Here is a 72,089-nt window from a genome sequence, read left to right on the forward strand (position 1 = left end):
GTACATTTATACAAAGGATATTTTCATTAAGCAAGGTACGGCCATACGGTACCAAGTTTTCATAACACGTAATTCCGTTAATGACTTTGTGAGACTTTTACTTCAAATTACCATTAAGTCCTGTATTGTAACCAGAGTCTCCTTGAGGGAGAGCGTGATACTTGTGTATAGATCTATATTGGGTTTGACAAACCCACACCTAAGCTGCATGCAACAGCTAGACCGGCAGGTCTGGGGTGACAAATGTCATAACATTTCCGACGCCTGAAGAACGTCGTTTCAGGCCAACTAGGTCATAGCATGGTTATAATAACTCACATAAAGTATTAATTAACGATGGAATTTACGGGAACTTCATTAAAATTTAATGAGTTTATGTCGATTTAAACTTGCATTGTTTTACTATAAATATGACAAATTACTTGTACATTTCGGTCTTTGGGTTTTAAGACTACATTTACACATTAAGGAAAATATTGGATTTTCTAACACAAATACTACTTTCACAAACGAAAGGCTTTTAATAATACCAAACAAAAGCTTATGAACTCACCAACCTTTGTGTTGACACTTTTTCAAACAACTTATATTCTCAGGAAATCATTAAACAGGTAATCAAGTGCTTTTGAGGATGGGACGCTAAGGCGTCTACTATTTCATATTCTGTCAACATATTGTAATTGATTCGTAAACATGTAATTCATACAATGATGTAACCTTTTCAATTATATATATGTTGGTTGTGTTTGCTTGAATTACTATTACAATTGTTGTTATGATACTATACATGAAGTCCTCCACCCCCGGACGTTTCCGCCATCCTTGGTTTGGGGGTGTGACAGATTGGTATCAGAGCACAGTTTATAGTGAATTAAGTATATCAAACCACATAAGATATACAAACTATAAACACAATTGGGACTAATAGTCTCTGATTTGTGCATTTTTCAAATAAATATACTTTTAGAAAATAAATGATTTTTTTAAAAAGTATAAATACATGCATACATGCTCATATAGTGTCATAACTAGAAGAACATAAAATAAAAGAAGAGGAGTTGTACATTATGGGTATGCCTTGGTATATGTAAATCAAGTCTGGGAAGGATATAGCCTGATCAACTATATTTGTCCGAGGAGTGACTTACATATACTAGGGGATATTCATAATGGGCAACAAATCTATCAACCTAACTACACCCTACAGAGAATATACTTTAAGAATCGAATCTAAACAGCTAAAAATACTATAGGAGTATTTGGTGATACTATAACCAACTTATGTGAAAACTAAAGACCTCTATTAGTAGGCCTATGATAACTGAGTGCATATGCCAAGGTTATACATAATTAAAGATATTATAGACTCAGAATCTATGACTATTGCTCTACTTCCTGTTCCTTGTTTGGTTGTGGACTTAGAGTAGAGTCATTTATTCGAAAGTCTATTCTATCTCAAATTATGTATAACTGATATGCACTACGTGATTATAGACGTAACTAATAAGGATCACCCCTATAAGTAATTATAGGATTAGGCGTCTATTAATTATCTCTTCTACCCCTATTCTCGCAGGAGCAACATGATGTGTAAATTTTAACGCCCGTACAAAACCTACTTCTACCCACTACCATAACTCCATCTCCAAGACGTTAACAGAAACACCAAGAATAGTTCACTAAAGTGCGAAAATATACATGTGTATATAAATGGTAAGGATATTTACTAAAAGGTTTATCAATGAAATAGGCATGCATTTTATTTCATTGAATCTCACTACTTGGTATTACAAACAATTTACAACTGGTAACTCTAAGATTCTTTAGGTGTACCTCGAAGTTATGTGTAATTAAGGAATGATTGACCTAGAAATGGTGAGTCCGCCTTAGGACCTGTTCCTTGTTTGGTTGTGGACTTAGGGTAGACTCATTAGGATCAACAGTCTAATAAAATTTTAATTACACATAACTGGGGGCATGTCAAGAGAATCTTAGGAGTGGATCAGACATGGAACAAATCACAAAGATTATAATCAAGTTATTCCTACTAAATTCATAACTCTATTTATATAGACCTCTGGTATAGAGTCGTCAGCGTAGTCGTGTCGGCAATCTAGAATATAGCTAAATACATAATACAAACTATAATACCCAAATTATACAAAATTTTCTACATAAAAAATCAATAGACAAACACAATGAAACTAAAAAGGGTATCAATCTATCAAGAGAAAAACACATACAATGTAGATTAAAATCCACTAATTATAACAAAATGGCTAAAAGAAAAGGTAAGGACTAAGGATTGTTAAGTCCTCTCTTCTTATAAATAGCTTTGAAGCAAGCTTGCCTAAGCTTCTTTGTTTGTTCTGTCAATTCCATACCTGGCAATTTCTCCATCATCTTCTTGTGCCCTGCTAACGTCTCTACCTCCTCCTTTAATCCCAACTCCTAGTTTTTTTTAGGTAGATGCAATATATTTTTCGTGTGAGTTCACAAAATTTACAATGAGTTAAGTTTATGTAAATATAAATCAGAAATCGTAGTAAAACAATTGATTCGATGTGGCATATGCCTAGGGCCTATGTTTATGTTATAAAGAAACTAATAATTAAAATTTTAGAAAATACCAAAACTACTTTGGTTACCAAGTGCATGCATACATGCATGAGTAATGTATAGAAGGTTATTATCGTAGTTTACCTTGGCATTTTGAATGAGGGATTGAAGGCTCTTCAGTTTTCTATGAGGCCATCTGTTTATGTTTAGCTCTCTGCATCTTTTCTTCAACAATGTTAACCCTATCCCTAGTTCCTTTGCTGCCATGATTATCGGCATCTCAAAGTACTTCGCTATCTCTTCAAACTCCAATGGTCTGAATCTATTTGCCACCTTCCGGCCACCGTGATCAGTGGTGGCAGCACTAGAACTACCTGTAGCCTCACCACCGGATTTACAGTCTTCACTGAAACTAACCAATGGTAAATTACCATCCTCCCAACAATCCCATAAGCTTATGTCTTCAAGGGGATCAAGATCATGAAACTCATTTCTAGAAATGATGTTTTGATCTTTGTTAAGTACTGTGGAAACATTCTGATCGAGCACTTCATGCGATTTTTCCGACAACTCGAAATCCTGATGGTTGAGCAGGTCACCACTGCAAAAATCAAACCATGTTTTGATCAATATAAACAAAATCACTTTTCTATGCGAAAGATGGTGTAATGAGTGACATTTATATATACCTGAACAGATACTGATGATCAAAGTACTGAAACCGATCGAGGTCATCTATGGGGTTTTGATGATCTGCAGGCGGATCCATTTGTGAGGGAGAAGTTAAAGAGTCGCGGTAAGAATGTGCTGATTTATATAAGGGAAGTGGGAAAAGTAACGAATAACAAATAAAGAGGAAATGAATGGTCTTTGAGTCGTAACCTTCTTCTGTGATGATTTATATAAGGTAAGTGGGAGGAGTAATAAATAAAAAATAAAGAGGAAATGAATGGTCTTTGAGCCGTAACCTTCTTCTTCAAGTCACACACATATACGTATATATTGCTGCAAATTAGGACTTTTGTGCCTCATGCATTTAATGCATCACATGCCTACTGCATATTCTTGACTTTGAAGCTACGTACCAGTTTCGAATTTCCCCAGTAGCACACTTTTCATTAGAAAGTACTCCAACTCTTCTTACATGCAAATTATGACTTGAGTGTCGCTATAGGTAACTAATAAAACTTTTTTTTTAACCCCTTAAATATCAGTACAAGCATCTAACATCGACATTTAAATTCTAAATTTCTTTTTATTACTAAAACTAGCATCTATTCAAGTCTATAAACCATGAATCTTGGGAACACGGCAAAACCCAAATAAGTCTTATCATCTATGTAAAAACTCAGGGTTTTTACCAGTGAATCTATCAGTAGCGGAGCTTGAACAATTAACTTGGGGGAGGGGGCCGAAAATATTATAAACTGAAATTAACAAAAAAAAAAAAATCAAAATCAAAATTTGAACAATAACCAATAACTCATTTAACAATAACCAAATCTATAAGTTCATAACTTGTAAATCAAATTGGAAAATCGCCAAATCACAAATGACAGCCAAATTAAAAAGAAACTCAGTAAGACAGTAGTAACGCATAAATAGGCAACGGATTGACTGAAAACAGCAGCAGCAGAGCAATACGCCAACACCAACAATCAACAATCTTACAATCAGAAAAGAAAGAACAGCTGAACAGGATATGGGTACGGGATTACAGACCTGATTTCTGTGAAGTGTGAATAGGGATTTGGGCATTAGGCGATGGCGATTGGCGAGAGTGAGACCAGGCGACTGACTTAGCGAGACAGCGAGAAACGAACAGCAGGCGAGATAGGCAGCGAATTGGGCAAATAGGGATGAATCGATCTTGATTTCTTGATATCGGGTTTGGTAACACTTGCCTATAACCCAAGTGGGGTAACAAAGTGGATGTTCATTTGAGTTGGCCCAGTAGGCAATGTGGGCCTGAAGAGCCGAGGCATGTTATCTATCCACTGTCGAGAGAGAAGAGTTTTTGCAGCTCTGTGAAGCCAGCCTGACGCATTGCCTCTTTCTCTAAGACCCAAGCCTAAGCTCAAGCCACATGAATCAACTCTCGACTTGGAGCGGGCAAGAGTATTGGACCATTCTGATTAGGAATCGGGAGGGGCCAAAGCCCAAGTTTGAAGATAGCAGGCTTATAACAATTTTATTTTGAACTACAATTCCTACTCCTGGCCCCAATAATACTACGCCCCTGGAATCTATGATGGCTAGTGTAAACGTTATGGTCATATATCATTAAGATTCTATGGACTTAGAATGTGTGATTCCGCCTCATTCCCTGTTCCTTGTTTGGTTGTGGGCTTAAGGCGGGGTCACCCATCCAAAATGCCCTTGCAATCTTAATGATATACGACTAGTTTACGCCAATCGACTATAAAAGAACTAGTAGGACTTATAATGCAAATTTCGTCAAAATTTGTTGAAACATTCGTAATGATGGAACTCGCTAACTATAAAATATTCATAGTGGTAATACCAAGGATAAAACAGGGAGTATAAAAGCACACATAGAATACTCTATCATCCTAAAACAATAAACTCCTTTTAAATTGACTCAGCTCAAGTTACAATAAGAAATTTCCAAGGTCGTCATGTGACATCAGGCAGGTTGTTCCTCGCCATAATCAATTTCTTGTACTTCGAGAAGTTTTCCACATCTTTTTCCAAACTCTTGAAGTCCCAGTCAAAATGCAAAATTCGGGACGAAATTCCCTCTAACGGGGGGATGATGTGACAACCGTCAAATTTCGCTCAAGTCAAAGTCAAACAAAGTCAACAAGTCAAACCGGTCAACTCCATTAACCCTTGTATGTTAGGGTTTACATTATACAATTCGCTATTTCAATGAGAAAACATCATTTGAAAAATTCATGTGTTTGATTTTCCTTAGCCTTAACCGTGCTAAACAACAAACCAAAGCGATAAAACACTATTGCACAATCATCGGGATTGTGTAAGACACTAAATCATGGCTTAACGGGGTTTATGGACCTTTCGTTGTGAAGTCGGACACTCAAAAAGATCACAAACGAAACCTCTCACAATCTCTTTCACTCAACCTCTCTCTATTAAAATCTCTCCCGAATCTCTCCCGAATCTCTCCCAAATCTCTCTCAAAAGTTCCTTTAATTTTTTTGTAATCATTCGGGCCATCCCGACCCTTAACTGGGTCAAAAACCACTTGAAACGGGGTAAAAACGGGTAAAATAGGCTTAAGGACCCAAAACTGAAGCTTCAGGACCGAAGTCCCTGTCATAAAGGAAGACGACACACATTTGTCTGTCGTAACCTTACGACTCGCGTGTTGATGACACGCAATGAGTATCAAGGAAGCCCCTGTCATAAAAGAAGACGACATGCATGTTTGCGTGTCATAATGTTTCCGGTTTTTCGACTACGACTTCGTTTTAACTCCGTTTTTCATTATTTTAACGTGGGATTTTCACCCAAAACTTTATTTTATAAACTAAGGCCCCAAAATATATAAATCTCCAGGGTTTTTATAAAAATGTATTAAAAGAATTGGTGGTTGGACTAATTATTGAGGGAATATTTGCTTTTCCTTATTTTATGACAAAAGCAAGCCACCACCACCTCACTCTATGATCATCCACTCTTTCCCACTACTCCTTGTCATCTTAGTGGACCTTTATACCCAATCTCCAGCGTTTCCCATGTTCTAAGAGCTGGAGGATTGATCCTCTATCCTCATTCTCCATAAAGTTCTTTCATTCTACACTTAGCAACCAAAGGACACTCTCCAAAATTCTCTCATCTTTTCTCTCAATTTCAAGAACTTCAAGGCTTTCTCCAGGGATTTCTTCCTTCAATTAGTAAGTATCTTCATCATTCACATAATTATTAAACTCCATTCTACTCAAATCATTGATATCTTACACAAATTCCATCTTATTCGGTGTTGGATTCTCGAATCATCAAGACATCTTCTTAGTGTTCTTGGGTTGAACACTTCCTCTATCTCACTTTCATCTACTGAAATCACATAAGGTGAGTTCATACCCCGACATTTACATGTTTTTCTTAAGTTTTAAGGGGGGAATACAAGTAAAATCATCAAGAACACAATTAAACTTTTTCTAACAGATTACATCATAAAAGATGGACGTTAATCATGGACTGTTTTGGTCAACTTAAATATTTTAGTTTTCAAAACTGTTCAAGGTGCAAGTAGCTCAAACTCTTAGATTTAAAATGGCTACTTGCACATCTCCATATGATTTTTCTACAATTTATGGTGATTTTTACAAAACTGCCTGTCATTTCAGAGGCAAACCCGGACCAGTCTGTGATTATGAACATTTTCACCTCTGTTAGAGATCACTAAAAATCATGGTAAAATTTACGAACAAACTAGACTCATATTCCAAACTCTCAAAATTTGCGGATTTGGATTTAGAGCTTTGATGATTTTTTTATAAATTTTCTAAGAACAGTAACAGAAACTGTTTTTCAACGAAAAGTTGCTGTTAATTTCATTTCACCTTGTAACATGTTGAGCAAGGTGTATATCTTTATGTGATTATATGTTATTGCAATATATGACATTTTATCTTAATATTTAGACACACATCAGTTTACAAATGGATTTGGTCATATAAAATATAAAGAATAACAAGTGATTATAATCAAAGTACAATCGATACATTCAAACATTTAATAAACTATTTTGAATATAGTTTGCATACATTACCACGTACTACCCTTGGTTGATAAACTATAATAGGTATAGTTTATGATACATTACATAACAAATGCATTTAAAAAGGGTACATTTATACAAAGGATATTTTCATTAAGCAAGGTACGGCCATACGGTACCAAGTTTTCATAACACGTAATTCCGTTAATGACTTTGTGAGACTTTTACTTCAAATTACCATTAAGTCATGTATTGTAACCAGAGTCTCCTTGAGGGAGAGCGTGATACTTGTGTATAGATCTATATTGGGTTTGACAAACCCACACCTAAGCTGCATGCAACAGCTAGACCGGCAGGTCTGGGGTGACAAATGTCATAACATTTCCGACGCCTGAAGAACGTTGTTTCAGGCCAACTAGGTCATAGCATGGTTATAATAACTCACATAAAGTATTAATAAACGTTGAAATTTACGGGAACTTCATTAAAATTTAACGAGTTTATGTCGATTTAAACTTGCATTGTTTTACTATAAATATGACAAATTACTTGTACATTTCGGTCTTTGGGTTTTAAGACTACATTTACACATTAAGGAAAATATTGGATTTTCTAACACAAATACTACTTTCACAAACGAAAGGCTTTTAATAATACCAAACAAAAGCTTATGAACTCACCAACCTTTGTGTTGACACTTTTTCAAACAACTTGTATTCTCAGGAAATCATTAAACAGGTAATCAAGTGCTTTTGAGGATGGGACGCTAAGGCGTCTACTATTTCATATTTTGTCAACATATTGTAATTGATTCGTAAACATGTAATTCATACAATGATGTAACCTTTGCAATTATATATATGTTGGTTGTGTTTGCTTGAATTACTATTACAATTGTTGTTATGATACTATACATGAAGTCCTCCACCCCCGGACGTTTCCGCCATCCTTGGTTTGGGGGTGTGACATATTTGTTATATATATTTTTCATATTTTAGCGAGTCAAATAAATTGTGAAATTTTAGAAAATTTCTCTTGCTTGGTTCTAAAAAATTGCTTTAATATATATATAAATTGAAAAAGAAGACAGCTACCCCTTTATTTGAATGTTCTCTTTTTGTTTGTGTAAGTATTTATAGTTTTATAAACTTAAGGTTAGATATCAAGAAATTAACGTTGTTCGAAACATTTTACACAAATTTTCGACATTTTTAGAAAATCTAAGCCTAAGTTTAAAGTTGTATGATGTGAGAATTTTTATGTGTTATTTGTTATTTTTAGAAAATCAAAGTTTAGAAACAAATCTAAAGTTTGAGCTTCCATATTTTGATATATATCTGTTGTGTTCAAAAAAAATGTTAAAAATAAAAGTATAGCGTTAGTGAAGGTTAGTTAGAAATATTTTATATGTTTGTAAACGTTTGCAATTTTTGTTTCAAGTTGAGTCCATATATATATACACTTTGGGGTTTTGCTGTGCAAAAAAAAAAAAAAAAAAAAAAAAAAAAAGATTGAAAAAAAAAAGAAAGAAAGAAAAGAAAACCAGAACCAAGCATTTTAGTTTGAATAACTTTAGTGGAAATAAGGTTTATTTTTGACGCGACAACGACCGCTCGTCAATCATGCTTACTTGGAAAAATGACAAAGTCACCCTTCACAGGTTCTTGTGCTAGGGGTGAAGGTTTGTTGGATCTGGTACACACAGATGTGTGTGGACCCTTCAAAACTGCCACAAGGGATGCTAATCGTTATTATGTGACTTTTACAGATGATTATAGTAGATATGGATATGTCTACTTAATCAAGCATAAGTCAGAGACTTTCGATAGGTTTAAAGATTTTAAACAGGAAGTAGAGAATCAATTGGTCAGGAACATTAAGATGCTTCGATCCGATCGTGGTGGTGAGTATCTTAGTACAGAGTTCCTCGACTATCTTAGGGAATGTGGGGTTGTCTCACAATTGACACCTCCCAGGACACCACAGTTGAATGGTGTAGCTGAGAGGCGTAATCGAACCTTGTTGGACATGGTTCATTCCATGATGAGTCGAGCTTCGCTACCAATATCATTCTGGGGGTATGCCTTAGAGACTGCCGCCCATATCCTTAATCTGGTCCCTACAAAGAAGGTTGCCAAAACACCTCACGAGATGTGGACTGGAAAAGTTCCTAGTCTAGCCCACATCAAGATTTGGGGTTGCGAAGCTTTCGTGAGACGCGAGACTCACGATAAGCTCGAACCTCGAAGCGAGAGGTGTATTTTCATCGGCTACCCACAGAAATTCTTTGGTTACCTCTTCTACAGACCCAGTGAGAATGTGGTCTTTGTAGCAAGTAGGGGTGTCTTTCGAGAGAGAGAGAGAGTTCATAAGACACGGAAACAGTGGGAGGCAAATTGACCTTGAAGAAATTCAAGAGTCAAGTGGTGAAGGAACCTCAAACCCTAGCAGTCAACTTGAGGAGGAAACTCCTGTTGATCCAATTGACAAGTCTGTACCTCTGAGGCGTTCCATGAGAGTTAGGAATGCACCTGAGCACTACTATGGTTTACGTATTACTGCGGAAGGTAAGACACTTATCAGTAATGAGACACTGGTAAGTGTGGATGAACCTAACAGCTATGCGGAAGCCATGGCAGGCCCCGAGTCTGCTAAATGGAAAGAGGCAATGGACAGCGAGATACAGTCCATGTATGACAATCAAGTTTGGAACTTGGTTGACAATGTACCAGGTTGTAAGACAGTTGGGTGTAAATGGATCTTCAAGAAGAAGACCGACATGGATGGTAATGTACACACTTATAAGGCGCGACTGGTTGTAAAGGGCTTTTCTCAAACTCCAGGAGTTGATTATGATGAGACCTTTTCACCAGTAGCCAAGATTAAGTCTATTAGGGTATTGTTAGCCATTGCTGCATTTCATGATTATGAAATATGGCAATTGGATGTCAAAACCACTTTCCTCATTGGAAAGTTGGCTGAGGTTGTTTACATGAATCAGCCAGAGGGTATTGTCAGCACAGAGTACCCTAATAAAGTGTGTAAGCTTGAAAATTTCATCTATGGATTGAAACAAGCACCTCGCAGATGGAATCTTTGCTTCGATGAGAAAGTCAAAGAGTTTGGCTTTTCGAGGAGTGAAGATGAATCTTGTGTATATGTCAAGGCTAGTAGGAGTATAGTTAGCTTTTTGGTATTATATGTGGATGACATACTACTCATAGGAAATGACATCCCAAACTTGCAGGAAGTGAAGTCCTGGCTTGGGAAGTGTTTCGCTATGAAAGACCTAGGAGAAGCTGCCTATATTCTAGGGATAAGGATTCTGAGAGACCGGAGTAAAAAACTAATTGGACTTAGTCAGAGTACCTACTTGGATAAAGTGCTGAAAAGGTTCAGCATGCAAAATTCCAAGAAAGGAGAGTTACCTATCCAGAGTAACGCTAGATTGAGTAAGACTCAGAGCCCGAGTACCGAGGTTGATATAGTAGAAATGAGTCGAGTACCTTATGCTTCTGCAGTAGGCTCGATCATGTATGCTATAACCTGCACTCGTCCTGATGTAGCCTTTGCTTTGAGCATGGTTAGCAGGTATCAGGGGAACCCTGGTAAGGCTCACTGGACTGCGGTAAAGAACATTCTCAAGTACCCGCGGAGGACTAAGGACTGGGTCCTTACCCTTGGTGGGAGTGATGACTTAAGAGTTGTAAGGTATAGTGATGCTAGCTTCCAGACTGATAGGGATAATTTCCGCTCTTAGTCGGGCTGGGTCTTTACCTTAAACGGAGGAGTAATTTCTTGGAAAAGTTCCAAGCAGGAGACAATGGCTGATTCAACTTGCGAATCAGAGTACATACCGGCAAGCGAGGCAGCAAAGGAGGCGATATGGCTAAAAAACTTCATTGGAGACCTTGAACTTTAGAAGTTCACATTCCATTATTATATACGTAAGGATAATATGGTTAAAATTTTTAATTATTCTAATAATTCTAAGGTATAAAAAATGATTATAAAATATTAAATACAATATTAAAAAGGGTTTGGCAATATGATATTTGGAAGGTTTATGAAGGGTAAATATGATATTGAGAAATTAAACAGAACAAATATGATATTTTGATGTTTAAGAGGACATATATGAAATTCTCCCTTTTTTTAACATTTTTTTATTAGTTGATAACGTTTTTGGAAAGTTGTTTTAGCATCTACCTAAGCTACTCATATAACATGATCATTCTACGTTCATCTAGTTGGCCAAATGTTAAAAACTCATTTTGCCCTTAGTATCTTCCACTTTAATCCACATATTCTTGTATAAAAAAAAGATATATATTATGTATAAATATGGTATAATTCACTCAAAATAAGAATTAATATACTTTCTTTAATATGTGCCATTAATAAATATATAATAATTAAACGTATAAAGTTTTATAATATTATTATTAAATAATAATTATAAAGTCTAAACAAAAGTTCTATGTTATTAATTTAATAAATTTATAAAGTCTAAAAAAAATCTATAAAGTCTAAAAAAAATCGATAACTAAAATATACCACGGTTGAAAATTTAAATACCACGGTTGTAAAACTTTATATAAATTTATTAAATTAATAACATAGAAATTTATATAAATATTAGCCAAGTTGTTTGGTAGCCAATATATTTTAGTTATCGATTTTGTTTTTTCTTTTTAACCCGTGGTTTCCACGCGTTTTAAACTAGTTATAGAATAAAGAGAAATCAAATATACTTTTAACTTTTGTTTTTATCTATTTTTTTATTTATTAGATCAAGACAAATGTCAAAATGAAAAGAGATAATTAAAGAGATAATTACTAAATTCTAGGGGTGGAATTGGTACGGTACTAAGTTGTTTTTCTACAAACCGTGTACCGTACCAATTACAGTTGGTATAAGATTTTAACTATCAGTACCGTACCAAGTGTATTTGGTACCAAATAATTTGGCTACCAACAAATTTGGTTGGAAAATATTGGTATTTGGTATATACCAAAAATTTTAACTAATATGTACTATACATGAATATAAGTTGAATTTGTGGACATTTGGCCGTTGCTTCACTCGCTTGTGTTAATATTTTTTTTTTGGAAACCACTAAAATGATTAAAAGAGGTTTACCCCTAGCAAGATGCTAGAGGAATCAAATGGAAACGGTACAAGGAATGAGAAGTTAGTATTCCTTTTTAAGTTTTAGTGTCATGTGTTTTTGTATCACCGATATCGTGCACATCAAAAAATAAGTATCAAGAAATTTGTCGGTCAATGTGTTAGTTTAGTAATTCTAAGACTTGTTAGTTATTCAAATTAAAACATGAAGATATGAGAACTCATACTTCTTTGTGTGTGTGTCTATATATATATATATATATATATATATATATATATATATATATATATATATATATATATATATATATATATATATATATATATATATATATATATTGGTTGGTACGGTACAACCGTCATATTTAAATTTTCATACCGTTACCGTACCAAGACTTCTTAATTGGCATGGTATTACCAACCAAACATATTGGCTACCAAACAACTTGGCTACCGATTTTATTGGTTCGTTTGGTAACATGTTCGTTGGTTCTCCATGGTACATATTTGTCAGCCATACTAAATTCTATAGGTCATTATTTCATCATGAGTTGGAAGATGAGTAAAAACAAAATATGAAAATATTTAATTTATCTACAATAAATGTTATTCGAAAGATCATTACAAACAGTTGTTTTTTCCTTTGACCTTTTAATATTTTTTTTTCAAAATTTTCAAATTTAATCAGTACATTTAGTAGCATTTTATTTTATACCCTAATTATATTACATATAAGATTTCTTTTAGGTCTTATATATATAGTTAACTAATTGATTTAATAAACAAAACAAAAGTTAATATGTTTTTATGAAAAAGTTATATAACTTCAAAATAGTTGTTAAAACTTTCAAAATTAAAAAATATCAAAATATAAAATATTGTTGTTACATAATGTTTTATCATTTTTTTTAATTACATATGGGAACCCACATGAAGTGTTAGAAATAGGGGATGAATAGATTGTTTGGATTCTCTGAAAGTCGTGATTCACTATCAAATTGAAGTATTTCGATGGTACAGATCGAACACTCAATTGGATGAAATTCAGAGAACGAAAATAGAGAATGTATGTGAAAATGTTCTTTAAGAAGATGTACTAGAAAATGACCAAAAACAACTATATGATTCCTGTCTGAAAACTGTCACAAGACAGTTACAAACTGTCATCAAAACTACCAATATGTGTCATAAAACGAATCTCAGGGGAAAAAAGGGTATGCTCGACCACAGCCGACCACAGCAAGGGGCGAACCCCTTGGACCCCGCTCACAGGGGCGTTGCCCCCGGACCTCCGTTCGTTTAGGGGCTTCACCCCTAAATAACAGTGTACTTTGAATCTTGAAAAACTAGAACAAGTGTGCACTCCTACACCATCTTAACATGTTCAATATTGAACAAGATCACTTTTGGTAAACAAATTTAATCCTATTACACTTAAATAATATTGATGATATTAAATTACCAACATGAAGTTTCTCAAACAAAAGATTGTTTCACAAACATTCATCACGAGAAAAAAATTAGCAAAATCCTCGAAACAGATTAATAAATTAACACGCACCATTGTTGATCTGTGAATGAGAATGACACTACAAGAAAAAGACCATTTTACGCGTGCAAACCACGACACTCATTTATTTATGTTACGCAAAAGAGAGTGACATTAAAAAAGTGTCTATCTCTCCAAAAAATTTAAGGATTTAGGACACATTTTTTTGTGCCCTAAAATTAATGTCCAAAAAAAACACGGAGGGAACCTACAATAAAACGTGTGTCGTCTAAGGATGTCATTTTATAAATTTTTAGTGAAAGGTGCGTTTTCCATCCTTTAATAGCTAAGCGGGAAATAGAAACCCAAAAGTTAAAAATCCCGCTTGTTCTCATCTCCCTTGTTTCCACCGGTAAACCTAAAAATTAAACCCCCCCGATACGCATCCTCACCCTCTCCTCTAGATCTTCATTCTCTGTAAAAACCCTTCTACCATCGATGATCGAATTGCACTCCCAAAAATTACAGAATGAAATCCCAAAAAAATTACAAACAATCCGGCTATTAAGAAAAATCCCAAGCACCTGGTGGTATTTTCCCTAAAATTCAATGATTCTCTCATGCGATTTAAGAGATTTTCGTTTCCCCCTTATTTTTTCCTGTATCGATCACTTCTTAGGCGGTCTTTGGCTTTCATTTTTATTGTATCTGGCTTCCCTTGTTCTCCACTGCCCCTGTTTCCATCTTTCATCTTCAAGTTTTTCTTATCATTGATTCAGACGATTCATATGATTCCAGGTCAAGGAGGAGGAAGAAGAGCTATCGTCCAAGTTCTAGGAGTAGAAGCAGGAAATCAATATCAGTATGTGAGATCGAGTAAGATGAATATCAGTATGTGAGATCGAGTAAGATGAATCCAATGATAAAAAGAACACCCCACCAAAAAAAATCATAAACCCTCGTTATCAGCAACATAAGCCAGAAATCCCTCGTCTAGGGTTTTATTTATCAACACTCCCACCAAAGGTATTATTTATCAACATGTATACGTTTCTTGACAAATTTGTTGGATTTTCTACTTTGGTTAACCTAGAAATTGGCAATACTTCAAGAATTGTGGAGACATGGTTTCTACTGTCTGTTCCTGGACTTCAAGTTCTACAAAAATGACATATATTAGGTTGAAATTGCTTTCTCTAATTAGTATTTAGATCATACTTCCTTTGCTTTTTTGATGTGTTCTTGAATTAGGTTGAAGTGAAGAGGATAGTTCCAAGGGAGTATATGCCTTCAAATACAAAGGGATATAGATTGCATTGATTATTCTTTCAAGGGGTACATAACCCTACTACCAACATACTTTCATTCACTCATTTATTTCATCAGGGCCGACCCTAGGGGAGTACAAGGTGTGCAACCGCACAGGGCCGCGAAGAAAATAAGGCCCAAAATTTAGCCAAATTATTATTTAATGTTTGTATATATAATATTGCATTCATTTCTATTTAAGAATTTCATACAATTCATCCGGTAAGGCGCCTATCATTTTTCTCTTAGACATCACCACCCAGGTTCGAGTCCTCTGGTTGTCTTTTTTCGAAGGCATATATCTTTTTTATTATTTGGCTTAAGTACTGTCTCTGTGTGCTTCCATTAGATTTTATTTATCTTTTTTATTATTTGGCTTTAATTAATTTGTGTGTTTCCATTAGATGCTCGTTTTTTTTTTTTTGAAAAGTTCTTTGCATACGCTACAAAATAATATTGCAAGATTCACTCTCTCATTTATATATTACTTTATTAAATCATTAAAATAATTTCAAAAAAAAAACTATTTACTCATTTCCTTCTCTAATGAGTTTTAATTGAGTTTAAATTCACCATCCACAAATGTTTCATTAAATAATGGAGGTCCAATAGCTTTCTGGGAATTTTTATTACATGTTCCTTTAGTTCTTTTTTTTGGAAACGGAAAATATATTAAAAACACCTCACATCAAGACGATGCAAGGAGAAAAGTACAAAACATAAAGAAAAAGAAAAATCAAAACAAAGTAGAAAATTACAAACAAAGAAAAGGACCAAGATTCCAAACTCTCCAATCCATGTTTCGAAAGGAACCTCTATGCTTGCACCAAATGAAAGTTGTTGATTTTATCTTCTCCACTGTATTCGCCGGTATAAAGGGAATGTTTTTGAAAACCTTTTGATTTCTGTCCTGTCACACCCCAGAACCGGGACGGCGGAAACGTCCTGGGGTGGAGGACGTCATGTGTAGCATCACAACCAAGGAATAATAGCAATCATAGCAACACAACCATTACAGTGAATACATAAATGAAAATGTTTACATCAGTTTGCAACTTTGTCTAAAATTTGTTTGAATTACATCAAATAGTTTGTAAAGCATAAATCTCTTCTTGCTCCAGCTTCTCAAAAATCCAGCAAGTACCTGTCTATTGATTTCCTGAGAATACAAGCAGTTTTGAAAATATCAGCATAAAGCTGGTGAATTCATAAGCGGTATTTTGTAATGAAAACTTGATGAGCTCGTAAAGGTGTCCGTATAGTTTCAAGAAAATCCGATATTTTCTTTAGTGAAAATGTAGCGTTATCAATTATGTATAAAACCATGAATGTTCATTACTGAAAACTATAGTGGTATGCGAAAATAATACTTCATGTGACTAGCCAATGCTAATCACGATGTGTAATTATTTCGTACGTGAAACCATTGTATGACCGATTTCGTTAGAAACCCTGGAAATTCTCCAGTTATAGTGTGTGTTAGTTCTATTTGGAAAGTAAATTTGTGTGTGTTAGTTCTATTTAGCAAATTAAAACCTTTGAAGAATGATAGTTTGTAAACTAAGAGTGATTTATTCATATTGTGAGTCGTATAACCATACTTGATATGACTAGAGACCTTTCCAACGTTCTTCAGGCGTCGAGTTAAATGACATTTGTCACCCTAGGCATGCCTGCCTAACTGTAGCTAGCAGTACGGGTGTGGGATTGTCACTCCCAAATACATCTATTCACAAATCTCACGCTCTCCCTCCAGGAGACTCTGGTTATACTATGATAAGATTTCCCTGTACACCTAAGGGTACAGTACTGAAGTAGCGTCTCACAGTATCGTACAATCTAGTTTACACGTAGTGTTGTAGCGTTATTTCGTAGTGAAATCTGTATGTATACCATTTGTAGTGATAATTACAATTATGAATACCATGATAAAGTAGTGATGTAACCGTAAACTATTTTTGTCTTAGTACATATGTTTAGTAGTGAAAATTCATGTACTTGTTATGCTTAGAAAATCCCAAACTATATCGATTATAGTTTGTATGTATAACATAGTGAATAGCGTATCCGGAAAACTATGCAATTTTGGTGAAAACGTCCCTTATGCTCAACACAGTACATAAGGGTTAAAGTATGAGAATTGCATGAGTTTTGAAAGCATTTATGTTTAGCTTGTATCCCCCCCCCCTGAAAACATAAAAAAAACATGGGAAATCTAGGGGTATGAACTCACCTCGGGTAAGTGGTTTGATTGAAGGATTGATACAGAAAGTTGGGTGTTCAAGTGAAGCCTTGAACACGATTCGATCCTAATTAACACGCAATGACACATAAACGAGTCAAATGAAGGTATTTCACCACTATAAGTGATGGAAAACCACTCTAGAGACTTGGATCTACTTGCACTAAGTGTTAGGACCTTGTAGGGTTGCATGAGGGGAGTGTATGGCCACCTTAAGGGTGTGTACGGCCACGGGTGTGCGGCCCAATGGGTGTGCGGCCATACACTCTTGATGAGTGGTGTTCTTGTGGTGTTTTCAAGGCCTACACTTGCATCCATGAAGTGTTCTTGGTCCAAACTTAGTTGTAGTACAAGTTTAGGGTCTTAGAAGTGAGTTTATGGGCCTAGAATGAGTGTGTGGTCGCACACTTGGTTGTGTGGTCGAACACTTGAGTGTGTGCGGCCGTACACAGGTGTGTGCGGTCGTACACCCCACAAAATGATGCTCAAAAAGTCCATTCCAAGGTGCAACAAGGCTAGGGGCATGTCTATCTCAATTATGGAAAGTCAAACTCTCACTTTGGAGGGTGTTTTAAGGGTGTGCAGCAACCTTAAGTGGGTGTGCGGCCGCACTCACTTCCAACACGAATAACATGTCCATTTTTGCACATTTAAGGCTTAGATAGAGGGGTCTTTCATGGATTGTAAGCTAGAGGAAGAAGTACTCACGTTCTTGAAGCTTTGGAAGGTTCAAAGTTGGAGAAGCTTGAGAGAATAGAGTTGTGTGCTGCCAAGGAGTGAAAAGAATGAAGGGGAAAGGAGTCTACCCTTTATATAGGGGAGAGAGTGCTGCCTAAAAGTGAGTGTGCGGCCGCACACCCATGTGTACGGCCGTACACTCATCCAAGAGGGGTGTATGGCCCGGTTTTCTTACTATGGGACATGTTGACTCATTCCTAAACTCAACCTTGGTCAATTTCAAGCTTAGAACACTTAAATGAACCCTTAAATAGTACCAGAAATCAACAAAACAAGTTGAATGTTGATTGAATTAACTAAGAGTACAGGATTGAAGTTTCCAGGTTGTCACATGTCCTTCCATATACACCACAATCCTCCACATAAGATCGCATATAGCATACTTTTTTTCTTTTTGCACCACCGAGATATGAAAAGTAACATATCCTTCACCGATTTGAATCCATCGTATCAGATTTCACACCAAGATACAAATCGAATTCATAACTGCTTTTGCCACTGGGCATAATAGAAGGTTGTGATCACATGTCTCCTCGTCCGAGTTTCATGAAACACACATCGTCGATAGAACTGGGACACCCCTTGATTTTAACGCAACTGATGATGGGATTCTTTCGAACATCGCTCTCCAGATAAAACATAAAATCTTAGTTGGTATCACTTTACACCAATCGAACGGTCCATCACAGACAACATGACTTGCCCTTTCAATCCGTTCTCGTAACAATCTCATAGAGAACTGATTGTCGGTCACGAAGTCGGAGACCCAACAACTTTCCGTTTATTTCCAATGCACAATTCCATTAGGATCGATGTTAAGATTCTTTAACCAAGGCCTGATTTTGGTTATATTCTTCGAAACACACGTTCTAGATCTGTTGGCAAAAGTAGACAACTGTCTTTCATCCAATCCATGAATACATCTTATAACTTTCGCCCAAAGTGCAGAGTTTTCATTTTTCAATCACCACATCCACTTAGCTAATAGGTAAATGTTTAGACTATTTATAGATCCAAGCCCTGTGCCACCTACCTTTTTTGGGGCAATTAGTGTTTCCCAAGCAACCCAATTGATACTTTTCTTTTCCAATTTATTACACCATATAAATCTTCTTCTGATTTTCTCTAAGGTCTCGATGACACCGTATGGGACGGCAAAGATGGACATAAAGAAGGTAGGAATATTACTAAGTACCGCCTTTGCTAGGGTTCATCTACCTCCGAAGCTAAGTGTTTTCGCTTTCCACAATGAGAGTTTGGCATTAAACTTTTCAATAATCGACCGCCATGCGTTCTTCAAGTTCATGTTTTCACCCACAGGAATGCCCAGGTAAGTGAATGGGAGGGATGATGGTTCACAACCCAGAGGAGTAGCCTAGTTAGATACTTACTAGGAAATGCTCCAACACCAAATACTTTAGATTTACTAAAGTTAACTTTCAACCCGGACGCGGCATAAAAATATCTCAAAATCCTCGCTAAGTTAGCAATTTTATTTCGTCAAAAACTCCTTTTTCAACCGTTGTCTTCATCGACATATTCAACCCTTCCATCGCAATGATGAATATGAAGGGAGAGAGGGGGTCGCCTTGTCTCACTCCTTTCTCCATAGAGAATTCATTTGTTGGGCTTCCATTAATAATCACCGACACTCTACCCGATTCCAAACAATTACTAATCCAATATCTCCATTTATTTCCAAAGCCCATTTGCTCCATAATTGAGTATAATTGAGTCCAGATAAACCCAATTAACAAACCCAATTAACAGGTCAAAAGCTTTATTAAAGTCCGCTTTGAAAAGGAGCATCTTCCTTCCTTTTGTTTTTGCCCAAGAGCAAAGCTCATTAACCACCAAAGGGCCCTCAAGAATATTTCTTCCCACAACATACGTGGATTGAACCTCATCAATTACACTGCCAATGACCTTTTTTAATTGAAGTGCTAGCTGTTTTGCAATGATCTTGTAGGTAGACCCAATCAGGCTTATCGGTCTAAAATCCCCAAAGTGAATTGGATATTTAGTCTTTGCAGCTAGGGATATAAACGAAGAATTACAGCCTCTAGTGATTTTACCACTCATTTCAAAGTATTTAACCAACGCCGTTATATCTTCTTTGAGCAATTCCTAGTATTTTTTGAGAAACTTAAAAGTGAAACCGTTAGGCCCCAGAGACTTGTCACTGCCACACGACACCCTAAACCGTCAGGTCCTTTGATTCAACATCTAGATTGTTTACATTTCTCCAACCACCCATATGTATATGTGTGTGAACGCTTTCAGCGGGTTTGTTGGAAATTAATTATATTCTTTAATAGATTTTACTAAAAAATATCGTTTGATCTATTTGAGTGATTACCATATAATTTCTTAAACACAAACTGAGATTTGATTTAATATCATAAAATAAAGTGAAGAAACAAAAGAATTGGAACAAACAATTATAACATTCGCGAAATTTGATCAAACATCACATGAATATGATATATTTATTTCTTAAAAAAAAACGACGTCGCTTTATATTGTTATCTGTTTTTAATATGAAATTTAGGGGCCCATTTTGATTTTTTGCACAGGGCCTTCAAAATCAACGGACCGACCCTATATTTCATGCTACTTTCATTTTTTAATCTTTTATTATTTTAATAAGATGTTTCATAATAATTGACAGCCTTGTCTGGAAACTATGTAAATTTTGGGGTGTTTGAACTATATGGAGATAGAGCTCTTGCTGATGCACTTGATATTTCTCTAAAAATGACACTATCAGTTCCTTTGGCAGATATTTTGGCTTACAGGAAGGTATTTAAAATAATAATTTTAACTTATTATCTAATGTTGTTTTTGAGCTAATTCTTATTTTGTGTGTGTTTTGTAGCTTACAAAGGCATATTATGCATTTTTGGAGGTTCTATTCAGCAGTCATATTGTTCACATGTTGAACCTTGATACAAACACTTTCATGCATATAGTTGGCTCACTAGAATCCGGATTAAAAAGGCCTTGTTACTAGCATCTCCACTCAGGTATATTATATTTTCGACTTTTCTGTATTAATAATGTCTATAAATAATAAACAAATAAAATCTTACTTTTTGTTTTGTTAGGCTGCATCAGCAGTTGATAATTTGGCTGCTTACTATTTCAACAACATCACCATTACGGAGGCACCAACTTCACCTGCTGCAGTCAACCTCGCTCGCCATATGGCAGAGGGTCCCACATTGTTCCCAGAAGTAAAACTACTTTCTTTGAAAAATAACTAATATAAATGAAAAATGAAAGAAACTTATGTTGCTATTTTCTACATTCAATTAACCCTTCTTTAATCTCTTGGCAGATACTGAAGACGCTGTTTGAGATTGTTTTGTTTGAAGCCTATGGGAATCAGTGGAGCCATAGTAGACTAATGCTCAGTTTGATACTAATCAACGAACAAGTCATTAATTTATCACTTTATTCCTTCTACTTTTAACTTTTAATACATACATAAAAATTAAAAATCCCATGAATACATACACCATACGATGTTTTTCTGATTGTACTACTCCACCTAAAACGACGTAGTTTTGAATAAAAATAAAACTGACCCTCTTAATTCTAAAATTACCACATGAGGGTGATTTTTTTTACTCAAATCTACGTCGTTTTGAGTAGTGCTTGGGTACATGACATGTGTCTGTATTTGGGTGTAATTTGATCTTTGACTGAAGTAAGTCAACTAACCTCTAACCACCATTTAATTGCACATATATTTTCGGATCTGAAAGCTCATATTTTAGGCTCACAGGTTTCTACTTTTATTTTCTATACTTGTACTGAATTTTCTTAATATGTTGTTTGTGCAAAAAACGTAAATACCCTTCTTGTCCTCGTCATCAAAAATAGCCTTAGAAATCTTGTCCAGTCTCATCCGGTCTGGACGAGACTAAACAAGTTTCCTAGGGTTATTTTTTACAACGAGGAGGAGGGCATTTTCGTCTTTTGTAAGATCAAGATTTGATTTCTCAATGGAAAAAAAAATCTTTGTTGGTGGTATATCATTGCTTTAACAGAAGGTAATAATAACCAATGATTTGATTTCTCATTGGAAAAAAAATCAAATTATAGAGTCCTGAGATCTGATGATGTTGATATTGTGTTGTAACTTTGATTTGCAGATGAGATGAGGCTTTGGTTTTGTTACATTTAATAGTGAAGAGGTTTTGGTTTTGTTACATCTGATGAGCTAGGTTAATATTGTGTTGTAACTTTGATGCTAACTTTTACTTGGATTGTTATTGTATGAAATACATTTTTTTGTTATATCATGTATTTTATGTTGTGTTCTGAGATATTAATTGTCACTTAATTTGAAAATTAGTAAATCTATAAAAAAAAATATATATTTTTTAACAAAATATATTTTTTTAAAAATTTTAAAATTATGACACGCAATGTGTGTCGTAAATGCGCGTCATAAGGTTACGACACGCAAATGCGTGTCATCTTCCTTTATGACAGGGGCTATCTTGATACGCATTGCGTGTCATCTATGTGTGTCGTAAATGCGTTTCGTAAATAGATGACGCGCAAAAGCGTGTCGTCTTTCGTTATGACAGGGCCTTCCGTGACACACATTTGCGTGTCGTCTGAGCTTTTTACGACACGCATTGCGCGTCGTAAAAGGTTGTTTTTCTAGTAGTGTGATATTTTGTCTATATGAAATGAACTCATTCCATGTTGAGCTCGTATCACGCCATAAGCCCAATGTATAACTCACTCCCTAAAGTTTGATTATAGGAGAAGGGGACACTTAGACTTATAAGCCACCAAATTATTTTACTTTTGACCAATGTGGGATCGTAACACCATCGCAGAAAGCGGCTTTAGTCACAAATTTTGATGGGTTTTAAAGGGGGATCCACCATACGTGTTACTCCTAACATTCCATGAATCTTATGGGTCAAAAATGCCACATGCCTCGTTTTGTTATATAGTTGTAAAGCTAGGTATTGAACCATCAAAAATTTTCTATAGCTTTTGGTTTATATAGTTAATCAACAATTAGACAACTGACTTCAACATTAGTAGCAATACAAAATCATTAATCGATAACAATTACAAATACAAATGTTGTAAAAATCTCAACTAGGTCGATATTAATCCCAATGTGCTGCCCTGACCGACTAGTGATTAATCCATGCCAACAAAATGAGTAAAGAAGTAGAAAACGATAAATTTTTAACACTTTGAAGAAAGTTCTATCTCGGTATAAACTATTGAGGAATGATTAGTATGGTATTAATCATATTAACTTATTTTGTTATGATAGTAGTGGTATTTACGAACTTTGTTATGATATTAATTACCTATTTTTTTTTAAAAAGTTCAACGGATTTGCAATTTATGGTACCCGATTAATCTCCAGGTTAATCCATTAACCCCAGTCCACCGACTACCTACCGTCAAACGTTTTTTACAACCTTGAAAAATACACATTCATAAACACAATTGAAAGGTTTATCCAGTTAATCAACTATGTTATCTTGTAATTAGATGGATTGCCTGAAACATAATTCAAGAAATTAATTGAGAACAACCACTATCTTGTTGATTTTTGCGGATGACAAACCTAAGCATAACAACACACTTTGAATTGCTCCCATTTCTATTTTCATGTTCACTGGTGGGTATTGCTTCATCACAGTCGTTTCGTCAATCTCATCCACAGGTCGATTCGATTTCATCGGAGTCATAACTAAACTCTGAAACATCCATCGTAGTTGTTTCGTCAGGCTGGTGGGTTATATTTCATCGGAATCGAAATTAAACACCGGAGTATCCATGCACTACTAGAAACCTGACCTACAGCGACGAAATTTGCAACGGATTGTATCTGTAGCTAATCAGTGACAGTTTACTGAGGGATCAACGATGGAACCCACAAATATTTCGATCAAAATAATTATAGTATTTTAGGAAGGTATTACTAAGGGATTAACGATGGATTATCAAGATTTTATCGACAAAAAACTATCCCTCGCTAAAACCATCGGTAAGTAAAACCTCGTAGCGAGGGAACAACGACAGATTGCAAAAATTACAGGCTTTTTTTTCTTGACCCTCGCAGAAAATCTACGCCTCCTTTTTTCATTCTCCACTTTTCTTTCTTTTCTTGTTCCCTCGTTTTATTCTCATTCCCTCTAAATTCTTCACAAAGCAAACAATTTCTTCCCAAAGCGCTAAATGACCGTCAAGTCTCTCCTCTGCCCCGAAAATCGCCTCCACCATAGTCAACCTGCATCGCTCGTCTTTGAAGCCTCTGAAAGGAAAACCTAATCATAAATCACATCCTCGTTGGCTTTCCTCTCGATCCGTCTCCCTTCCATGTTGACTCGCCACTTAATTCCCAGCTAACGCCTTTCGATCTATTGGTCCATCATATATTGTTGATTTAGATCGTACAACTGCTCGGCAGCAACAGCGGCGTCGATCACCAGCGGTGTCGATCACCTAATAGCGTAGCGGCGGCGGTTCTGTTGGTGATCTAGAACACTTTGAAAACTTTTAGTAATTACAAAAATTACTAAAGAAAACGCACAACGAAAGCAAGAACGGTGGGTAGCAGCAAACAACTGAAATCGACAGCTCCAAAATGTTTGAAGGTTCCAAAAACGATACAAGCATCAATCCCCGATGTTGGGTTGCTATGAATTTCAAACAATCAATTCCATACGCACTTCTCCAGGTTTGTGTTTTCTCTATTACTAATCATAAATCAAACCTTGATCCTAATCCTAGCCAATTTCCCAAATCACCTGTAAGTTTTCGAAAAACTCAAGTTTTGAATTAAGTTTGGTTATTGTGTTGAGTTTAACTTTAGATTTATGGATTGTTGAACCCGGCATGGACTTCTGCAAATTTCCGTTGATTTACTCTGGTTCTTTGCATTAGATTGCAGGTAAGTCAACTTACTACAGACGAAGATTAAAACTACATCTTCAGAAAATTAGGGTACACAGGATGACAAATTGAAAATTATTACCAACCCTAAGCTTTTACAGGCTCCATTTTTCTTTATTTTCACACTTTCCTTCCTTGGTTTTGAGAAATTCAAGAGATTTTTTTTATTTGTATAAAAGAAACTTTAGATTGACTCATAACCAGCTACTCTACATTGAAATTTTCTGCTTCAATTATCATTTTTTGGTGGAATTTTTGTGGAATTTTTGTAATTACTAAAATACATTATTTTCAATCTCTGAGTAGGGTAAGAACAATGTATCTTGGCGCTTCTGTTGATGGCTATGGCTATCTTATGAAGGTACATATTCCTTTCTCTTAATGAAAGTAAACTTACTTTCTTTTAATCATGCATTGTAATTAATTGTTAGTAGCAAGAAATCCAAAAGATGCTACATGATGTATCAATTCTTTTTTTGGATTATCTCATGAAAAGGTACAAATTGCTTAGCGTTCAAAACACACAACCAACTTCTCATCTACTCTAATCAATGTAGGTGAACTAGAATCCAGGAAACTTTTTGGTTGTCATAGGTATGAACAACATTAGTATTCTAGGCGTGATGTGAAAGTTCTAGACTTTTTCCCTGGTGAGGTGTCAACTGATCCCATTACTGTTATAAATCACATTTTTTCATCAACATTTTAGATTTCATTGTAAATCTATAAAGATATGTTCAGGAGGCTTATCTGGATATGGCATCTGCGCTTTCCAAGGCTGATGGAATTGACTATACTGACCCTGAAGAGGTCAGCAGAAAAAAGAAAACCAAAATATAAATTTCTATTTTTTTTAAATGAAAGTAGGAGGCTAATTTAATCTTTTGCAGCTGGAGTTATTGGTTGCAACAATAATGGATCTTGATGCAATGGATGGTAAAGGGAGTGTGCCAATAGGCAGAGTGTTCAAGTTCTCCTGATGTCAATACAAGGTACATCTTTTCATACAAAAAGACTAAAACAGACTTCTTGAATGAGGAGGGTATTTAGGTCATTTGTACAATATATTGTGTCATGTCTTGACAAATTGGGACATTATTGGACCATCGATGTGATGGGAGCCTTATAGGTAACTGATTTTATTTTCATGAGGAAAGGGTATTTAGGACATTTAACTGATGGGGGTTAGAGAAGTGTCTGTTTATAAAGTATTATAGTTTAGGATAGTGATAGCTTTTAACTTGTAGTTTGACATCAGGTTAATGGCATGGCATTGGCACTTCCATTTTTTCATTCTATGGTCTGGGTTTAGGCTTTTGTAGAACACAATCAAATTCTTCTTTAATCCAAAGACTACTGCTAAGGTTCATGTAAGTTCTTTCCATTTTTTATAAAATAGAACATCAGTTTTATAAAAAATTAGAGTTGACTCGTCAATAACTTTATTTACATGTAGGTTTTGGGCAGCACATACCAAAACCAACTCCTCAAAATGATTGATGTCAGGTACGTTTTAAGTTCTTTAAAATAATATTTCATGATATAAACTTTAAATATTTCATGATTTAAATATAAAATCAAATATCTCTCTCGAATGGTATGAGAAGAAAGAACAAGCTGTTCCCAAAAAGGAGCTGATTGGTATAGCCCGAAGGGAGTTGACTCCATTTCTTGAACTTCTTACACATTCCCAAAATGCCCTTGGGAATGTATTTGTAGCCCCTTCTGAGTCATTCTAACTAATACTTTGCAAAAGACAATTATACCCTTGTTTATTCTTACATGACTAAATTCATGTTCAGGGGATCTTCGGTTTGTTCAGATGATTGTCATCCTGATGCCATTCTCTGTCACGAACAGTGCAACAAGGCTAACAAAATTGCATATTATTCTGATTTGCAAAATACAATTATGCCCTTCGGTCTGTTATGTCCATTATCTTTCAATATATATTTTATTTTTTTACCACTTTTATCTTGTTGATAATATTTTTTTGGGTAGAATGATAGGAAATATGCAACTATGGAAAGACAGATGGGTAGATTGTTCTTTTTACTACTTTTACTTTCATATTTGTCATCATTTGAATTCCAGAGTTCTTGGGTGGTACCTACAACTGTATTGATAAGGTTGGTTGCATGCGATCAAAAAAGGGTCAATGGCACCAGAGACCATGAAGGTTAGTTTTGTAATTTTATTCCTAATTAAAAAATTAGTTTTGGTGTGGTAGATGGCCCATTATGGTCAATAAAAATGTTCAAAGATCAAACCCCAAAAGTGAAATTTCTGAAGACCAATATGCAAACACGGTATTTTCTTTCACCAACATGTTTTTTCATATATTTTTTGGTCGGAATCGGAATTCAATTCCATTCTAGTCATGCATTTAGTTTAGTATCAAATGAGTTATGAGTAGACAATAATGTCCTTTATCAACAGAAAAGCATGCTTCCAACAAACACCATGTGTCCTTCCATTGCAGGAAAAAGTAAGTAGAACTCCCTGTAACTTAAGTTTTGTTTCTTCTTTTTGTTTTGTTGATTAAATTTCTAATTAGTTGTTTGTTTCAATCCAATCCTTTTTAACATATTTATGAAGAAATTTCTTTCTTGCAGGAAATACCACAACTCCCTGATCTCAATCTTAAACAAAAAGTAGAAGAATTCAGGAGTTTAGTATCATCAGCTGATAATTTAAAAAAGCTTTGGAATTCATCTCCTTATCATTTGGAGGATCCGAGTGAAGGTGGTAAAAGTAAGCATTCTATTTTTTTTAACTATTTTTTTTCCTAGAATAGACTTTCATTCTATCTGTTATGATTGCATATGTCCATTAAGTTTCAAAAGTTCTTCTGTTATCTTTTTTTTAAACTATTTTTGGTTGTAATTACATGGAAATTGTGGTGGCAGAGAATGGAAGTATTATTAGAAGGCCTCCACTTCCTGCAGAACTAGGTAAGTAAAACTATATGGTAGTGTTTTGTATAATGGAATCACGATAGGAATGGAATGGGTCATTCCATTCATGGAATGCATTCAACCATTCTTGAAGGAATGTGATTCCCTTCTTCCGTTATGTTAATCTTCATTCCTTACCCTGTGGGTGTTTTCTTTATTATCTATATAATTTTTCATGATATACATCTTCTTTAAGAAAAGACTATGAGTTTAATTAAATTACAATTTTATATTAGTAGAATTACTCGAAAATATATATTTTAATCTTATATGAGTTTTAATGAGCTTTGTATTATATTCAATTTTTCTTATTTTGTAAATAAATAATTCATTAATTAAATAATATATAGAGTAAGCATTTAATTTACATATATTATAAGACATTCATTCCATTTCAGCAAACAAACATGGGATCTGTAATTCGTTAAATATATAATTATTTAAGCATAAAAACATATTGTTTCACATTTTTCTCAAACAGTTGGAAAGAATGTGAGGCCTATGAAGAAGAAAAAGACCCAATGGGATCTACAGTCAGGTTTGTAATTTATTTCGATTTATTTTACTTCTTAAAATATCTTTTATTTGATAAATTTAATTCTATTAAAAAATGGTCCTAATACTTTCATTTAATTGTGCATTATAGCATCCTAGATTCTTTTATTCAATTTATTAATTATTACTTAACTGAGATTTAATTATAATATTGTTTTGGGCAGGCCTACAGAGATTGGATTTATTTGAAAATATGAAACGGAATTGAGATTCGATGTTTCATGATTTTGATGGTTTTGGTAAAACATTGATATTTGATGTTTTTGGATGTTTTGTTAAAATTTCATAGTTGATTATGGTATTTTAATATTAGTGTTTGGTTTTGGATTGTATAATTATTTGATATTTTATTATTGTTTAGTTTGGGATTGTATAATTATTTCATGTTTTTAGTATTTTTTTGTTTTAGATTTGTAATAAAAAAAAATTAATATTATATATTTGCGAGGGATCAGCGACGGAAACAACAAAAAAATCATATCTAAATTTTGCTAGGGATCAGCGACGGAATATAAAAAGACAGATATAGAGGTTTGCAACGGATAGGGATGAAATATTTATTTAGTTTTGTGGCTGATGTCCTAAAATGACGGTATTAAGGGAGCAATGTGCGATGGATATTCGGTTGCTAAAGTCGTCGCAAGGAAAATTAAGTCTGTCGCTAAATCTCTCGCTAAGTCATTAGCGACGTTTTATTTGGCTATGGAGTAAGTCTGTCACAGATCCGTCGCAAAACGACGGATTCATCCGTCGCTAAAACCCATATTTCTAGTAGTGATGGTAGTTGTTTTGTAAAGCTCATTCTCCTCCAATTTGGCATGGTGACGTGAGTTTCCAAACAAAATTCATCAAAATGGAAGTGTGATTAGGTAAGAACGTAAATTTGCATCCAAAATAAAACCAAAACAAGTTGTTGAATTTGGGGGAAGAGATCGTAAAGGATCAGCGGGTGAACGGTTGTGACAGGGTGTGACAATGTATGATGTCATTGGATATGTGTTAATTTTGGTAGGGGTGAGCGTTGTTAGGATCGAGACACTTAACACACGACTCTAAACACACACATAGCTCACGAAAAACAAGAACACAAGGATTTAAGGTGGTTCGGTCTATTTCTGACCTACGTCCACACGAGGGTAACTTGGAGTTTATATTTCTTGGTGCTAATCTGCACTCTTTCTTTGTTACACTAGATACAAGTTTTACAAATGAAAGGAAGAAGCCTATTTATAATATTTTGAGTCGTAAGCCTTTTCTTCCATTCACATACATGTGAAATTGGTAAGGCCACCATTGTTGAAATTCTGCAGCCGTAACAATTTTTCCATGTTCACATGAGAGTCCTTGTTTCCTGCCACTTCTTTTGACTAACCCAATGGCTTCACACTCAACAATCTCCCACTTGAAGCCACGAAACAATCTTCACCATTGCTTCAACTGTGTATCTGTATTTCTGTAAAAACTTTTGATCTTGACTCCTTTCTAGTTACCCGGCCTTCTCTTCAATTATCCTGAAGGCCAGTTGAAGCTATGCAAAGCTTCAACTTCTCTAAGGTGACAACCTTAGTCAACATATCACCTGAATTTTTAGTTCCTTTGATCTTATTCAACTTCAGAGTGCCATCATTAATTCTTTCTCTGATGAAGTGATATCTCAGCTGTATGTGCTTTGTCTTCAAATGGAAGACGGGATTCTTTGCAAGATGAATTGCACTTTGATTGTCACAAAATAATGCACAATCATCTTGTTCTTTGCCAAGTTCGTTGAGAAAATTCTTCAACCATATAAGCTCTTTGCTTGCTTCAGCAACTGCCATATACTCTGCTTCTGTGGTTGAAAGGGCAACACTTTTCTGTAGTTTGGACATCCAACTTACTGCAGTGCCGCCCACTGTAAAGACATACCCTGTGGTGCTTTTGTATGAATCTTTACAACCACCAAGATCTGCATCTGCATAACCATTCAGAACTACATCTTTTCCCTTAAAATTTAATGCCGTCTTTGAAGTCCCTTTCAAGTATCTCAACAACCATTTAACTGCTTCCCAATGTTCTCTTCCCGGATTGGACATGAATCTACTAACAACTCCCACTGCATGAGCTATATCTGGTCTCGTGCATACCATTGCATACATGAGGCTACCAACTGCGGATGCATAAGGAACTTTAGCCATTTCTTTCTTGTCTTCATCTGATATGGGTGACTGAGCTTTAGAAAGCTTAAAGTGACTTCCCAAAGGTGTAGTTCTGATCTTGGCATCTTTAAGGCTGAATTTCTCTAATACTTTCTCAAGGTACTTTTCTTGAGATAGTGTTAAAGAACCATCTTTGTTTCTGAATATACTCATCCCGAGTATTTGCTTTGCAGCTCCCAAGTCTTTCATTTCGAACTCTTCAGACATCTGTTTCTTCAACTTCTTGATCTCTGACATGTCTGAACCGGCAATCAACATATCATCTACATAGAGTAGTAGAATGATATAAGAACCCTTAAACTTCTTGATGTAACAACAATGATCATTGTCACATCTCTTGTAACCAAATTTTCTCATGAAGTTATCGAACTTCAAATACCATTGTCTGGGTGCTTGTTTCAGACCATACGAACTCTTCTTCAATTTACACACCAAGTTTCCTTTGCCTTTATCCTAAAAACCCTCTGGTTGTGTCATGTAAATGTCTTCATCTAGGTCACCGTGTAGAAAAGCTGTCTTGACATCTAGTTGCTCTAGATGCAAACTTTCTGCTGCTACAATACTGAGAACAAGTCTGATAGTGGTCATCTTCACTACTGGAGAGAATATTTCATTGAAATCAATTCCTTCTTTCTGTTGAAAGCCCTTGACTACTAATCTTGCTTTGTACCGTTTGGTACCATCATGTTCATCCTTGACCCTGAAAACCCATTTATTCTGAAGAGCCTTCTTCCCAACTGGAAGCTTTGTTAAGTGCCATGTGTTGTTCTTCTCAAGCGACTTCATTTCATCTTTCATTGGTAGCTCCCACTGCAATGAATCCTTCAACCCTATAGCTTCAGAGTAACACTGGGGTTCACTGTTTTCTGTCAAAAGAATGTAGTTGACAGATGGTGAGTATTTGTTTGGTGGTCTTGTGACTCTGGAAGATCTTCTTAGTTGAACTTGAGGTGTGACTGGGGACTCTGGAGTTGGAGGACTGGTTTCTTCATCTTCAGAATCATTACTGGAATTATCCCCTGAGCTCCCACTGTCAGTTGAATCATCCCCAGATTCAGGGATTTCGACTGGAGCTTCTTTCTTCTTTTCAACACCTTCAAACTCAACATACTCCTTCTGATCTTCTGGACTTTTGTTGTTTCTGTCTTTGTATAACTCGGCTTCGTTAAAGGTGACATTCTTGCTTCGGATTATCTTTCTGCTCTCACTATCCCAAAGCCTGTAACCCATTTCATCCGACCCATAACCAATGAATGTACACTTCTTGGTCTTTGAATCAAGTTTATCCCTGTCACCATCTTTTAACAAACTGTAAGCAGTACAACCAAAGACTTTCAGGTGTTTGAGACTTACTTCCTTCCCTTGCCACATTTCTTCTGGTAATTTAAAATCCAAGGGAACACACGGTGAACGGTTGATCAAGTAGGCTGCAGTGTTAACTGCATCAGCCCAAAATGTCTTAGGTAAACCAGAATTCAACCTCATGCTTCTAGCCCTTTCATCCAGAGTTCTATTCATTCTTTCAGCTACACCATTCTGCTGAGGGGTTCCTGGGACCGTCTTGATCATCTTTATCCCTTGCTTGGCACAATAGTCAACAAACTCCTTGCTTATGTATTCACCACCATTATCCGACTTCAGGCATTTTACCTTCAAATCAGTTTCATTTTCAACAGCAGATTTCCATATCTTAAAAGTATCAAATACATCAGATTTATTTTTAAGAAAATAGACCCATACCTTGCGTGTTGAATCATCGATAAAGGTTACATAGTAGTTTTTGCCTCCTAGAGATGAAACTGGTGTTGGTCCAAATACATCCGAGTGAACAAGCTCCAACTTCTGAGCTTTCGGTGTCTTCCCCGTTTTTACAAAAGTAACCCGCTTTTGTTTCCCGAGAACACAAGATTCACAAAATTCAGTTTCGACTTTCTTCAAGTCTGGAAACTTTCCTTTCTGAGCCAACATCTTCAATCCCTTATCGCTCATGTGTCCGAGTCGTTGGTGCCATAAATTAGATGGACTCGGATTGGTGGTTAATGCATGAACACCATCACCAGGTATCTCTACCATGTATAGAGTGCCTTTCTTCTTTCCTTTGGCAATCACCAAGTTGCCTTTGATCACTTTCCATTGTCCACCCCCAAAGTGAACATTAAACCCTTCATCATCCAATTTTCCAACTGAAATCAACTTTCTCCTTAAGTTTGGGATAACCCTGACATCTTTCAATGTCCAGGTGGTTCCCATGGAGGTCTTCAAATCTACGTCTCCTATACCCGTAATATCAAGCACTTGATCATCGGCCAAACTAACTTTGCCAAAGTCACCTGTTTGTAGGTTCTTGACCATATCTGGGCATGAGACAACATGGAAAGAAGCACCCGAATCCATAATCCAGGATTCCATTGAGCTCTCAACACAACATATGAGAAAATCTCCCGATTCTTCAGAGGATACATTGTGTACTTCTTTCTTTTCAGCTTGTGGTTTTGTACATTGGTTTCTAAAGTGACCTTTTTCTTTGCAATTCCAACATTCAATATCTTTTCGGTTCTTGGACTGCCCCCTTTTTCTAGACTTTGATCTGCCTCGACTACGTCCTCTTTCGTTTCTTCTTCCTCTACTTTCTGTATGCAATAAAGAACTAGAACTAGAACTAGAAGTCTCACCATTGCTTCTCCATCTGATATCTTCATTTACAATCAAGTCACGAATACTCTCGAAAGTGAGTTTAATAGTGCCGGATGCACTACTAACAACTGTGACGGTGCCTGACCAACTATCGGGCAAAGATGATAAAAGGAGGAGCGCTTGTACTTCATCTTCAAACTTTATTGCAACTGAGGCTAAACGAGAGATAATCGAGTTAAACTCGTTTATGTGAGCGGTAACTGACACGCCTTCCTTCATTTTGGTGTTAACCAATTGTTTGATGAGGAACACTTTGTTGGAAGCGGACGGCTTCTCGTACATGTTGGACAAAGCCTTAAATACTCCATAAGTAGTTGTTTCATTAACAATGTTATACGCAACACTCTTTGCCAATGAAAGCCTAACTACACCCAAGGCTTGTCGATCCAACAACTTCCATTCTTCATCATACATGTCATCCGGTTGTTCGCCCAACATAGGCAAATGCAAACTTTTCTGATACAACATATCTTCAATTTGCATCTTCCAAAATCCATAATCGGTTCCATCAAACTTGTCAATTTTGATTTTACCATCTTCTGCCATTTTTGCAATTTTCTGAAAGAACAGGGACCTGTCTTGCAATTTTCTGAAACTTCAGGGACCAAATCTGAGTTTTTCAAATTCTGCTACAGTGACGCTACAGTGACGCTACAGCGTCGTCTTCTCCAGCAGGTCTCCGGCGTACAGTGTCGTCTTCTACGGCAAGGCTCCGGTGTACAGTGTCGTCTTCTCCGGCAAGGCTCCGGGGCTACAGTGTCGTCTTCTCCGGCGAACTGGTTTTCCCGGTCACTATTCCGGTGAACCTTTGACCGGCGATTTGGACGTCTTCCGGTGGTCGAAAAATTTAGAAAAAAATATTTTCGGAATCTTCGGAACGAGACCTTTCCAACGGTATACACGAAAATCGTTTTTGACGAAAACAAATTTCGACCAAAAAACTGAAAATCACATTCTGGAGCTAAACCAACGCTCTGATACCACTTGTTAGGATCGAGACACTTAACACACGACTCTAAACACACACACAGCTCACGAAAAACAAGAACACAAGGATTTAAGATGGTTCGGTCTATTTCTGACCTACGTCCACACGAGGGTAACTTGGAGTTTATATTTCTTGGTGCTAATCTGCACTCTTTCTTTGTTACACTAGATACAAGTTTTACAAATGAAAGGAAGAAGCCTATTTATAATATTTTGAGTCGTAAGCCTTTTCTTCCATTCACATACATGTGAAATTGGTAAGGCCACCATTGTTGAAATTCTGCAGCCGTAACAATTTTTCCATTTTCACATGAGAGTCCTTGTTTCCTGCCACTTCTTTTGACTAACCCAATGGCTTCACACTCAACAATCGTTGGAACTGGGTACCCGTTTTCGGAACAGAAACCGTCTCAAAACTGCCAGTTCTGAAACCGGAATCGCCTTAACCGGTTCGGTTCCGGTTCCTAAAGTTTCGGAACCGCATTAAGCGGTTTCAGTTTCGGTTCTTATTTTTTCGGAATCTTTACCTGCTGGGTACCGGTACCGGTTTGTATATGAACTAACTCATATAATCATGGATTTATGTTAAATAAAAAAATTTCAGTTTGTTATAAACAACGTCTAAATAATCAACCATAATGTATTCACGTATCAAAAATCCATAACATAGATATTTTGGTTCTTATGACTTTCCAATATATGCAAAGCAAATTGCAACTAAAAAATAGTTATGCTATTAGATATTGATCTCTATCATTTTCCCATCATCCTAATTTTATACGTACAGCAGCAATGGTTATAACAGGCTTTTAAAAAAATCTTTATCATGCAGTTTCAAATTCGAATTATCCATAGCTGCCGAAAAAGAAGTATTGGGAATACAAGAATAATACTAAACTCAAATTTCAATTTGTTATGCATATCGATTAATACTACATATTAATAAACACCCACAAATATTTTTTAATTGATATTCAATGCTTAGTATTTATGGTTTGTAATCATTGAATTTTATGAACTTAAATAGAAACCGGTACCCGGTACCAAAATCTAAGGAACCGGTATAAATAGTATTTATGGTATAAATAGTACCCGGTACCACAAATATTTTTTAAATAGTATTTATGGTTTGGAAACGGTACCGGAGCTGGTCCGGCGATTCCGGTTCCGGTTCCAAAATCTAAGGAACCGGTATAATCAGCTCCGGTTACGTTTCCAAAGTTTCAAGTACAGGCGGTTTCAGTTCCAAAAACTTAGAATGGTTACCCGCTTATACGAGAGAGAGAGAGAGAGAGAGAGAGAGAGAGAGAGAGAGAGAGAGAGAGAGAGAGAGAGAGAGAGAGAGAGAGAGAGAGAGAGAGCCATCATTTATTTTATACTCTTGAAAATTATAAATTGATAAAATAAAAAGGTATTCTTTCTTTTTAAATGGACCAACGGACCATCAGTATAATTTTCAAAAACCAAATTTTCAAAAATCATAGGGATTTACACTATCTTTTTTTACAAGTGAACAAAATATAAATTTGACCAAACTATAAGTACAATTTCTATAATTCACTCTTATCTATAGATAGCACAGATAGTTACAACTCAAACCATGAACAAATTTAGACAACTTCAGTCCTTCACGAACCTCTTGCTTCCTACCTTCAGCTTTCAACTACTCTACACACTATGCCTTGAATTACTTGTACATTAACTGCACTAAAACGAATCAAATTAATTTATAACAAGTGTTCCAAATATATTCATTGTTTCCAATATTAGTTTGATTTAGAATAAAATCCATAATTTCAACTTTCTCAACCATTATTCTCTAGCAAACGAGATCCAAGCTGACACAAATATGCCAATAGAGCTCTAGTGCAGAAAAAAAAAAAAAAGGAAGTTTGAACAGTTGTAGATAAGTAAACGACTAAACGCTAAGAAATCATCATTCCTGAAACATATTTCTCCAAAATACTTCATTTTTGTAGAGTATAGCATATTAAAAATATCAGTCATCCATTTGCAACAAAAAGTCAATGACTCATTTATTTTTATCACGACACAATATCTATTGTAAACATAACAGAGAATATAAAAAGAATCACGGTCAGAAAGACGAGCCCTTCGACTGGGAGTCCTCAACTGAAGAATTGCTCTGTAGTACTGAACACCTGTTTGAGGGTGAATCAGTGAAGAAAACAGGATCCTCCATATTCTCAACATATAAAGTGACAATTTGGGGGATCGGAGGCATGCTCACATCCGAAACCCCTTCAAGAATCCGTTCCACCAAACTCATAACAGGCCTACTGTCTTCCTCATCTTGGATAGACCAACATGCAACTTTGCAAATTTTCGAGACTTCTTCAACACTAGCTTCCCTATTTAATCTACTGTCTAGCAGGCTAAGGATATCACCTCCCTCCATAAGAACATTTGCAACCAAACCTGGGAAGAATGTACTCCTTGAATCTTCACAATGTACTACATTTCATTTTCCGTAGACCAATTCAAAAAGCATCATTCCATAGCTATAAACATCTGCATTGGCTGTGACAGCCACCCCCGATATCCATTCTGGTGCTAGATACCCAGGTGTCCCTCTTATAGTCGTCAAAACCCTACTAAAATATCGACCAACAAGTTTTGCCAGACCAAAATCTGCAATTTTTGGACTGAAATCTGCACCTAAGAGAATGTTTTCTGGCTTTATGTCACAGTGAATTATACAGTCTCTGCACTTCTCATGAAGATAGGCCAGCCCTTTTGCAGCTCCTAGTGCAATCTGATACCTTGTTTCCACGGAAAAGATGGGTGTCCAGAGAACCGTTTTCCATGTAATCATACACCAACAACTTATTCCTCCCTTCAGAACAGAACCCACGAAGGCGTACAAGATTAATGTGTTGGATGGATCCGATTGTGCTGACTTCGTTCCTGAACTGCTTCTCTCCTTGGCTAATGCTTTGAAGCTTTTTCACTGCTACAATAGACGAATCATGTAGTATCCCCTTAAAAACAGAGCCAAAACAACCTCCTCCTAATTTGTCGGAGAAATTTTTGGTGGCTGTTTTTAAATCTTTGTAGGTGAACGACACCAATGATCCCTCCATTTGTTGGGGTTGGAAAACTCTTCTATTAAACACGAAAATAGAATTACAATAGGAGGAGCAACTCTCACACTCAACTATTACAAAAAATCAACCCTCTCACTAACACTCTCACTCTAAGTGTTATACTATCTGTTTCTCTGTGTTTTTGGGATGCATACAACTGAAGAATGAAGTCTCTATTTATAGTCTTGGCAGCCACCATTGTAGTTGCGTCTATTAATTGTGTTCATCATAGGGTGGGAAGAAAAACTTGTCCCGTAGGTTTCATTTTGTCAACAATGATGGCTACTGTAGCTTTGGAGGCTTTGGAGGCTGGAACACAACAAATCTCCCCCTCCAGTCTCCGTCCAACAATCCTCATCCCAACTATGTCAGCACATAGTCTGTGTTTCTCTTGTGTCACCACCTTTGCCAACATGTCTGCAGGATTGTTATTGGTGTTGATCTTTAACAACTTCAATTCTCGTCCCTCAATTGCTTCTCTAAGCCAGTGATAACATATATCAATATGTTTTGTACGGGAATGGTACATCGAGTTCTTACTCAGGTCCATAGCACTCTGACTATCGCAATGAATGATGTACTCTTCTTGTGGAAAGCCTAATTCTTGAAGAAACCGTTTCATCCATATAAGCTCCTTCCCAGCTTCAACGGCAGCAATATACTCGGCTTCTGTTGTTGACAGTGCGACACACTTCTGTAACTTGGATTGCCACGAGATAGCTCCCCCTGCCAAAGTAAAAATGTAACTTGATGTAGATTTCCTACTATCAAGATCTCCTACCATATCAGCATCTGTATAACCTTCCACGACTGGCTTTGCTCCCCCGTAGCATAAACATAGTTTCGAACTACCCTTCAGGTATCGAAGTATCCATTTGACTGCTTCCCAATGTTGTTTTCCCGGATTAGCTAGATATCTACTCACAACACCGACAGCATGAGCAATATCTGGTCTTGTACACACCATTGCATACATAAGACTTCCTACGGCTGAGGAATAGGGGACTGCCTTCATCTCTTCTTTTTCTTTCTCAGAAGATGGACAATTTTTCTTACTCAACTTGAAGTGGTTAGCCAAGGGCGTACCAACGGGCTTGGCATTTTCCATGTTGAACCTTTTGATCACACGTTCAACATACTCTTCCTGTGATAAGAACAATTTTCTTGATTTTCTATCATGGATAATTTTCATGCCCAATATCTGTTGTGCTTGGCCTAAGTCTTTCATATCAAAGAACTTAGACAAATCTTTCTTCAAGTTATTGATCATCATTGCATCTTGGCCCACTATCAACATATCATCCACGTAGAGCAAAAGGATGACAAATTTCCCATCTGGAAACTTCTTCAGATAGACACAATGGTCTGCAACAGTTCTCTTGTACTCATGATTCATCATAAATGAATCAAACTTCTTGTACCACTGCCTTGGGGCTTGCTTAAGACCATAAAGGCTCTTCTTTAATTTACAGACGAAATGCTCTTTCTTTGGGACTTTAAAGCCATCAGGTTGCTCCATGTATATTTCTTCATCCAAATCACCATGGAGAAAGGCTGTTTTCACATCCATCTGCTCAAGTTCAAGATCTAGACTGGCAACTAATCCGAGTACAACTCGGATAGACATCATCTTCACAACTGGCGAAAAAATTTCATCAAAGTCGATTCCTTCTTTTTGTTGGAAACCTTTGAAAACGAGTCTCGCCTTATACTTCATAGTATTTCCCTTGCCGTCTTTCTTCAACTTGAAAACCCACTTGTTTTTCAAGGCTTTCTTTCCTTTGGGGAGGTTTACCAACTCATATGTTTGATTCTTCTGCAAAGAATTCATTTCTTCTTCCATGGCCTTCTGCCAATTTGCTTTGTCAATATGAGATTGAGCTTCTTGAAAACTCTCTGGCTCCCCCTCACTAGTAAGAAGGATGTAGTTTGAAGTCGGATATCTTGTTGATGGAGCACGTACTCGTTCGGATCGTCTAACTTGAGTTCCTTCGTTTGCAACTTCTGGCAGTGGATCTGAATTATCCAGGGGTGGAAGCTCCCCCTGCTCAACACCTTCTTGATGTACATCATCGACTTCTTCATCCACTTCTTCAGCGGAAACATCTTCTTTATTTTCAGATATTATATCAGAAACTTTGGAGCTTTGTTGCTTGTTAACCGGTGCCTTGAAATCATAATACTGGTTTTCATAAAAAACCACATCTCTACTTCGAATAACCTTCTTTTGTTCTGGGTCCCATAGCCTGTACCCGAACTCTTCATCTCCATATCCAATAAAGATGCATGGAGTGGATTTGAGGTCCAACTTCTTCCGCATTTCACTTGATACATGTGCAAACGCCTTGCACCCAAATACTCTCAAGTGAGAATATGATATGTCTTTACCCGTCCATATCTTCTCCGGAACTTCAAAATTCAATGGAGCGGAAGGTGACCTATTTATTAGATAGCAAGATGTCAATACAGCTTCACCCCAGAATGGCTTTGGGAGTTTAGTCATGCTGAGCATGCATCGAACTTTCTCAACAATGGTGCGATTCATCCGTTCTGCTACACCATTGTGTTGTGGGGTTCGTGGGACAGTCTTTTCATGTCTGATACCATGTTCCGTGCAGTATTTAGAGAACTCACGGGAATAGTATTCTCCTCCATTATCTGATCGGAGACATTTTAGCTTCTTGCCTGTTTGTCTTTCCACCATTGCATGAAAAGCTTTGAAGCGGTCCAATACTTGGTCCTTCGTTCTCAAACAGTATGCCCATACCTTTCGTGACGCATCGTCAATGAATGTCACAAAATATCGGCTTCCACCAAGAGATTCTACTTCAATGGGTCCACATACGTCGGAGTGGACAAGGCTCAGCAACTCATAGCGGTTCTTTCTTGTGGAGCTAAAGGAAACTCTGTGTTGTTTCCCGAATAGGCAGTATTTACAAGGATCCAAGGCAACATCTTTTGCCATTGAAATGGACTCCTTCTTTGCAAGAGTCGTCAATCCCTTCTCGCTCATGTGGCCTAGTCTTCTATGCCACAAGTTTGGTGATGTCTCTTCTTTAACAACATTGAGACTTGGTTGAAGCAACTTTGCATGACTTTTATAAAGAGTACCATCAAGTTTTCCCCTTGCAACAACCATAACACCTTTCAACAACTTACAGGTGCCATTTTTTAATTGATTATCATATCCTTGGACATTAAGAGCTCCAACTGAGATAAGATTCATTCTCAGCTCTGGGACATGCCGAACATCTTTCAACACCAATGTACATCCAACATTGGTCTTTAAATGCACATCACCAATACCAGCAATGCTTGAGAAACTGGTGTTTCCCATCTTCACGGTACCATGGTTTCCGGGTTTATAAGTACTGAATAAATCCCGGTTTGGAGTCGAATGATATGATGCAGCGCTATCAATCACCCACTCATCATCATGAGTTTCAACATGTAGGCATGCTTCCTCCTCGTATGTAACAAGGGCAACGTCTTGTGTTATCGTGACCATGGTTTCACCATTCTCCCTGCTTGGATTCTGGCTTGTCTCGGGCTGCTCTCGTAAGAACCTTCGGCAATCACTCCTTTTGTGGCCATAATAATTACAATGATTGCAATAGCCTTCGAACCATGTATTTGAAGATTTACCTCGCTCTCGCGATTTCCCTCGATCTCGTGATTTCCCATGATCTTGGGATCTTCCTCTACTTTGACCATGTCTACCTCTGCCTCTACCTCGACCTCGGCCTCCAGTTCTACCTCCGCCTCTTTCTTTGTTTTCTGACACGAGGGCAAAAGACTGGTCTGTACCAGCTTCTTTCCTTCTGGCTTCCTCGTTCATTAGGGCATCTGTGACCATCTCCATTGTCACTTTACCACCGGGGGCAGAATTGCTGAGAGTCACAACAAGCGTCTCCTAATTATCTGGTATAGAACTCAAGAGCAATATGGCTTGTTCCTCGTCTTTGAGAACCCAATCAGCAGCACCGAGCTGGTTTACGAGATCCTGGAACTGACTCGTATGCTCGGTTATGGACGTACCACTTCGTAACTTGTGGTTTACAAGGCGCCTCATCAGCAAGGTCTTGTTGCGTGCCGTCTTTGCCTGATACATATTCTCGAGCTTCTCCCAAAGTTTGTACGCGTCTGTCTCTTGAGAGACATGATGAAAAACACTGTGGTCGATCCACTGTCGAATTTGTGCCACCGTTTTCCTGTTTATTCTCGTCCAAACTTTGTCTGTCTTCGTGTTGGGTTTGACGCCTTGCTTTTCTATAGGCTCTGCTAAATCTTTCAGATTAAGCAAATCTTCCATCCTTGGCTTCCACATGTTGTAATTTGTGGGCGTAAGTCGAACCATCGTAATCGTACTTGTAGATTCCATCGAAAATAATTGCAAATTTATTTTACAAATATTTCGTTGAAAAATTAGATAAAACCGAGCTCTCGGTTGGATTCAGAAGCGTCAAAAATGGTGGGGTAGAATTTTTCGGGCTCAAAATATACTTTCTTGAAAAGTTATGGATTAGTTTGTAACTTTTCAGAATTATAGGGACTAAACTGTAATTTTCGCAGCTTACAGGGACTAATCTGAAACGTTTCTGCCAACCAGGGACCTTTCTGAAACTTTTCTGAAGTCTAGGGAGCAAACAGGTTACTTTCGGAACAAACAGGGACCGAACTGCAGTGTTTTAGAAACAGAGGGACCTGTTTGAAATTTTCGGAAACTTCAGGGGCTAAACTGAAAATATCTGAAACTCTGGTCAATGATGACGTCACTGTTGATGTCACTGATGACGTCACTCCTTCTTCTCCGGCGAGGCTTTCCCGCGACTGGATTTTCCGGCGATATTTTCCGGCGATTTTGACCAAACTTTGACCGACGTTTTGGAGGTCTTCCCGTGGTAAAAAATTTACGAAAAATATATTTTCGGAATCCTTGAAACAAGCCCTTTCCAACGGTGTACTCAAAAATGGATTTTGAGACAAAAAAAATTTGACGAAAAAACAGCGAAATTCGTAAAGAATTCCCTGGACACCAAACGGGGCTCTGATACCAGTTGTTGGGGTTGGAAAACTCTTCTATTAAACACGAAAATAGAATTACAATAGGTGGAGCAACTCTCACACTCAACTATTACAAAAAATCAACCCTCTCACTAACACTCTCACTCTAAGTGTTATACTATCTGTTTGTCTGTGTTTTTGGGATGCATACAACTGAAGAATGAAGTCTCTATTTATAGTCTTGGCAGCCACCATTGTAGTTGCGTCTATTAATTGTGTTCATCATAGGGTGGGAAGAAAAACTTGTCCCGTAGGTTTCATTTTGTCAACAATGATGGCTACTATAGCTTTGGAGGCTGGAACACAACACCATTGTCGTCTTTCCAACTGAGATTCTCTTTTTTCTATATATTAAAACCAAAATTAGACCCCAGAGAAAAGCCCCACCTACAACAGCAGCCACAATGACCCAATAACTCTTTGTATGATGTGGAAGATCTTTAGAAGCAACTTTGACATAGATTGTTTCTCCACTATCATTGTCTTCGGAGAGGTTCAAGATATCTCCATCCCAAACCAAACACTGATTATCGACAAAAGAGTAAGCATGACAGGAGCAATTGTTCAAACAGGTGGTACGACATTCTTCGGCACTCCCAACTTCCACAGTATTATTTGAAGTTGGGGTCCCGGCTTTAATCATGACAAAATCAGTAATTACTGTGTTCCCACCACACTGCAAATCAGTTTTTCTCACACACCCACCGGAGAAATCACTCTGATTCCAATCACTCTCTGATCTAGGTTTGAAGCCAATGAAGCAATTACAGAATTGTGATACAGTCTGCCTACAATGTTAGGATCGAGACACTTAACACACGACTCTAAACACACACACAGCTCACAAAAAACAAGAACACAAGGATAAACATGAGGGATTTAACGTGGTTCGGTCCTTCTCTGACCTACGTCCACCGGTAACTAGGAATTTACATTTCTTGGTGCTAATCTGCACTCTTTCTGTGTTACACTAGATACAGGTTTTACAAATACAGAATAATCTCTTATATAGAGATGGAAATCAGAAGTAGTCAAAAAACACAACTGGGTCTTCATTCAACAATTGTGGCTTCACAACTTCACATTGTTCCTGCCATTTTTGACAAGCTTTTCTGTGGATTCACACTCAACATTTCTGTGGATTCACACTCAACATTTCTGTGGATTCATACTCAACAATCTCCCACTTGAAGCCACGGAACAATCTTCACATGTGCTTCAACTGTGCATCTGTATTTGATCTTAACTCCTTCCTAGTTACCCTGGCCTTCTCTTCAATTAACCTGAAGGCCAGTTGAAGCTTTCGTTAGCTCCAACACATCAGTCATGGCTAAGTCTGCCACTGACCTGTTCTCTGTCTCCATCGGCTCCCACTGAAATGAACTGCCCGATCCTGGAACATCCTGAGAACAAACGACACTCTCCATATGAAGCAGATAATCTGGAGAGACTTTTACAGATGAAATACTGGTTCTCTTAACCCACAGTGTTCTAGGTATTCTAGCTGAAGCACAACCCTTGCTCCCACTGCTATGAATGCCCTTGACTGGTTTTTCTGAACCGTTCCAAACATGTTCAACCTGAATCTGACCTGTGACTCTGGGTTTGCCATCTGCAAAGCAAACCTTCTTCTGTCCACGAGACTCTATGAACCGGATTTTGTTTTTCTTCTGAACTGGGACGGTTACTCCCTCAGATGGTAATCTGACCATATATAATGAACCCCTCTTATGTCCACGAGCTATTACAAGATTTCCTTTGACAACCTTCCACTGCACATTCCTGAACTTAACCTCGTGTCCCTGTTCATCCAACTGCCCAACAGAAATCAATTGTTTCTTCAGACTTGGAATTACCCGGACATCCTTCAAAGTCCATGGACCAACTGGAGTTTTCAAAACTAAGTCACCTATGCTCGTCACATCAAGAACCTCATCGTTCGCCAGTCTTACCTTACCAAAATCCCCTTCTTTCAGATTCCGCAGTGCTTCACGGCTGTGGGTAGCGTGAAATGAAGCACCCGAATCCATAACCCAGGAATCCACATTGCTCTCCACACTACAGATCAAAACATCATCATCTGAATGGTCTACTGCAACGTTAACTTCTTTCTTGTCTTTTGGACATTGATTCCTGAAATGTCCAACCTCTTTACAGTTCCAACAAGTCACATCATTTCGAGTCCTCGACTGACTCCTTCTCCTGTTCCCACTCCCACTACCTCTGTTATTTCTTCTACCTCTGACCGCATTCAATTGTTCACTTGATGATTCCCCGGAATTTCTTCGTCTGACGTCTTCGCCTAGAATTAAATCCCGAATTCCCTCAAAAGTGAGCTCTTTCGATCCTGCGGAACTAGTAACGACTGTAACTGTTCCGGACCAACTGTCAGGTAATGATGATAATAGTAGTAAAGCTTGAACTTCATCCTCAAATTTTATTCCCACTGACCCAAGTCTGGATAAAATCGAGTTCAAATTGTTGATGTGTACTGTAACTGAACTTCCTTCCCTCATCCTTGTGTTGACTAGTTCCCAAATCAGGAAGACTTTATTTGCTGCCGACGGCTTCTCGTACATATTAGACAATGCCTCCATGATTCCCTTTGCCGAGGTCTCCTTCAAAATGTTGAAGGCAACATCCTTTGACAAAGTCAGTCTAATAAATGCCTTGGCCTTCTTATCCAAAATCTCCCAGTTTGCCTGTGTTATCGCCTCCGGTTTTTCACCTAAAACTGCGTCCAAGTCTTTCTGTACGAGCAAATCTTCAATTTGCATCTTCCACCAACCAAAATCTTTCCCATCAAACTTCTCAATCTGAAGCTTACTGCTTTCTGCCGTTTTCTGAAAGATTAGGGGCTAAACTGCTACAGTGTTGCTACAGTGTTGCTACAGTGTCGTCTTCTCCGGCGGAACTCCGGTCTACAGTGCCGTCTTCTCCGGCGGAACTCCGGTCTACAGTGTCGTCTTCTCCGGCGGAACTGGTTTTTCCGGTCACTATTCCGGCAAACCTTTGACCGGCGATTTGGATGTCTTCCGGTGGTCAAAAAATTCAGAAAAAAATATTTTCGGAATCTTCGGAACGAGACCTTTCCAACGGTATACACCAAAATCGTTTTTGACAAAAAAAAATTCGACCAAAAACATAAAATCACCTTCTGGAGCTAAAACCTTGCTCTGATACCACTTGTTAGGATCGAGACACTTAACACACGACTCTAAACACACACACAGCTCACGAAAAACAAGAACACAAGGATAAACATGAGGGATTTAACGTGGTTCGGTCCTTCTCTGACCTACGTCCACCGGTAACTAGGAATTTACATTTCTTGGTGCTAATCTGCACTCTTTCTGTGTTACACTAGATACAAGTTTTACAAATACAGAATAATCTCTTATATAGAGATGGAAATCAGAAGTAGTCAAAAAACACAACTGGGTCTTCATTCAACAATTGTGGCTTCACAACTTCACATTGTTCTTGCCATTTTTGACCAGCTTTTCTGTGGATTCACACTCAACATTTCTGTGGATTCACACTCAACATTTCTGTGGATTCATACTCAACATACAAATCCCAAAGGTCCCACACAGAGCATAGACATCACACCGTGTTTTAGGTTGAGACCAGAACAAATTCCAGTCATTGGCAGTCTCCACCCATGTTAGTTGCTGAACTTGACCAGAAACATCTATTACGAAGCTAGATGTAATGGAAGGATTATACACTGTGTAAGTAACATAACTCTCGTTCTCATTCTTATGGTAGCTGAAATTAAAAAGGGAATTCGATGTCATTTCAGGTACAAAGTCAAATGTTTTCCCATTCCAAGCACCACTTGTCCAATATTAATGGGAGCCATTCCACTGGATCACATACTCATTGCTAGACGGATGAAGCTCCAAAGAGAAGAGTCCAACAGCTGGATCTTCTTTGCTTCTCCATGATGTAAGAACCTGGTTCCTTTTTGTTCTATTATCATAACCAAATTTAGCACCAGGCAACCAAGTATCCGTTGGGTGATCAAAACTTTGCCAAATAGGTTCAACTGAATTTGAGCTGTCACTCAAAACCAAGTTACCATCATCACGAAGAACAGCTATTGCAGACTTCAAAGTGGTGGTGGGGGTGGTGATGTTTGTGGACCAAATCTGGAACTTGGACTCATTTAAGAGCACTAAATTACCATCAATGATTTTTAATTATGAATGGAATCTATCAGAGATGGGTGTTTCTCTGTTTGCCACCCAAACTATGATAGGAGGAGTTGAATAGAGTTTCTTATACCAGATGCCTATGTAATAGTTGGAAGAGTTACCTGCCTTGAAGAAACCCAAATCGAATTTTTCACCTTCGGATATGATTGTACGGTCTCCTGACAGAGACTGGTTTGTAGATAGAGTGTTGGTTCCATATGAGATAGTGATGGATAAAGTGAAAAACAGGAGGACCAAAAACCTTGATAAACTGCTACTTTCTGTGAAGCTCATGACTAATACCAAACTTGGACACGGAGATGGATAAAGAGAGAATGATAAATGGCAGATTTCAAATCATATGCAGAAATATATTTCAAGTTTGGAGTTTCACAAATGGATATACTTCTTCCAAGAGTTTAGTTATAAGTGTTTCATGAAATAGTTATGAAACTTTCAAATAAGTTGAACGAAATAGTACACAAAGTTGACAGTGGAATGGGTCAATGTGAGGAATTTTAAATTAATATATTCATCTTCATTGATTAGTATATATAATACACAGATATACATACAATAGCTAACTGGCCATAACAGGATTTAAAAAAATCAAATCATATCTCATCTCTAATAGTCATGAATCACCTATCTGTTTCGTAAGTTTGACAAGTGACTTCGAAAACAGATATAAATGCAAAATACAAGTTCTACAAGATAGGTCTTTAATTACATCGGTCTTTGATAACCTAGAAGGACACATAAAAACCATTCTTGCGTGATATGAGCCAAATTCTTCCACAAGGGAGTTATTCAGTTATTTTCATCCCAAGTTACTAGGCAAAGGCAATGTTTTTATATATTTGATTACTTGGATGTTTTAGCATCCTTTTATGATTCTTGTTAGAGACTTTTAAATATATTGTTCTATCATCTTAAAATATTTGTGTGTGTGAGTGTCTATATATATATATATATATATATACATATATATATATATATATATATCCTAGAATAATAATAAGTTTAATTAGGCTATTTTTTTTAGGTAAAGAACACGGATAAACGGAAACAGGTCAGAGAAATACGAGAAAAAAAAAACAAAAACGAAAATCAAAACACATGTATTTAAGTGGTTCACACTTTCTTACGATATGCTACATCCAGTGTCGAGAGAGAGAGAGAGAGAGAGAGAGAGAGAGAGAGAGAGAGAGAGAGATTTTCCACACATGCTTTTTGCTACAATATTACAGATACGTCCAATAATAAGTATATAAACTAGAAAATTTAACCTAAATATCTAAAAGGCCAAGTCCGTCAAAAAAATTGGTCGGACAGGTCGCGTCCGAGATCTTGTGGTCTGCACCCAAAAAACATCAGTCTTTAAATTTCAGTCATGATGATAAGTCTCCATATCTAAAAATCTCCCACTTGGAGACTTGATCATCATTGTGGTATGCACCCAAAAAATTTCAGTCTTTAAATTTCAGTCATGATGATAAGTCTCCATATCTAACAATCTCCCACTTGGAGACTTGATCATCATTCAGCAGCCATCCAAAAGTCCGCATCCTATGTAACACTCGTCTCTCTCTCTCTCTCTCTCTCTCTCTCTCTCTCTCTTTTTGCCTCCTCTTCAAATTTTTGGAAGCCTAGTTGAAGTCATGCACAACTTCAACTTATCAGCTGATACCACCTTAGTAAACATATCAATTGGAATCTTCATACCAAGGATTTTCCTCAGATTTAGTGTACCATCAGTTATCAAATGATATCACAACTCTATGTTTTTCGTTTGGCTGTGAAACACTGGATTCTTCACGACATGTACAACACTTTGATTGTCACAGTGGAGAACCCAAAGAGACAGGGGTCTGCGATTTATAATGTAAGAAGTTGTTCTCACTGAGTCTACCCATAACATTTTTGGAATCCTTTAATGTGACCTCATGCTCTTCGCTCTCTTGTTTAATTTTTTTTCATCCTCTCTGCAACACTGTTATTCCGAGGAGTTTCTGGCACAGTCTTTAGTATTCTGATCCCGTCTTCTGCACAATAATCAATAAACTCCTTGTTGATGTATTCACCTCTATTATCTGACTTCAAATATTTAATCTTCAGATTCGTCTCGTTCTCCACAACAGCTTTAAACCTTTTAAAAGTACAGAAAATGTCAGATTTATTTTTTGGAAAGTAAACCCATACCTTTCTTGTAGCATCATCTATAAAGGTAACATGATATCAGGAACCTCCTGTTGATGAAACTGATGTGGGATCGAAGACATCAGAATGTATGTAACATCACGTTATTTTCTACTTGTAAAAGTCAATTTGGTCAACTAAGGTCAACTTAAATCTTAATTTATCATAAATGGGTTAGATTAATGTTTTATAATTGTTTACACCTTGTATTCAAGGTGTTATATGTTCAAGAAGGGAATTAGTTAAAAATCGAGAAACCTCGCATCTTTTCTTCTTTCTTCCCTTCGAACCGCAAACATGGGCCGCAAACCCTCGGACAGTGAACAACTTCGCATAGCTATGAACCGTTTGCCGACTTCGGTCCGTGAACCATTTGCCAACTTCGGACCGTGAACCCCTCGGCAGTGAACCTTTAGCCTATATATATGTGAAACATTGATTTTCTCTCATTCTTCACACTTCGGCCGCAAACACACACTTCTCTTTCAAAGTTCATCAACCAAAAACTCAAGTTTGCTCTAATCTATCATCCAAAGATCCTCCTTTCACCTTTGGATCTTGCTTAACACACCATATGTTCTTCGATTCTTCAAGAAAACATCTCAAATCTTCATAAACTTGGGCCAAAAACACTTGAATCTTCAAGTGTTCTTCAAATTATCAAGAGCATCAATCGAGAACACAAGAACATCCTCACTATTGGGGCCGTGAACTCAAGAACACCAAGTGTTCTTGGGCCGTGAACCCCTCTTCTGGCCGTGAACAGCTTACAGCTTTCAAACTTTGTTTCTAACACTTCTATTTGTAAGTTATACTTACAAATTAGTCCAATTTCCAATCATTCCTATGATTATATTCACTAATTGGTTGCATATATACTACACAAATTGCTATATAAGACTTGTTTTACTACGGGATTTCACTCGTGGAAGTAACATCCTAAACCAAATCTTCAATCAAATCACTCACGAAAGGTAAGTTCATACCCCTACATTTTTATGATTTTTAACTGTTTTAAAGGGGGGGGGGGGGGGGGAATACAAGTGAAACACAATAGAATTGTGTTAATATCTTAAAAGTTTTCAAATGTTTTTAGTACTTTTAAATTGTTATAATTGTCAAAATTACATATTTATATTTGTGGTAATTATATAATTTGGATTCAGAAGATTTAGAATATGTAATTTGACCCCATTTCATGTTCCTTGTTTGGTTGTGGGCTTGGGGTAAAGTTATTTAATCGAAGATCTAATTAATCACAATTATACAAATATTACATTTATATAAATATAAAATGGTCTTCAAACTTTTTGATACTACATGGGTACAAACAGAGAATTTCATGGAATAACAATATTACAGATTCTAAAACAAACAACTAAACTATAATAGGTATAGTTTAGAGGACTCATTCATTGGTTTCAAGTTTCAAAGTACATAACAGGAAAACAAACATAGTACATAACAGAAAAAAACAGAGTACATGATGGAAAAAAAGTAGATAACATAATTATCAAAAAACAAACAGAATACTTTACTGAGAAACAAACATATAAAACTATATTTTATATAGTTTATGAAACTTACTTTCAGCGTAGTTATTACAAAGTAACTTTTCATTATTCTACATGTAATCATCAATATAGCAATTGTGAGACATGCTTCAAGTACTTATTTAAGTATAAAACAAAAGTCCTGAAAATTATAACCAGAGTCTCCTTGAGGGAGAGCATGACAATTGTGTATAGATCTATATGGGTCTGACAATCCCGCACCAGAGCTGCTTGCAATAGCTAGGTCGGCAGACCTGTGGTGACAACTATCGTACTATATTACAACGCCTGAAGAACGTTGTGTTCAGGCGATCCTAGGTCATCAAACATGGTTATGATAACTCACAATTTGGCATTGAACAAAATGATTATTGCATGAATAAGTAACACTTCACGTAGTTTTATTTAATTATAAAACTTATACATTATCTTACAAGTATAAACATGGAATACTATTTCAATTCAGGGAAAACACACTTTTCATGGTTTTATGAGATATTGTCTCACTTTCTAACTCTATCATACAAGAAAAACCCCATATAAAGTCACACATAAATATGTTAAATCGTAATGTGTTTAGCATGTGTAACATGTTAGTCGGAACAATACAAGTGGTTTTGGATGAGATTATAAGAACAACATGCTCGAAGCACCCCATCCTGTTTGTAAAATACATATTCTTTTAAATACATATTCAGGTAGGCATTTTCATTTAGTAGTCCATAATCATTTTTTAAGTTTTTTCCTTTTATTTGTATAACCACATTTTACAAGTTGTTGTTATAGAAATCATTATACATTTTGTTTACAGTATAACATAGTAGAAAATATAGGATTTTCTTGGAAAAACATATTCACATTATCAATACACAAGAAAAAAAAATTCAGTTGCAAACATACTTATGAACTCACCAACTTAACTGTTGACACTTTTTCAAAAACTACTTGTATTTTCAGGGAAACAGTCATACAGGTACAGCCACAGCTTTTGAGAAGACGGAGATCTATAAACTCATGTCTTTTAAAACTCGTACTTTTGGGTTCATATATATTATGTTTTGATCACAGTTGTAAGAATTATAACTTCGTAAATACAATGGTTGTTGTTGTACTTTGATTACTATTATGCATTGTTGTGAAACTATACATGAAGTCCTCCGCCCCCGAATGTTTCTGCCGTTCTGGTTTGGGGGTGTGACAATGTATCAGCTCAAGCTTCTCTGATTTTAGTAGATGGCACGTCTTCATGAAAGTAACTCTTTTCTGTTTACCAAATACGCATGGTTTATAGAAGTCGATTGTCATATTCTTCAGTTGTAGGATTTTACCTTTTGAAGCAAGCATCTTCATTCCTTTCTTACTCATATGGCCACGTATTTGGTGTCATAAAGTAAAGGACTCCTCATCTCAAATAGTTGTATTTGCTTCTCCTTAGGTCAACTCCATAATATATAGATTTCCCTTCTTCTTTCCTTGAGTAATTACCAAGTTCCCTTTAATAACCTTCCATTTACCTTTTCCAAAATTTACATCATGTCCCTCTTTATCTAGCTATCCTGCTAAGATTAACATTTTCTTGAGGTCAAGAATGTATTTCACATCCTTTAAAATCCAAGTAGTACCCATCGAAGATTTTAAAGCTACATCTCCAATACCAGTAAACTTTATAATTTTACCATCTACCAGACGAATAGTTCTGCTGTGAGGTCTAAAACTTCTCATGATTTCTTTGTTGTGGTAAGCGTCAAACGGTGCTCCTGAATCCATCACCGAAAACTCGACTGGATTCTCTACACAACAAATTAGTGAATCACGTACTCTTCAGCCACGTTCATCTCTTTCTTTCCATTATCTGCAGGAGGTTTATGACATTTATTTCTGAAATGTCATCTTTCATTACATTTCCAGTAGATGACTTCTTTTCTACTTCTTGAATATCATCTCTTCCTTGATTATGATCTTTTTTTCTTCCGTATCCAACTATATTTTGTCTCGTTCCCTTCTCTTCCATATTGAGTAAACTAGTCGAACCTTCTCCTTCATTCCTTCTCCGAACATCTTTAACAAGAATCTGATCTCTGATGCTTTCGAATGTGAGTTTCATAGTTCCTGAAGAACTACTAACTGTAGAAACTATTCCAATCCATCTTTCAGGCAACGAAGATAATAATAGTAAAGCTTGGACTTCGTCTTCGAATTTAATTTCAACATATCCTTACCTGTATATTATCGAGTTGAACTTATTGACGTGGTCTGTCACATACACTCCTTCCTTCATTTTCGTGTTTACCAACTTTATGATCAATTAAACCTTGTTTGATACAGATGGCTTTTCATACATGTTGGATAGCGCCTTTATCAATCCAAATGTGGTCTTCTCATTGACGATGTTGTATACGATATTCTTCACCAGTGACAATCTGACAACGCCAAGGGACTGTCGGTCCAGCAAGCTCCATCCTGTGAAATCTATCTTCTCACGTTTCTATTCAGATAATGGTAAATGTAATTTCATCTAATATAAGTAATCCTCAATACGTATCTTCCAGAATCCAAAATCATGGCCTTCAAATTTACTAATCATCACTTTCCCCTCTTCATCCATAGCACTGATACTAGTTGTTAGGTAAGGAACAACAATAAAGGGGAACAAATATGAGGAATACGAGAAAAAACATAAACGAAAATCAAAACACACAAAACATAGGGATTTTAGTGGTTCACACTATCTTATGATAGGCTACATCCAATGTCGAACTAGAGAGACAGAGACAGAGACAGAGACAGAGACAGAGACAGAGACAGAGACAGAGACAGAGACAGAGACAGTGTAACACCCAAAATTTTCAAATAATTTTTCTCATTTTAAAAACACACTTTCATTCATAAATATTATAAAAAATGTCATTATATCACATATCAATCCATAGAAACACAACCCAAGATCATAATATATAAAAACTCCTCATGTGTGTACTCATCATGCCGGCGCCTTACCGCGATCCTCACTGGTACCTGAAACATATAACACAACACCGTAAGCATAAATGCTTAGTGAGTTCCCCAAAATACCACATACAACACATATTAGCCACTCGAGGCTATAACTCTGTATGACCCTCTGGTCAATGTGTCTTAGTGGGACCCTCCAGTCCCATATCTCTGTGGACCCTCTGGTCCTAACTCGGTGGACCTTTCGGTCCTAACTCTCTAAACTCTGAATCATACATAGCACAAATCACATAGAAATCACATCATACAAAAGCATATAAGATACTCTGTCACATAACTCTAATTACCACTCTATGGTAAAATATAGTGAGAAGACTCACCTCGGGTAACTTGGTAATCTCGAACTCAGTAAAATCTGGTCTAGCCTCTGCCTAATCACATGGAATAAGCACTCTAATCAATACAACTCTCAAGGCTGGACTATTCCCTCTCTTAGCACTCTCCGAAGGGTAAAAGACCATTTTACCCCTCTCATGGCTCAAAGACCCTAAAGTTGACCAAACCCTAAAAGTCAACAAAAGTCAACTCTCCGGGTTACGCTGCGCATACCAAACCTGTACGTTGGGCGTACCCGGCGACCTCACAGAAACGGGGAATGCGACCCCTTACGCCGCGCGTACTGGGATTACGCCCCGTGTAACTCCAAGTTTTAGACTCCTTAGCTTTTGGGGTCTTAAACAGTTAAGACAAACGTCCAACTTCCAGATCTGGCCATCCCTAAGCCTCTTAATCCATAAAGTTGGTGACTTTAAGCCTTTGCATGGCTGTAGTAGTCACCAACACCCATAACATTCCACTTCCAACCCTAGAAAAGCTCATAACTCAAGCATGACCCCATAACAACGACCAAGTTGGGATTTTTATGGATCTATAACACATATATCACTGAAATGGGACAGATCTAGGTCCATAGAGTCCCTTATACTCATAAAGTCTCCACCTTTGGGACTTTTAACCCTAGAAATGGTCCATGTAACACCAAACCAAAATAAAGAGGAAAGTTTTGAGCTTTATACCTCTAGATGAAGCTCCTCCCTCTGAAGAACTCAGATCCAAACTTGGACTTCAAGCCCTAGCCTCCACAAGCTCCTCTCCTTCTTCTTCACTAACACACAAAGGCACTTTTAGCTCAAAACACTCACACACAAGCTTAAGGACGAATGAAATGCTCTCTTAGGGTTTCACTCTCTGATATGGTGGCTGAGGATAAAGCCTTAGCATTCCTTATATAGTGCACAAGCCAAATATTAGGGTTTGCATCTGGGCCCGCTACGCCCAGCGTAACCCTGGGTACGCCCAGCGTACCTAGGCGATTCCACATCCAATTTAAGCGCATGAGTACACGCAGCGTACTCTCCAGTACGCCCAACGTAGCCAGTTTCTATAATTTCCACTCAAGGGCTAATCTTGACAACTTGACAAAAGAGAAGGGTTAAATAGCTTTACCTGTATTTCGGGATGTTACAATTCTCCCCCACTAGAACCAGACTTCGCCCTCGAAGTCTCATGCCGAAAACAACTCTGGATGCTGCTCGCTCATGTATGACTCTGGCTCCCAAGTCAGCTCGGACCCCCTCCGATGTTGCCACTGGACCTGAACCAGAGGCACCTCCTTGTTTCTCATAACCTTGACCTTCCGGTCCAAGATCGCGTTCGGTCTCTCAACATAATTCAGACTCGCGTCCACCTGGATATCCACCAACGACACCATTTCCGACTCGTCGGCTATACACTTCCTCAGTTGAGACACGTGGAAGGTATCATGAATCTGGCTCAACTCCGCAGGTAGCTCCAAATGATATGCTACCCTGCCCACCCTCGCGATCACTCTAAACGTCCCAATATACCGGGATCCCAGCTTACCCCTTTTCTGAATCGAATCACTCCCTTCCAAGGAGACACTTTTAGGAGCACGAGGTCTCCCACCTGGAACTCAAGCTCGGATCGTCGCCTATCCGCATAACTCTTCTGGCGACTCTGAGTCGTCAATAACCTTTGTTTAACCTGCTGTATCTGCTCTGTCGTCTGAAGCACTATCTCAGTGCTGCCCATCACTCGCTGCCCTACCTCTCCCCAACAGATGGGAGTCCGACACCTCCTCCCATACAACAACTAGAAGGGAGGCATACCAATGCTCGAATGGTGACTGTTGTTATAGGAAAACTCAGCCAATGGCAAATATGTGTCCCAACTCCCTCCGAAGTCCAACAAACATGCCCGAAGCTTGTCCTCGAGCGTCTGAATCGTCCTCTCACTCTGTCCGTCCGTCTGTTGGTGGTAAACGGTACTGAAATGCAGCCTAGTACCCAAATCCTCATGGAACTTCTTCCTGAACCTGGAAGTGAAACGCACATCTCGATCTGACACAATCGAGATCGTTACACCATGCCGCGATACCACCTCCCTCACATACACCTCCGTCAGCCTCTCTGCGGAAGAGCTCTCACTAATAGCAAGAAAATGAGCGCTCTTTGTCAGCCGGTCGACGATCACCCAAATTGCATCGACACCTCTCGCAGTCCTCGCCAATTTGGTGATAAAATCCATGGAAATTTGTTCCCACTTCCACTGGGGAACCTCAAGTGGCTGCAACTTACCATGTGGACACTGGTGCTCGGCCTTAACCCTGCGACAGGTCAGGCACCTCTCTACAAACCATGCCACATCCCACTTCATACAGGGCCACCAATAGTCTCTTTTCAGGTCCAAATACATCTTAGTGGCCCCTGGATGGATCGAGAACCTCGACATATGCGCCTCCTCCATCAAAATGGTACGTGCCCCGCCCTCAAATGGCACCCAAATTCGGCCCTAGAAGGTCATAAGCCCTTGTCTATCGGCAATGAACTCAGATACTTGCCTGATCACCCGCTCTCTCTTGCGGTTCTCTGGTCTCATGGCCTCTACCTGGGCCTCCCGAATGGTGTCCAACACCGGAGTCATCACTGTGAACCTCATACAAACATCCCGTATCGGGGCACTCTCTGCCCTACGACTCAAGGCATCGGCTACCACGTTAGCCTTGCCCGGGTGGTACAGGATCTCACACTCATAATGCTTTACCACGTCCAACCATCTCCTCTGGCGCATGTTCAGGTTGGGCTGATCCATCAGATACTTCAAGCTCTTGTGGTCCGTGTATATGGTACACCGAACCCCACACAAATAGTGACGCCAGATCTTGAGGGCGAACACCACAGCCCCCAACTCCAGATCGTGAGTAGGATACCTTGTCTCATGAGGCTTCAGCTGCCTCGATGCGTATGCTATCACATGCCCTCTCTGCATCAGCACCGCACCCAGTCCCGATATCGACGCGTCATAATATACCACAAAATCCTCCATCCCCTCCGGAAGAGCTAACACTGGGGCTTTGCATAATCTCTAGCGAAGTGTCTCGAATGAGGCCTGCTGCTCCGGGCCCCAACTGAAAGCCACACCCTTCCGGGTCAGTCTGGTGAGAGGAACAACAATCCTGGAGAAATCCTTGATGAATCTCCGATAATAAACGGCCAACCCCAGAAAACTCCTGATCTCTGAAGGGGATCTCGGCACCTCCCAACTCATCACCACCTCAATCTTGGCCGGATCGACCAATATCCCATTTTGGTTGACGAGGTGTCCTAGGAACTGGACCTCTCGTAACCAGAATTCGCACTTGGAGAATTTGGCGTACAGCCTCTCCGATCTCAGAACTCCGAGGATCTCCCTCAAATGCTCCTCATGCTACTCTGTGGATCTCGAATACACCAATATATCATCAATGAACACGATCACCGAACGATCCAATATCGGCCTGCACACCCTATTCATGAGATCCATGAACGCCGTCGGTGCATTGGTGAGCCCGAAAGGCATCACCATGAACTCGTAATGCCCGTAACGAGTACTGAACGCTGTCTTCTAGATATCCTCATCACGCATCCTCATCTGATGATATCCAGACCTCAAATCAATCTTGGAGAACCAAGACGCTCCCTGCAACTGATCGAACAAATCGTCGATCCTCGGTAAGGGGTAACGGTTCTTGACCGTCAGCTTGTTCAACTCCCGGTAATCAATGCACATCCGATGTGAACCATCCTTCTTCTTGACAAAAAGGATCGGCGCTCCCCACGGCGAGCTACTCGGCCGTATAAACCCCTTTCCCAGCAGCTCCTGAAGCTGCAAGGATAACTCCTGCATCTCTGGAGGCGCAAGGCAATAAGGCGCCTTGGCGATAGGCGCTGCCCCCGGAACCAATTCGATACAGAACTCCACCTGCCTCTCGGGAGGCACGCACGGCAACTCCTCGGGGAAAACATCCGGGAACTCACGCACTATCAAGACCTCATCGACCGACCTCGGTCTCTCTACACCTACTCTCGTATCCACCACATAACCCACAAACCCGCTACAGCCCTGCTGTAGACTCTGCCTCGCTCTAGCAGCCGAACAAAATGCTGACCCAGAACGGGTACCCTCGCCATAAACCATAATAACTCCCCCACTAGGGTCTCGTATGGTCACCAGCTGTCGCTCGCAGTCGATAACCACTCCAAATCTGCTCAACCAGTCCATGCCCACGATGACACAGACATCTCCCATAGTAATCGGGACCAAATCAATCGGAAACTCAACGCCGAAGATCTCGAGTACACATCCTCGAATCACATCAGTGGCATACACCGCTCTCTCGTCAGCTATGGAAACTCGCAAAGGTCGACTCAACGCCTCTCGACAGATACTGATGTGCTGACTAAGGCCAACGACACAAAAGACCGACTCATACCCGAGTCAAATAACACCAAAGCAGGTACATAACTCATAAGAAATGTACCTACACATATCATAATATAAGCATAACACCACAAACTCAAAATAAATAGATGAAAGAATACATACCAGCCACAACATCGGGCGCTATGCAGACCTCCTCCGCTGTCAACTAGAAGGCTCTCCCTCGAGCCTTCGGCGCCTCGACCTTCACCGGTCGACTCTCCGTAGCTCGTACGGAAGCAGGGGCAGATCCCTGTGATGCTCCCTGAGCTGACCCCCGTAACTACGGACACTCGGCCTTCTGGTGTCTGGTCTGGTTGCAGTGAAAACAGACTGCAAACCCCTTGGGGCAATCCTTGGCCATGTGCCCCTCCTTGCCACACTTGTAGCAAGACCCTGCCCTACACACCCCCTCATGACTCTTACCGCACTTGCCACAAGTGCGGCCCTTCTGGTTCCCTGATCTCGAATCGGCGGGCTTAGCCCGCTTGGCAGCCGGCTGGGACTGTGTCGGTCGCCGATCCCTCCCCTGAGACTCTGCCTCCTCCCTGGCCTAAGTCTCGAGCTCAATCTCCCTCTTTCGGGCATTTGCCTGAAGCTCGGCAAATGTCTGGTACGTCGAGTTTGCCACGAACTCGCGGATGTCTCTCCTCAAAATGCTCAAATATCTACTCATGCGTGCCTGCTCGGAAGACACGTGCTCAGGGCAGAACATCGCCCTCTCATGGAACATCCTGGTGATCACTGTAACAGAGTCGGTACCCTGCTTGAGGGTGAAAAACTCCTGGGCCAAATGTTCCCTTTGCACCGGGGGAACGTACTCATCACGAAACATAGCGGTGGACCTCTCCCAGGTCACCGCGGCAAGATCTGTAGAAGAATAGTGCGCTGTCACAAACTTCCACCAGTCCTTCGCCCCCAAGCAAAGCTGGTTCAGCGCGAACCGAACTCACAGATGCTCCGGACAAGAACACGTATAGAATCATCCCTCGATATCCGAAATCCATCTCATCGCAGCGATTAGATCATGCGTCCCATCAAACTCTTGTGGCTTCGTGTTGCTGAACTCTCGATACAGCAACGAGTGACCTCCCTGTGGCCTCGCAGCAGCAACAGCTGCGGTGGCCGCAGCAACAGCAGCATCAGTAAGAGCAGCGTAACGCTCGTCAAAAGTCTCGATCAGTGTGGTCTTGATAGACCCAAACATCTCTACTATCTCAGCTCGGATGGCAGCAGCCACCTCCTCATGAATCAATCTGCGGATCTCCTCATCGCTAACACCACTGCTCTCAGGTGTGTGGCATGTCCCAACCATGATTTCTCTCTGAAATATAACACAAAATATCATAGACTCGCTCGAGTGTACACACACTCGATATACCATTCCTACTCGATCCCAGATACCCTAAGGATTCTTACTTGGGCTGCGCACTGATCCGGTGCCTTCGGTAGTACGGGCCCAATACTACCATCCACACCGCATCTGTATTCACCCCAAGTCCTCCTCCTAAGATCCCAAGTCCCAAGTACTCTACTCTCTCCATGCATAGTCTACTCTCTAGCAGATCTCGCATAAGCTCCTCGCTGTTATCTACTCACTCTCAAGCATCTCCTAGCAGCAAAACCCCTAGGCTAAGGCATCACAAATCAGGCCACTCTAGTCCTATTAAGAATACCTAGCCTACTCTAGCATGCATATCATAACATATCTCATAACTCATAATGTAAGGGTATTTTGGGAAATCACCGTTCGGGAGCTGGCCGATCGTACACACTGCTCTGCTCTGCTCTTTCAAAAACTTTTTACTCTTTGAGAAAAACTTGTGATTTTACATTTGAAAATCTCTCAAATCCTCAGTTTGATTTCAGATACGCCCGAAGGTGCACCCGAATCCCTCAAACCAAGGCTCTGATACCAACTTGTAACACCCAAAATTTTCAAATAATTTTTCTCATTTTAAAAACACACTTTCATTCATAAATATTATAAAAAATGTCATTGTATCACATATCAATCCATAGAAACACAACCCAAGATCATAATATATAAAAACTCCTCATGTGTGTACTGATCATGCCGGCGCCTTACCGCGATCCTCACTGGTACCTGAAACACATAACACAACACCGTAAGCATAAATGCTTAGTGAGTTCCCCAAAATACCACATACAACACATATTAGCCACTCGAGGCTATAACTCTGTATGACCCTCTGGTCAATGTGTCTCAGTGGGACCCTCCAGTCCCATATCTGTGTGGACCCTCTGGTCCTAACTCTGTGGACCTTTCGGTCCTAACTCTATAAACTCTGAATCATACATAGCACAAATCACATAGAAATCACATCATACAAAAGCATACAAGATACTCTGTCACATAACTCTAATTACCACTCTATGGTAAAATATAGTGAGAAGACTCACCTCGGGTAACTCGGTAATCTCGAACTCGGTAAAATCTGGTCTAGCCTCCACCTAATCACATGGAATAAGCACTCTAATCAATACAACTCTCAAGGCTGGACTATTCCCTCTCTTAGCACTCTCAGAAGGTTAAAAGACCATTTTACCTCTCTCATGGCTCAAAGACCCTAAAGTTGACCAAACCCTAAAAGTCAACAAATGTCAACTCTCTGGGTTACGCTGCGCGTACCAAACCTATACGATGGGCGTACCCGGCGACCTCACAGAAACGGGGAACGCGACCCATTACGCCGCGCGTACTGGGATTACGCCCTACGTAAGTCCCAATTTCAGACTCCATAGCTTTTGGGGTTTTAAACAGTTAAGACAAACGTCCAACTTCCAGATCTGGCCATCCCTAAGCCTCTTAATCCATAAAGTTGGTGACTTTAACCCTTTGCATGGTTGTAATAGTCACCAACACCCATAACATTCCACTTCCAACCCTAGAAAATCTCATAACTCAAGCATGACGCCATAACAACGACCAAGTTGGGATTTTAATGGATCTACAACACATATATCACTGAAATGGGACAGATCTAGGTCCATAGAGTCCCTTATACTCATAAAGTCTCCACCTTTGGGACTTTTAACCCTAGAAATGGTCCATGCAACACCAAACCAAAATAAAGAGGAAAGTGTTGAGCTTTATACCTCTAGATGAAGCTCCTCCCTCTGAAGAACTCAGATCCAAACTTGCACTTCAAGCCCTAGCCTCCACAAGCTGCTCTCCTTCTTCTTCACTAACACACAAAGGCACTTTTAGCTCAAAACACTCACACACAAGCTTAAGGACGAAGGAAATACTCTCTTAAGGTTTCACTCTCTGATATGGTGGCTGAGGATAAAGCCTTAGCATTCCTTATATAGTGCACAAGCCAAATATTAGGGTTTACATCTGGGCCCGCTACGCCCAACGTAACCCTGGGTACGCCCAGCGTACCTAGGCGAGTCCGCGTCCAATTTAAGTGCATGAGTACGCGCAGCGTACTCTCCAGTACGCCCAGCGTACTCATTTGATACAATTTCCACTCAAGGGCTAATCTTGACAACTTGACAAAAGAGAAGGGTTAAATAGCTTTACCTGAATTTCGGGATGTTACAGAGACAGAGACAGAGACAGAGACAGAGACAGAGACAGAGACAGAGACAGAGACAGAGACAGAGACAGAGACAGAGACAGAGACAGAAAGAGAATTAATAATACACACACTTTTTGCTACAATATTACAAATATGGCCGTTCATAAGTAAATAAATGAGATAATTTGACCTAAACATCTAAAAGGCCAAGCCCAACAAAAAAAAATTGTCGGCCCAGGTCGCGCCCAAGATCTTGTGGTCTGCACCCAAAAATTTCCAGTCTTTAAATTTCAGTCCTGATGATAAGTCTCTATATCTAACAATTTTAGTATGTATTAGGTCTTTTGTTTACCCCTTTTAGCTAGGTTAACCTACATAGTTTTCTATTAGGTTAATGTAACAAAAACTATTATTTATACGACTTTGTTCTGTTTTATCCCCAACTTTTCTTGTTCCTTTTAGGTCATTATAGTTTGAAAATGTTTTTATTTTAGGGACCTTGGCCGGTCACCAATAGATTATGATAATGTGCCGGCTTCGTTGACATGAAAATTTGTTCTCAGTTTGCATTTAGCCCCCAACATTTATGTCTCAGTTTGCATTTAGCCCTAATATGTTTATTGTTTTCCTATTTTCCATTTTTTTGAAAATTTGTTTTCATTATTTACCCTTGGGCAGTCATCAATAGATATTTTAATACGTAATAGTTTAAAATGAAAAAGAAAGATGGGTTGAAGTCAGAACGCATAATAGATACTTTAAAACTTAATAGATATTTTAAAACGTAATTGATACTAAGTTTTCATTTTTACAATAACTTATATGGTGGGTGGTTGGTTACCTGCACCCGATCCTACACCCCGAAGGAGAGAAGTAACCATTCCTTATAAGGGCGTGGATACCTGCTATGTCACAATACGTTTTAAATCCTTAGGGGAAACAAATCCCCTAAGAGCTCTATAGTTAAGTTTTCCTGGGCGAGAGTAATTCAAGGATGGGTGACCCCTAGGAAGTTTTTGTGTCGGGAGCCCAAAGCGTCGGTTTGTAATTGTTTAACATCGTGATGACGAGGCACTTCTAACTTTAACCCTATAAATTTAATTATATTTCATTTTGGTCCCTAAGTTCAAGAAAGAGTGCAAAAATGAACCTAATGACATTTTCGTAAATTCAGTCTTGGGGGAGTACGTCAAACGTACGCATGTACACGGAGCGTACTAGGGCGCGCCCTAGTACTCTGGGCGTACATCTCGCACGCGGGGTGTACTTTCCAGATTAAGAAACCTTAATTTTTTAGGGTTTGGCTCATATTTAAACCCCATTAAAGCCTCATTTCCCTCACCTCATTAGCCTCCCTCCCATTAGAACGTTTTTGCAACCCAAATTCACCGTGTGAAGAAATTCCAAGCTTAAGAGTGTGTGTTTTGTGTTTTGAAGAAGAAGGAAGGAAGTAGAGCTCATCGTGGAGGAGTGAAGCAATTTGGATTTGGGATTTCTACCTCATTTTCAACCTTTTGAAGGTATAAAGCTTGCAACTTTATCCCTTTATCATATAGATCTAGATTTGGATGTCTTAATGATACTTTTTGGTCCCAAAATGTTAGATCTTGAGCATGGCATGATTTTGATTCATTAAGTTGTATTTTCAGACCTTAGTAGAGGATTTAAGTCATAAAATTGGAGTCATAATGGCTAGTTTTGTTCCATGCATGTTATTGAGTCTTAAGGCATTAAGATGTTGAATTTTTATGGATTAAGCACTTAACAAGCATGATATGACTCTTAATGACATTTTGACTTTCCATCTACATTTGGACGTATTAAGTCGTTATAAAATCACTTAATGGGAAAAAGAATAAGACAGGGGTTACGCCGAGCATACCTGGGAGTGCGCCCAGCATACGCGGTCAATGGCCCCGATACGGTCAATGGAGGAGTACGTCCAGCGTACCTCCAGAGTACGCCTCACATATGTTTACTGAGTTGACTTGCTAGGTTGGATCGATTGGGTTGACTTAGTTGACTTATGGATTTTGACTAATTAGACCTTGACTTAAACCAAGTTTCACTTAAGGGTATTTTCGGTATTTTGGATTACGTCTAATCATTGGTCATTTTGAGGATTAGGTGTCGCTTTGAGCTGAGATTAGGAGTTAGGACCTCATCAGCTAGTGTTCAGTTCTGAGGTGATTTTCACCAATGTCGGTCCATTAGTTTATGTATCCTAGTTATAGGAAAGTGATATACTAGTATTTGACTAAGTAGTGGATCTACATGATTATCTATATTTGTTGATTATGTGTTAAGTTATTTGTTCATATGTCGACATATTGTGTTGGGTTGATGTTGTACTGCTTTGTGTTGTAACCAACAAACCTGGGAGCATTCTAGATATGAGTTGAGGGCCATTGGCATGCTAGACTCATACTGAGGGCTCAGGAGCATTCCAGATATGAGTTGAAGGCCGGTAGGCATGCTAGACTCGTAATGAGGACACGTAAGCAAGCTAGACATAAGTTGTGGGCCGAAGGGTAAGCCAGACTTATGTTGTGGTCTCGGGAGCAAGCCATATATGAGTTGTGGGCCCGAGGGCAATCCAGACTTATACTGTAGGCTCGTGGTAATCCAAATTATTAGCGATGGACCTAGTACATGTTGTTATTTGTTATGTTTATGTTGTGGTATTTTAGAGGAACTCACTAAGCTTTGGCTTACAGTTTTAGTTTATTGTTTCAGGTACTTCAGATAATCGTGGAAAGGCGAAGGAATGACCATGCACATCCTCTTGTTTATGGGTTTTTATGATTTTAGGATACTCTGATATTGGATAAACATTTTGAAGACAATGGTTTGCAAACATTTTACAATTGTGGTTTGGTTTTGAAAAGTTTAGAATTGTTGTGATTTTTGGTAGTGTTAGAAGTTGGTATCAGAGCCTTGGTTTGAGTGAATTGGAGGAACACTCGTGTGAATCCAGTCTCAGAATAAGGAAAAAGAAAAGGCTTTAAAAATGATTTTCAAAATTGTTTTCAAAATAATCAAGAAATGATGCGATGTGTACGATCAGGCAGAGCCAATAAGTAGACCCCAAATTACCACACTGTTATTTGATATTGTGATATATTAGAACAGCATGGTCGTGACTAGCTAGGGATCTTTAGGAATTGCATAATAGAATTGCCTAATTATATGATGTCTGATAGCCTAGGGTTCTTCTTGTATGAAATTGACATCATTATTGTAGTTACTTAGTGTACGCAACATAGTTGTACATAACTAAGATTCCAAAGCCTGGGAAATGTTTGGTGTAGTCTTATTTCATGTTGTTGTTTGATGAAGGGCTTAGGGTAGAATCAGGTATTCGACTTTCTATAGGGTCCAACGTTATGTATAATTAGCAAACACTAGTGTTGCAGGGTTAGTGGAAGTTTCATGGATGAGTTGTGTGGGGTCAGCCGATCAATTGTGTAATGTCTAGCCTTCCTCTACAATGTGAGGATAGAGTGTATGTGTATGCTTGTGATATTGTTAGGGTTATTGTGATGATCCTCTAAGAGAAATATGGGTAGGTGTGTGTCACACCCCGAAACCGATGGCGGAAACGTTCCGGGGCGGGGTGATGTCATGTAGAGTATCACAACCAATGTACACAGCAAGCATAGTAAACACAACCATTACATTACATGAGAAAGTTTTGACATTTGTTTGAAAATAAAGTACTACAAGTTTTCTTCGATACATTGGTTAGAACAAAAGTAAAGACGAGTCTTCTATATGCTCCGTCTTCTCCAAAAAGTTAATAGGAGTACCTGTCTATGGATGCCCTGAGAATACAAGCAGTTTTAAAATATCAGCATAAAGCTGGTGAGTTCATAAGCGGTTTGTTTTCTGGAAAAAGATTCAGTTTCCTTTAGTTTCATGAACAGTTGATATCCAAGAAAATCCCATATTTTCTTATAAAAGTAGTTTGGTTATCCCTTTGTTACCCACTTTGAATTAAGAAAATCCTGCAAGTTTCCTTATGAAAATATGATTTGATGTCTCGTTAGATGTACCATACAACCTTGTTTACGAAAAGTTACGTTATCCCAAGAAAACCCTATGTTTTCTTATGAAAAGCATTCGTTGGTTATCGATTCTGAAATTATGTGTACAAGTATCTACCATACTTGTATCGATTATGTGAAACATACTGAATGACTAGTTATCCCGTGGTAAGCGTATTAGTTTTGACACGTACACAAAACTAATAAGTAAGTAGTGAACTAGTAGTAATCAAAGACAGTTATTACTAGGAGGTTAGTTCACTAGGTTCGTTATTACTTTATCATTATATCTCCATTATCTAAGTTGCGAGTTCCATAACCATACGATAGACTAGATATGGCAATAAGAAGTCCATCATCAGTTTATGACTTTTGTCACCCATGGACCTGACGATCCAACTATAGCTAGCAGCAGGGTGCGGGGTAGTCAGCCCCGTATAGATCTATACACTCAAGTCACGCTCTCCCTCCAAGAGATTCTGGTTACGGGAGTAGTCCTCCACTCTCGTATTCCATGTGGAGTGTTACCGAGGACGTGTCTCCAATCATAAGAATAATGAACTTTACAAGTAATAGTATAGAAAATCCCGGTTTATGAAATGTCATGAAATCCTTGTGAAATGTAAAAATGTAACATTTTATAATGAGTTTCACAATTGGTTTTGAAAACTAACTCCACGAGTTAGACGGTTGGTTACTACGGATTCCAATGTTTAAAACATATTGAACATGTAGTTATGTTATACGAAATAATAGATTTGAGTACACGTTTCCTTGTACTTTTGCTTGTATTCCCCCCCCTGAAAACATGAAAAACACAGAAAATGGTGTAGGGGTATGAACTCACCTGACGAGAATGTGCCGATTTAGATGCTAAGTATCAGTTTAGGGCTTGAACACGCGTGAGGTTCCTATGTAACATGAAGAGATACAGAATTGTATCTAATTAGACTTTGATTTACTAAGATAGCAGGATAATACACTCCGAGGAACGAAAACACTTCAATTCAAGTGTTAGGGATGGTACGAGTTGTATCTAAGGAGTGTAGGGCCTAGATAAGGTGTTTCCTCTTCAAGTGTAAACCCTTAGGGGAGTTTATGGTTTAAAGACCACATCCCCCATGAGTTTACGGCCGTAAACTCACGGGTGTGGTGGTTTGAGTGATCCAAGGTCTCATCTTGCACATATGAAGGATCTAGGGTTGATCGAGGGCTTAGGAAGTGATCGGGACATGAAATGGCCTAGGAATTAGGGTTTACGGTCCTTGGACCACCCTTGGGGAGTTTACGGTCGTAAACTCATGGGTTTACGGCCGTAAACCCACCCTTGTCCATGTTTGTCCCTTTTCCAAGTGTTTTGGTGGTTTGTAGGCCATTCATGCAAGTTCTAGACTCAAATACAAGCCATGCAAAGTGTTTGGAGCATTAAAACACCCTTGGAAGGTGTTTACGGTTTTGGGAGATGTTCCCAAACCGTAAACTCAAGTTTACACTTCTTTGGACATGTTTTAGGGTTCTAAGATCATCCAAGCAAGTTTCAAGGCCATTAGACATGCATTGGAAGGGTTAAGGAGCATCAAAACCCCATGAAAGGGTGTTTATGGTTTTTGAACATTCAAGAACCGTAAACTCATGTTCATGGCCAAAAATTCATGATCTTGTCGTTCTAACTCCATGCATGTAAGGATCTAAGCATTAGAAGAGGTTTGGAAGGGTTTTGGGGCTTCAAAACCCCCCATTGAAGGAGTTTACGGTTTTGGGAGGCTCCCCCAAACCGTAAACACGAGTTTTTGATGCCTTTGAGAGTTTAAGACATGGATTTGCATGCATGTTAGGATAAACAACTAGTTAGGAAGGATCACTTACCAATTTGGTGCTTGAAAGTGAAGATTTCTTGAGAGGATTCGATTTCTAGAGAGAGAGTAGAGAGAGAAAGTTTAAGTGTGGGAAAAGCTCAAATGGTGGTCACTCCACCCTTTTATGTGCCTAGAGTTAGTGACCCGGTGGGAATACACCCAATACGGACATTAAACGGAGCTTATATTGTACCCGGGTAAATGACCATTACCCGTATTAGTCGTAGTCTAGAAATTCTCAAAAGATTATTTAGAGTGTTTTCACTCAAATAAATATTTCGTTCTGACACATACGAAATTATAATAATTCTAATTGAATTAATCAATTTGAAAGTTAACGGAAAAACCCAAAATAAAATAAATTTTATTAACGGAATGGGCTACGTTAACGGAATATCTTTCGGGTTGTCACATCATCCCCCCGTTAGAGGAAATTTCGTCCCGAAATTTAGAATTTAGATACAAATCATGGAATTGGAAAGAGATGCGGGTATTTCGTTTTCATCGAGTCTTCGCGTTCCCAAGTGAATTCGGGACCCCGCTTGGCATTCCAGCGAACCTTCACTATCGGGATGCGGCTTTGTTTCGTTCGCTTGATCTCTCTATCCATGATTTCGATGGGCTCTTCCACAAAGTTTAGGTTTTCGTTGATTTCGATCTCATCCAGAGGAATGACAAGGGTCTCATCAGAAAGACACTTTTTAAGGTTTGAGACGTGGAAGACAGGGTGAATATTGCCAAGTTCATGAGGTAATCGGAGTTTGTAAGCCACGGAACCAATCCTGGCTAGGATTTCGAAAGGTCCTATGTACCTTGGGTTAAGTTTTCCATGCTTTCCGAAGCGTATCATGCCCTTCCAGGGTGAGACTTTCAACAAGACACGGTCTCCAACCTGGAATTCCAAGGGTTTTCGTCGTTTATCGGCGTAGCTCTTATGTCTATCTCGGGAGGCCTTAAGTCGTTCTCGGATTTATACGAACTTTTCAGTGGTTTCGCGAATGATTTCAGGGCCAGTGAGAGTGCTGTCAGGGAATTGTCCCTTGACCAGCTGCGTGTCACCCACCTCAGCCCAGCATAGAGGGGATCTGCACTTGCGGCCATAGAGGGCTTCGAACGGCGCAGCCTTGATGCTGGTATGGTAGCTGTTGTTATAATAAAATTCAACCAAAGGAAGATGAGTATCCCATGACGCGCCGAAGTCGATGACGCAGGCTCTCAACATGTCTTCCAAGGTTTGGATGGTTCTCTCACTCTGTCCATCTGTTTGAGGATGGTAAGCTGTGCTCATATCCAGCTTAGTTCCAAGAGCCTTCTGTAGTGACTGCCAGAACCTAGAAGTGAATCTGCTATCCCGATCGGAAATGATGGACACAGGTACACCGTGCAGTCGGACCACCTCTTGGATGTAGATTCGCGTGAGTCTTTCCATTTTGAAGTTTTCCTTGATAGAAAGGAAGTGAGCAGATTTTGTCAGTCGGTCGACAATCACCCAAATGGTGTCGTACCCACTCGGAGATTTGGGTAACTTGGTAATGAAATCCATTGCAATCATTTCCCATTTCCATTCAGGTATTTCGGGTTGTTGGAGTAGACCGGAGGGTTTTTGATATTCGACCTTCACCTTGGCGTAAGTCAGGCACTTGCCCACGAAGGTAGCGATTTCGGCCTTCATATTTGGCCACCAGTACAGTTTCTTGAGATCCAGGTACATCTTATCCGAACCTGGGTGTACGGAGTATTTAGTATTATGAGCTTCGTTCATGACAACCTCTCTGAAGCCTCCGAAATTTGGGGTCCAGATCCGGTCCATGAAACAATAGACTCCATCGTTTCTGATCTCAAGATTCTTATCCATTCCTCTCAGGGCTTCGCCTGACACGTTTTCTGGTCTTAAGGCTTCCAGCTGAGCCTCTTTGATTTGCGCGGATAAGTGGGAATGGATAGTCATAGTCAGTGCCTTCACCTTACGACCTGAGTATTCTTTCCGGCTGAGGGCATCTGCCACCACATTGGCCTTGCCGGGATGGTAGCGGATTTCGCACTCGTAGTCGTTGAGTAGTTCAACCCATCGCCGTTGTCTCATGTTTAGCTCCTTTTGGTCGAGGATGTGCTGTAAACTTTTATGGTCAGTAAAGATAGTGCACTTAGTTCCGTAGAGATAATGTCTCCAGATTTTTAATGCAAAGACCACTGCTCCCAATTCTAGGTCGTGAGTCGTGTAGTTGACTTCGTGTACTTTCAGTTGTCTGGAGGCATAGGCGATGACCTTGCCTCGTTGCATTAGGACACAACCGAGACCTTGATTGGACGCATCGCAGTAGACAACGAAGTCTTCCGTCCCATCGGGAAAGGACAGGATAGGTGCGCTGCACAAGGCTCGCTTCAGTGTTTGGAACGCAGTGTCTTGCTTTTCGCTCCAACAAAAGGGTACACCTTTCTGAGTTAGAGTGGTTAAGGGTTTGGCAATTTTGGAGAAATTTTGGATAAATCTGCAATAGTAGCCAGCGAGACCCAAGAATTGACGGATTTCGGTGGGTGTCTTCGGTGCTGACCAGTTTTCTATCGCTTTGATCTTGGAAGGATCCACGTGTATGCCCTCCTTGCTTACCACATGACCAAGGAAAGTAATCTTCCGGATCCAGAATTCACATTTGGAGAATTTCGCGTACAGTTGCTCCGATTTAAGAGTTTCCAACACTAGCCTCAAGTGTTGTTTGTGATCCTCTTCGCTTTTGGAATAGACAAGTATGTCGTCGATGAACACGATAACAAACTTGTCCAGAAATGGACGACACACCCGGTTCATCAAATCCATGAACACCGCCGGCGTGTTGGTTAGACCGAAGGGCATAACTACGAATTCGTAGTGACCAAATCGAGTCCGAAAGGCTGTTTTGGGAACGTCACCCTCATGGACTTGCAGCTGATGGTACCCTGATCTTAAATCGATTTTGGAAAAGTAGCTAGCTCCTTGAAGTTGATCGAAGAGGTCGTCTATTCGTGGAAGAGGATAACGGTTTTTGATCGTGAACTTGTTCAGCTCTCGGTAATCGATACACATTCGAAAAGACCCATCTTTCTTTTTCACGAATAAGATCGGGGCTCCCCACGGTGAGGAACTCGGTCTGATGAATCCTTTACTGAGCAGATCATTGAGCTGACTAGATAACTCCTGCATTTCTGCCGGAGCTAATCGATAAGGAGATTTGGCTACAGGGGTAGCTCCGGGGATTAAGTCGATACAAAACTCCACTTGGCGTTCAGGAGGGATTCCTGGGAGATCCTTTGGAAAGACATCAGGAAAGTTGCAGACTTCGGGGATGCTCTCGAGGTCTTTAACTTCCTGCTTTTCGTTTACGACATGAGCTAAGAATGCATGACACTCCTTCCGCAGGAGTTTCTGGGCTTTGATGCACGAAATGATGCGAAGGTTTGAACTGAGTTTATCCCCGTAGATTACGAGAGTTTCATCCAAAGGAAGATTGAGATGGATAGCTTTTTCGAAACAGAGGATGTATGCACGATTGGGGCTCAACCAATCCATGCCAATGATGCATCAAAGCTTTTTATGGAGACTGGCATAAGGTCAATGAGAAATGAACGGTCGTTTAAGGATAGGGTACACCCTACGTATATCTCGTTAGTGCTCTCTTTCTCACCGTTAGCCATTTCGACGGTAAACTTTTCGGTTAATGGTTGGGATTTTTGTTTAAGAAATTGTTTGAATGTATGACTAACAAAGCTCCTTTCAGCACCAGAATCGAAAAGAATGCATGCATAAGAGTCGTCGAGGAGAAACGTACCCGTGACAACGGTGGGGTCAGCAACTGCCTCTTCTTGTCCCATGGTTAGAACTCTCCCGGTGTTGTTGGTTGTTGCTGCTTTGGGACAGTCCCTCTTGAAATGTCTGATCTCCCCACAGTTGTAGCAGGCTCGTCCAACCCCCGCTCCAGAGGCTTCATTTGTTGGTTAGGCTGGGGTTCTACAAAATCGCATCGTGTGCCCCTTTTGTGCCACAGCTTGTGCATGACATCTCCCGGCATGGGCCGGGATTATGGTGGTAGTTACACTTGTCACACCGAGGAAGGGTGCCAGTGTACTTGCTGGTAGGAGCCTGGGTGGCAGGAGTAGCAACATGGGTAGTAGCAGCGTGGACCGCTACAATTTGCTGTTTCTTTGAGGATCCTTGCGAACCCTGACCCTTTCGTTTGTACCAGGATTTCTTCTTGTTTTCACCGC

General features: G+C 38.8%; 1 protein-coding gene, 1 long non-coding RNA gene and 1 pseudogene across 2 annotated transcripts; 2 read left to right on the forward strand and 1 right to left on the reverse strand.

The window, feature by feature from the left end:
* Positions 1–20,845: 20,845 nt before the first annotated feature.
* Positions 20,846–21,403, forward strand: LOC145162474 (uncharacterized). The gene is made up of 3 exons (XR_013739124.1): positions 20,846–20,977; positions 21,054–21,201; positions 21,283–21,403. It is a non-coding gene; the product is annotated as an uncharacterized LOC145162474 (long non-coding RNA).
* Positions 21,404–25,415: 4,012 nt separating this feature from the next.
* Positions 25,416–28,993, forward strand: LOC145162475 (uncharacterized). The gene is made up of 11 exons (XM_079081611.1): positions 25,416–25,481; positions 25,862–25,930; positions 26,011–26,112; positions 26,379–26,490; positions 26,577–26,626; positions 26,923–27,429; positions 27,560–27,608; positions 27,736–27,874; positions 28,030–28,074; positions 28,559–28,615; positions 28,797–28,993. Exons 6-11 carry the CDS (start codon positions 27,374–27,376, stop codon positions 28,838–28,840), a joined length of 390 nt encoding a protein of 129 aa, XP_078937737.1. The 5' UTR covers positions 25,416–25,481; positions 25,862–25,930; positions 26,011–26,112; positions 26,379–26,490; positions 26,577–26,626; positions 26,923–27,373; the 3' UTR covers positions 28,841–28,993.
* A 7,613-nt stretch (positions 28,994–36,606) lies between these two features.
* LOC145163804 (G-type lectin S-receptor-like serine/threonine-protein kinase At2g19130) lies at positions 36,607–47,282 on the reverse strand (annotated as a pseudogene).
* Positions 47,283–72,089: the final 24,807 nt, after the last annotated feature.

This window comes from Lactuca virosa, chromosome 3, assembly GCF_052849685.1.
Source record: "Lactuca virosa cultivar CGN04683 chromosome 3, Lactuca_virosa_CGN04683_v6, whole genome shotgun sequence".
Taxonomy (NCBI): domain Eukaryota; kingdom Viridiplantae; phylum Streptophyta; class Magnoliopsida; order Asterales; family Asteraceae; genus Lactuca; species Lactuca virosa.

Coding starts and splice junctions, on each gene's coding strand:
- LOC145162475 (XM_079081611.1), top strand. CDS start 27,374: ATGTTCAAAGATCAAACCCCAAAAGTGAAATTTCTGAAGACCAATATG. Junction 27,875..28,029: donor TCCGAGTGAAGGTGGTAAAA/GTAAGCATTCTA, acceptor TTGTGGTGGCAG/AGAATGGAAGTATTATTAGA. Junction 28,616..28,796: donor CCAATGGGATCTACAGTCAG/GTTTGTAATTTA, acceptor TGTTTTGGGCAG/GCCTACAGAGATTGGATTTA.